The 72,089-nt window shown below is 42.9% G+C and overlaps 1 protein-coding gene across 1 annotated transcript; it reads left to right on the top strand.

The window, feature by feature from the left end:
• Positions 1–28,792: 28,792 nt before the first annotated feature.
• Sptssb (serine palmitoyltransferase small subunit B) lies at positions 28,793–59,249 on the top strand. Its single transcript, XM_036191533.1, has 3 exons — positions 28,793–30,350; positions 43,287–43,380; positions 58,505–59,249. Exon 3 carries the CDS (start codon positions 58,533–58,535, stop codon positions 58,761–58,763), a length of 231 nt encoding a protein of 76 aa, XP_036047426.1. The 5' UTR covers positions 28,793–30,350; positions 43,287–43,380; positions 58,505–58,532; the 3' UTR covers positions 58,764–59,249.
• Positions 59,250–72,089: the final 12,840 nt, after the last annotated feature.

Raw genomic sequence — 72,089 nt, 5'->3', positions numbered from 1 at the left:
TAATAAAGAAAGGAAAAGAAGCAATAACAAGAGAGGATCCAGACCCAGAATCCTACCTGGCCCCACTTCCTGCTCAGGGCACAGGAATAGCAATGGCGGGATGTGGTACTCTCAGGTGTCTCTTATTGCATTAACCTTGGTGTTCCGTTGAGTTTAAGTAAAGTGGTTTTCATGGAGTTCGGTGCCTCTTGAGAGTGTTTTTGAGGTTTTGTGTGGTTACCTGTCATGGTTGGTGAATGAAATGAGGACACAGTCACCCCAAAGTATGGCTGAGGGGAAGGTTTTTATTGTAGATGTGGGGGAGAGTAGAGCCAGAGGCATCCAGAAGAGTCCAGAGCAGGGAGAGAAAGTAGACTAGACATGACCAGGCCATGAACCTGGCCATGGGAAGAGAGAGGGTGGGGAATGAGAGAGGGAGATCAAGAAAAGGGGAGAAGAGAGCCAAGAGTACCCGGCTGGAATGGCAGGGTTATGGGAATGCGGAGCTGGGGAAGGGAAGCCCATGAACTGGAGAGGGTTAAGGTAGGGGACAGAGAATTGCTGAGAGGGAGCACTGAGTGAACTTGGAGGCCAGCGGACACTTCCATACGCTCATAGACACCACATTCAGTCATTTGTCCCCAGTTACTTTGGAGCTGACAGTTGGGGTATAAAATGTCTTCAGAGTTTCGTGTTCTGAAGGCCTGGTTCCCAGACAGTGCTCCTATTGAGATGACTGGATCATGAGGTTGTTAATCCCTTCCGTGGGTCAATCCACTGATGTGTTTATAGTTGACGGACTGTCTTACTAGATGTGAAGCCGAGCAGGAGAATGGAGGTCAGTGTGGGTACGTTTTAGAAGACCATTTTTCCCTGGTCTCTCTGTCTCTGTCTCTGTCTCTCTGTGTCTCTCTATCTCTGTCTTCTCTCTTTGTCCCTCTGTCTGTCTCTCTCTCTTTTTCTCTCTCTCTCTTTTTCTCTCTCTCTTTTTTTCTCTCTCTCTGTCTCTCTCTGTCTCTCTGTCTCTCTGTCTCTGTCTCTCTGTCTCTCTGTCTCTGTCTCTCTGTCTCTGTCTCTGTCTCTCTCTCTCTCTCTCTCTCTCTCTCACACACACACACACACACACACACACACACACACGGTTTCAAATGTGAGTCCTACTAAGTGAAGAATCCTATACACAGCAGAAAGACATGACTGAAAGCTGGGGAGGCCCAGCTTTGTGTCCCTAGAAGGTTGTCTGGGTTTTGTTACAGAAGACAGACTGAAGGCTCATCTGCTGAGACTCTCACATGGAAGCAATGGTTTTTCAGGATATTGGGCTGTTTACAGAACCATTAGAAGGTTGGAGAAGCAGGTTCAAGGTTGAACTTTGAGGGAGAATACCCCAAACAAAATTATAGAACTGGCCTAGTGAAGAAACTGCCCCTGCTGCCACCCTACCCCTTCAAAACTGCTCCTGGGCCTGGAGCCCTACCTTTTAATGATTGACACACCAGAACCAGTAGGCCTAGGCCACAGTCCCAGACAGCAAAATGCCCTCAGTATGGATCTGCCCCTGTCTGAGCGAATGAAAGCTGCAAATGAAGCCAACATGTCTTTAAGGCCCCGCGTGGGAGGCTGGGGACTCATGGGCTGGAAAGTCTCCAAATGAGCCAAGAAGATCAAAGTGTACTGAGCAGCCAGGAACTGTGGTAAACACCCAGCCAGATTACAGGGGAAGGGGGAGCCAGACAGGTGGCTTCTGCAAAGACTGGGTGAGCACCTCCAGACCGGAGGGGGCTGACCTTCGGTGACCAAAGCGGTGGCCTGGAAAGCAGAGAGCTCTGGGGCAAACAGGCAAGGCCAGGTTCCAAACCACCCGAGTTATCAGCTGAGAAAACACAGGGGTCATGTGCAGTTTAACCACATTTTTTAAATATAACATGAGACCACAATAAAAAAGACTGCTGGATTAAAAAAACAAACAAACAAAAAAAAACACAAAAGTTTCACTTGCAACACCTGACACTAAAATGGTTAGCAGAGTGGTTAGGTTCAAAGCCTGCACCCTTGCTGCCCTGACAAGTTAGGTCCCACTGTGACCTGTCTCAGCAGGCACTTCAAGAAGGGGACAATACTAGAACGCAGAGAAAGGGATAGATTCAACATTGGGAAGAGGAACAAGGAGGTCCAGTGACCCCGTTCCTCATGCTGGCTCTGCGAGAAGATTTGCATAGAAGACAAGAGGTTTGTGTGACAAAGCAGTGCTGGTCAGAGCATGTGGGTCCACCCATCGGGTCAGTCATCACCCCGCCATTGTCTGGGTTCCACCCTCTCCTCAGTGTGATCCACTCTCTCCTCAGTGTGATCCACTCTCTCCTCAGTGTGATCTACTTTCTCCTCAGTGTGATCCACTCTCTCCTCAGTGTGACCCACTCTCTCCTCAGTGTGATCCCCTCTCTCCTGCAGTGTGACCCACTCTCTCCTGCAGTGTGATCCCCTCTCTCCTCAGTGTGATCCCCTCTCTCCTGCAGTGTGACCCACTCTCTCCTCAGTGTGATCCCCTCTCTACTCAGTGTGATCCACTCTCTCCTCAGTGTGATCCCCTCTCTCCTCAGTGTGACCCACTCTCTCTTCAGTGTGATCCACTCTCTCCTCAGTGTGATCCACTCTCTCCTCAGTGTGACCCACTCTCTCCTCAGTGTGATCCCCTCTCTCCTCAGTGTGATCCCCTCTCTCCTCAGTGTGATCCCCTCTCTCCTGCAGTGTGACCCACTCTCTCCTCAGTGTGATCCCCTCTCTCCTCAGTGTGATCCACTCTCTCCTCAGTGTGATCCCCTCTCTCCTCAGTGTGATCCCCTCTCTCCTCAGTGTGATCCCCTCTCTCCTCAGTGTGATCCACTCTCTCCTCAGTGTGATCCACTCTCTCCTCAGTGTGATCCACTCTCTCCTGCAGTGTGACCCACTCTCTCCTCAGTGTGATCCACTCTCTCCTCAGTGTGATCCACTCTCTCCTGCAGTGTGACCTGACAGTTACCAGAACTGTGAAATCTCTCTTGGGAGACAAGTGTCTGGCCTGCCTGGCAGCAGGCCTCCTGTTTCTTTCTCCCAGCAAGCAGGCAAGCAGTACCTAGGAAACTCCCACTTCTTATTTGAATAGTCTGATTGTCCCGTCCCGGGAGGAGCACAAGTGTGACCTCGCTCCTGCCAGGTCAGTGCAAACAGACAGCAGCTGCTACCTGCTAACATTTTAAATCAGACAACACTCCTTCCAGCCAGTTCTTCCCTCTCCCTTGCTTTCCTTTTTCTTCCTTCCTTCCATCCTTGCTTCCTGGCATATTTGTATGCTAGACTAGAAGAAAAAACTACAGTTTGTACAAATGGAGTGTCTATCGCTAGCTGAGCGAGTCTTTTTGAGCCCAATTTTGTCACTCGCTAAGTAGATGTTGTTTACGTAAAAATATATCAAGACACCATAGAAAGCAGGTGACCATGAATCCAGTCTGAGCTTTAACTTACTCTTACTAGCTGAGTGACCTTGAACAAACCACTCCCCTGAAATAGATGATCACCCAGCCTCCTCATTTGCCAAACTATCACCAAACTGCTTTGCTTATTTTGTTGTGAAGATCAGCACAGGAGTTTGAAGAGTCTTGGGAATGTGCTCACTGAATAGAAGTTCCCATGATTGATTATAAACTCCCTTACTCCTATTATTTCTGTGGGGATTCTGACTCTTTAAGCAAAAAAGACTGAAACAGAGACAGTGAGTCAGATTACTGGAGGAGCAATGTGTTTCTTGGAAACGTATTCGTGCCATAGACAGACAGACAGATAGACAGAAGCACAGTGGGTCTCTGGGGGAGATTTCAGGTAATAGCACCAGACCTCCGGGAGAGAGGAAATCCGAGCCCAAAAGGCAGTTGTGGGATTCTCTGCTTCCACCTTCCTGAGGATGAGAGAGATTTCAAAGCACAAGCCTGCAGCCAGGCTCTCTGATTTCCAGGCAAGATACAGAGAAGGAGATGGCAGGTGAGGCAGCAGCTGCCAATACCTGCTTTGACTCAACTGGTGAACTCGCTTCCCAAGTGAGAGAGCCTGCACTGGGAGGCCTGGCTGGCAGGGGATGGGATGGGGACAAGGTCTCAGCAGGATGGCTGCTTCTGTGAGAGGGAAAAGGTGGCTACAGACACCAGGGCCCGAGCAGCAGTTGGCTCCTAACGTTGCATTCTTACAGATGTAATTCTTGATTTTCAACTTTTCGTGCTTTACCATTTTCTTAAAGATTTTGTTGCACTTTAAAATATATTGGTGAAAATTTTAACCAAAAGAGAAAAGAAAAAAATGCCTAAAATGCATGCTCCGGTATCATGTAGAATTGAAAGCATCTCTTGATACGCAAATGGAGAAATAGACAAGTAGGTAACATGAAATTATACATTTCACAGTGATTGCTTTGTGGGTAAAGACATTCACTTACTGTGTAGTTTGATTGTAATTGGACCCCACAGTTTCATAGAGAATGGCACAATTAGGAGGTGTGTCTTTGTTGGAGTGGGTCTGGCCTTGAAGGAGAAAGTATGTCACTGTGGAGGCAGGCTTTGAGGTTTCCTATGCTCAGGATATCACCCAGAGTCTCAGTCAACTTCCTGTTGCTTGCAATATGTAGGACTCTCAGCTAATACTCCAGCACTACATCTGTCTGCATGCCACCACGCTCCCCATCATGATGATAATGGACTGAACCTCTGAAGCTGTAAGCAAGCCAATGCCAATTAACTTTTCTTTATAACAGTTGCCATGGTCATGGTGTCTCTTCATAGTAACAGAAATCCTAAGACACTATGCAAGCCTAGAGACCTCATTTTGATCTCCAGAACCTATGTGAAGGTGTAAAAAGAACAGATTCCACAAAGCTGTCCTCTGCCTTCCATTCTTGTGCATAGCAAAACCCATCTGAACAACCACCCATCATCTATACATGTTCACAATAACAACATCAATGCATAATATAAATTCTGAAAGAAAATGTCTTCCAACAAAAAGCCCAAACCAAGCAACTATCACATGAGCATCAGCTTCAGGAGGTGTCTTTTTTCACTTATGCTTCCTTCTTTGAACTTATTTTGCCTTTGCCTAGGGATCATCTCATTCCCTCAGGTAGTCCTCGTTTTACAGAGTACCCACACTCAGGTCACATTCATCCCTTTTATCACCAACACACAAAGGCCATGTCGCATTAAAACCTGAGCACATGGTGACAGTACATAAAAGCCAGTTATGGAAAGCCATAAATGAGGCACATCTTTTTATTCCCTACAAATGCTTTTCAAGTATTTCCAGATTAGCAGAAGTGACTTCCTCTCCAGGCACAAGCGTGGCACATGGAGCAGTTCCTTTTCCTTATGAGGGGAGGTTCCTAGACTCTCTTGATGTCAGCTATTTCCACCCTGGTTGAAAAGGTCAGTGATGTCATGAACTCTTTGTGATTTCCTCTAAAGACTCTTTCTGACTAAGTCAACCTTCCAACCTTAGGTTCTTCACAAAGTTCTTCCAAGTCTGGTGACCAGAGGTGAGTGAATTTGTCCTTTACATAACAACCTTTTCAAGGGTTGGAAGGTTGTCTTGGGCAGCACACTTATCTCAAATTACATAGTATACACATACTTGAAACAAATCTTCATAGTCACATAAATCATTGAAAGGTGAACTCATCAAATTTCCCATCATGTCCTGAGGTGGGTGGTAAAGAACACTGTCTCTGGGGTGTTGACAAAGAAGCTGACATCTGGTGACATTACTAAATCTATAACAGGGGGGTTCTAAGGCTAGGAGAAATGAAGAAGACCTTTCCAAATTCTTTTGGTTTTCCCTTCAAGGCTTGTGCTTACTTACCCTCACAATCTAATCTGCATCCTAAACAAGGGGCACCTTCCATGTGTCTGTCCTTTGGAGATGTTAAAGTGTATCTTTAAAGGGCATTTTTGTGTCTGCGATGTCTCTGTTTTAGAGCAAAAGGATCCCTCGGTGTGCCTCCTTGCCCTGCTTTCCTGACAAATAAGCTTCTGTGTTATTTGGATTCTATAAATAATACAGTAGTGCCTTCCAAAATAAAGCGGATGACTTGATCTCCCCATACACGGAAAAGTCTCCAGCAAGGACAACACCCACCTCATATTGAAATGTACCCTTAAGCCAGTCTTGATAGAGCCCAGGAAGGACAGACTGTGTCAGGAACTCCTAAGACACATTCCCTCCTTCACAGGTAGGGAAGCAGACTCCTAGAGATTGGGACACCTGCACTCACACAGCCAAACTGAGGAATACTAGGTTGAAAGAGGCTTGCCCTACTTTTCATGGCCACCCTATGTCCCTCTTTTCACCAAGAAAGGACACTTTTTCTAAAATGCTTGTGACATCTGTATCCTAACCCTTTATCTTCTCCTCTGCTTCAACCCTGTAGGGCCTCAGGAAGCCACCCATTTCTTAGTCTGCAAGACTAAGGCTTGCTTGAGATTATGCCAGTGCAGGAGTGAACTGTGGGATTCTGTCACCCTGGGTTATTTCTGCATCAAAAGTTAGTCAGTGTCAGATCAAATCCTGGCCTTAGATGAGGCAAAACTCCTGGGCAGGACCCCACAAAAACCTGCTTCAGAAAACAAGACATGAGGAACACAGAAGACCCCGACACAGAGCCAGGGATGCTCATGAGTTTCTCATTGACCAACAATGAATGGGGCATGGTGGTGCCTCACTTCTCTGAGCCATGGCTTCCAAATCTGAAAAATGGAGATACTACAAACTTCTGAACATCCAACAGTATCACAATGATGATGGAAAGAACAGTGAAACAGCCTGTGTCTCTAAACAGAACACGGAGTAGACAAAGTGTGAGGTATCACACAGTAGAACATTACTCAGGTATCAACAGGGATGAGTTACTGATACGTGCAGTCAGGGAGACGAATCTCACAAGCATTATTCTAAGGAAACAGAACAGATGGAGAAGACTACAAGGTTCCATTTATATGAATCTCTACAGCATAGAAACCAAACTATTAGTAATGAGAATCAGGAATGCAGAGAAGGGGGTAAGAAATTAATGAAGGGCCGGCCATGGGGACACTTTTTGGAGTGCCAAAATTAATTTACATCCTGGAGCTGGGGAAAGCACTCAGGCGGCAATGTGGAGGAACTGAGTTCAGTCCCCAGAGCTCCTGGAACGTGTGCTGGCTTATAATTCCAATGCTGGGAGTCAGAATGAGGCAGATCGCTGGGGCTTGCTGGCCAGCCAGCCTAACCTACTCAGCCAACTGCAGGACAATGGCAGATCCTCTTGTTCCTTGTTGTTGTTGCTGCTGTCTTAAGAAGTGTATCACTCTTGTGCAATGACACCCAGAGTTGACCTTTAGCCTTCACAAACATATGCACCCCCATGAATATAAACTCCCCTCCCCAAAGAAACACTGTATCTTAATAAAAGTATAAGCTTGTCAGCACTGTAGAAAACACATTGAAATCTGCACAGTTTGCTGTATGTTCAATGTACCTCAGTAAAAATTGATGAAATTTGAAACACTTTGTAAATATTAAATTTTTTGCAAGGATAAAATGCCACTGTTAAGCCAGGGTGGTAGTGATACCTTTAATCCCAGCACTCAGGAGGCAGAAGCAGGTGGCTCCCAGTGAGTTTGACCAGTGTGGTCTACATAGTGAGTTCCAGGATAGCCAGAGCTACATAGTAAGACCCTATCTCAAAACAAACAGAAAAAAACACTGTTGCTCACTGAAATATTAGTGGCTTGCTCAGATTACCTCACACGAGTGACTTGTAGCAGCTCAAAAAAATATACGTGAGGGGGCTAGAGAAGTGACTCTGTGGTCAAGAGCATTTGTTACTCTTGCAGAAGACTCAGGTCTAGTTCCTAGCACCCACATGATTGCCCTCAACTATCTGTAACTCCAGTTCCCGGGGATCCAGCACCCTCCTCTGAATCAGGCACACATGTGGTGCACACACAGAATGGGGCAGGCAAAACACGCAAATAAAAATTTAAGTCTACTTTATTGAAGCTGTTTTCTTTTATGATCTAGTTTGAGTTGGATGTGAATATAGGGACTTCTGAGAAAAACCAAAGAGTACACAAAGAAAGCAATACTAAGTTTAGAAATAATGAGTCATTCTAATACCAAAGTGGCATATGGTCTGATCCACAGCATATATACACACCCTCTAAATCAGACTCCCTAGATTTCCATAGGAAAAGGAAGTTACTATTTAAAATTTAGCCCAAGAAAAACAAGTAGCGATAAAAAGAAAAATAGCCGTTTTAGTTAAGTATGCCAGCACCTTCCAAAGGGTCTTTTCCTCATCACAACAACCCTGTAAAGCAGCATTGTTTTCATTCCAAGGACAAGAAAATCAAGACTCAAGAACAGCCAAGGCACTTGCATTAAGATCCATACCAGAAACTCAATCATGCATGTGACTGACTCAATAGCATCCAGATATAATTGCCCATGTATTGTTCTAATTCGTTATCTTCACACTATTAGGTGATTTAATCCTGTTGTACAAGATTCAGTAATAGTGTTGTTACCTAACATTTATCGAGCCTTTACCCAGGGTCACTTTTCCCCTCAAATACCATGGATCAACCCAAGGACTTCCCACATACTGGACAAATGCTCCAGCACTGAGATCCAGGCCATCTCAAGGCTCAGACACTTAACACACTAAGGCACAGAACAAGCCAAAATCATAAGTGTGACGGTTATTCTTGGTTGTCAAGTTGACTAAAACTCAACTAAATGGAACTAAAATGCAAATATGGAGGGCACACCTGTGAGGGATTTTTCCCTTAATTTGAAGTAGGATCTTTGAATTGGGAAGACACACCTTTAATCAAGATCTTGAGGTGGGAAGACACACCTCTAATATGGGCCACACCTTCTCCTGGCAGCCTAATATAAAAACACGAAAGAAGGAAGCTTTCGGTCTTTGCCTGCTTGCCCTCACCTTACTAGCATGCCCATTCCTTCACTGGCAGTAGAGAATCTATCTTTGGCCAGCAAGTTCACATGTGTAGTAAGCAAAGCCAGGGGTTTGTGCCTCTACAGCCTGGATTCTTGGACCACGTGATCACGGCACCTGTCTTAGTTGGGGTTTCTATTGATACAATAAAACACCATGACCATAAAGCAAGGCAAGTTGGGAAGGAAAGGGTTTATTCAGTTTTCACTTCCACATTGCTGCTCACCACTGAAGGAAGTCATGACAGGAACTCAAGCAGGGCAGGATCCTGGAGGCAGAGGCCATAGAGGGATGTTGCTTACTGGCTTCTTCCCATGGCTTGCTCAATTTGCTTTCGTATAGAACCCAGGACCAGCAGCCAAGGGATGGCACCACCCACCATAGGCTGGGCCCTCTCCCATTGGTCACTGATTGAGACAATTCCTTACAGCTGGATCTTATGGAGGCATTTGCTCAACTGAGGCTCCTTCCTCTCTAATGACTCTGTGTCAAGCTGACACACAAAGCCAGCCAGTCCAACACCTTAACATGGAGGCCCATGAAAGGAGGGGTTGCTACTGAGAAACCTAAAATACAAAGTGTGTGCAACAGGATTAGAAATGTTTTCTTTTTCCAGAACAGAATCAAAACATTTTCAAATGTCCTGGGTAAGTTCTGCACACATACAGTGACCCCGGATTCTGGCATAGTTAGGTCTTCTCTTCCTTCTCCTGACTCATAAGAGCAGTTCGGATGAGTAGTATAACCAGATATAAAGACAACAATCAGATACAACTTCGGATTAGGATGTTTAGTTAAAAGGTCACAAGGTTAGGACATGATACCATGATGAATCGTACTTTCTTCATTTATTCTAGTGGTCCACCTGGAGGCTTCCAAAGGCCAGGTCAGGCCCCCAGGACCCTGACTTGAAGCACAAGAATGAGAGCTGAATAGTGGAGTATCAGCAAGGAAGGAAAGATGGAGAGCTGCTCAAAGTAGCCCTGGCATGTCCCACAGTCCGTCTGCTTCCTCCTCCTACAGAATTACTGCTCCAAAGCTCACATTTTCATCACAAGTTCTCAAACGTTAGCAGGAGTCAGAATTACCTGGAGCAGGGGCGTTTCCATCCAGGTCCCAGCTGAGAATAACACTGCTGGCCTAGAGCCCAGATGTTGAGAAGCACAGCTCTTTGTCCCTAATCCCTTCTTAATCTGCTAAAATCCCTCCAACCACAAGGAGCGCTGTCCAGTTGTTTAGACCACCCACTGCACAAGTAAGGAAGTCACTATTTCATTTGTCAAGGGTGAACATTTAAGTAAGAATGCTTTCTATTAATAGAGTATAAACACAATTACTTATGAAATAAAACCAACAAAAGTAGGCATACTTCACTAAAAAGTTGAAAGGCAGACTCTTAGTCATTTTTATTAATGGATTCCAGAGAAGCCTGTTCCAAATTGTCCATGGACAGTGTTTACATGTTTTTCTCAGAAGAAACCCTTGCAGACCCAGAAGTAAGGTACAGTCTCTGCATAATGCTGACAGTCTCTGCATAATGCTGACAGTCCCTGCATGATGCGGACAGCCCCAATCTGTGCTGAGCTCATTTAGTTTAGCACAACTTAACCCAGATCAGTGAGAGTGCTGTAATACTTTGTTAGTCTCCAGCCTTCCTTCGAAGAGATGATTAAGGCTGGGTAAGGGGGTCCTAAGCTAGACTTGTCAGCTCATTGGCACTCATTGTAGTCCCAGGTCCAAGTAGCACCTCTCAGGTGGTTTCTCTGTTCTGTACTCCCTGCTCCCCTGCTTTACTAAAGACTACCAAATCCTTGATGTGAAAGAGGCCTTAACAATTCCCTAGTTGAACTTGTGGTCAGCCTATATGGCAAGCATCCTCGTTCTTAAGGTGTTCTTGGGAAGAGGAAGCAGGACCATCAGCAAGCTGAGATGAAGATGGGGATGCGCAGGGCTTTGCAGAAGATACCTGGTTCCCTGAACTGTTCCTCATGGGGCCTGACTGTGGTCCCAGATAAACCCTTTAAAACCTTGGTATTGAGATCATGAAATGGCTCCGTGGATACAGGCACTTACTGTCAGGTCTGACAACCAGAGTTAATCCCAGGACCCAGGTGGTGGGAACAGAGAACCAGCTCCTTGAAGAGGTCCTCTGACTCTGTGTGTGCACCAGGGCACTAGTGTACCGCCCACCTCCCCACACACATACACACAATAAATAAATATAACAACTAAACTATGATGCCGAGGGGCTGAGGAGATGACTCAATCAGTACATGCCTGCCTTGCATGCAGGAGGACCTGAGTTCGATCCCAAGAACCTGAAGAATATAAAATGTACAATGAGGAGAAAAGACAATATCAGGATGTGTAATATAGCTAAATTCAGTGCTCAAAAGGATACAAAGTTTAAAGAAAAGCCTGATGATAAATGGAGTAAAGGGACTGGTGACCTCAGGGTGAGACTTCACCCAGCGAAGCTTCCAACTTGTGGAAAGGAACTAAAGAAAAACCTAAGCAGTGAAGAAAACTATCAACAACAAAAAGCTGGTGCAAATATAATTGAAGGAGAGGGCCAAGATCCAGCCCCAGCAAGCAGCAGAACTTGGCAGCTTCAGCCACATGGTTCTGGCTTTAGAGTCAAGAATACAAGAAAGGGCATGGCTAAGGAAAGCCTCTGATGACAGGCGTGTGTCGGACATGTCCCTGCATGGAGGCCCAGCGAGGCCATTTCATGAAGTTGTGAAAGTAAAACTTGGATTTCACTGGAGATCCCAAGACATTGGAGATGCCAGAGCCATGGGATACCTGCCAAGGAGAGCTGCTAACAGGGAGTGGAACCAGCCCAAGAGAAAGAGGAGTATTGCAGTCAACAAAGCTGAAAGGATTTGGAGATCTGAAGAGGATTTCAACATCAGCCATGCAGATGCAGAATGTGAAGTTTATCCAGCTGGTTTTCATTCTTTCTTTGGTCCAGTATTTCCTCACTATGCTCCCTTCCCTGCCTTTTGGAATGGTAATGTCTCTTCTGTGCCATTGTATGTTGGAAGTATCTGATCTGCCTTTTGATTTTGATTTTACCAGGGGTTATAGTTAAGAGATTGTGGTGAGCCTCAGAAGAGACTTAGAACTTTGGACTTTTAAACTAAGTTGAGACTGAAAGGCTATGGGAACTTTTGAAATTGGACTAAATGCACTTTGCATTATGATATGGCTACTAGTGTATTTAGATTTGAATAGATTTGAATGCTTGGTCACCAGAGAGTACACTATTTCAAAGGATTAAAAGATATGGCCTTGTTGGAGGAAGTGTGTCCCTGGGGGTAGACTTTGAGGTTTCAAAAGCCCATTCCAAGGCCAGAGTCTCTCTTTTCCTGCTGCCTACAGATCTGGGTGTAGAACTCTCAGCTATTTCTCCAGCACCATGTCTGCTTGCATGCTGCCATGCTCCCCAACATGACAATTAATGGAGTAAACCTCTGAAGTTCTAAACAAGTCACAATTAAATGATTTCTTTGATAAGAGTTGTCATGGTCATGGTATCTCCTTATAGCAATAGAACACCGTCTAAGACACCAACCAAGTCACTTTTCTGTTAAATTGAAATTAGATGAAACGATAGTTTTAAAGCTGAGAAGTAAGTGCCAGAGTCCTAAGACAAGCCTTCATCCTGTGTTGAATGACAGGAACTGGAGGAAACAGACATTGACTATAGCAGGTAAAAGTAAGAAACACAGGACAGTACAATCAGGACTACTGCATACAGACTGTTGGGAGTCGACAGATGTCGATCACCTCCTCATAGTCAAATGTCAACAAGGAATACTGCGAAGGACCTTTAAAAGGCCACAAAGAAGATAAGAGTGACCACCCCATTCTTCACAGAGATCTGAAAATCCCCCAAACTGCAGGAAAATTCAACTAAAGAGGCAACATTTGCCGCGGTGTGTAAGTAGCCAAGTTACCCGAGCATGCCTACCTGTAACTTCTCCCTTAGGTCTCCAACTTTCTACCCAGTCTGTCTCCCACAAACTCCAGCTTCCCTGGTAACTACAGCTAAGGAGAAAAAGAAGTCCTCAACTTTACAGTCCTTGACCAAAAACTCACATAAGTCTTTTAAACGTGTTTGCCCTTTTTGTGTGTTTAAGTCTGGTTTAAAAGTTCAAGGTGAGGTAGGGATTTAGCTCAAGCATGGAATGCTCACATGCAAAGCACAAAGCCCTGCTGTCTACTGCCAGAACTGCACAATCCAGGTGTGCTGTTGGAGGTGCTGGCAGGAGAAACAGAAGTTCAAGGCCACCTAAGGATGTATGAGACCCAGTCTCGAGTCAATTATTTAATTAACTAATTTAACTAAAACTTCAAGGTTTTACAATTAAATAGTCTTGAAATGTGTTTGTTTCAACACATTAAAAAGCTAACCCCATAAAAGCTAATTTGGGATGGACTTGTGGGAAGCGTAATTTCTACAATCGGAGAGAAAAGAGGGTATCTAAGGATGCTCCATCACCTGCCAAGCCAACTGCTGAATCGAGAGTAAGAAATAATAATAAATCAGAAATCTCAGACCAGGGAGTGTAGAGAGTAAATAGAAAAGTGCTGTCACGAAGATACAACAGCTTATTCCCAAGGCCATCCCATAATGTCAATACAGGAAGATATCTGAAGCTTATGGGAGACATTTTTAAAGGCAAAATTTCTATTAATTATAGGACATTTTTCAAAGGCAAACAAAAATTCCATCCTAGGTGTTCAGTTATTGATCTTTCTCTTAATTACCCCTTCCTTTGCTATTACTGATTTCAGAATCAGAAGGAGAGCTTACCATTTTTCCACTTTATTTGGTCCTCAAATGCCTACAGGGACTTGAACCTGACTTGAAGTAGGTCTTCCTGCCTCTGACGCTTCCAAATTTAGAACTGGCCTCTGAATTAATGCCCCTAAAGGGAAGGCCGCAAACACAGTCAGGCTGCCGACCAAATGGACTTGCCCTGCTTACATAGCCAAGACCAGCAGTCGGGTCCCAGCGTATCCTTCACAGCTTCAGAACCATCCTGAGTCCTTTCGTGGGTCTGAATTTACAATTTTGTATTTGGTCCCCCAAATTTCTTTATCACAAGCCCGAAGGAAGCTCACTCTCTCTGGCTCTGTTCACCTGCACCCTAACATACTGTCAGTCCTCAGAAGGACTTGAATTTGCGTTTTCACTTCCAGGCTCCAAAGTCCTCTTGAAGAGAGTCCCGAGGGTGTGCTCCACAAAATGAGTTGCACCCAGACAGCGAGAGCAGAAAAATAGCTTTAGCTCTTGAAAGTGAAAACCATAACCGTGAGTAGAACCCATATTATTCACCAACCCCTTGTGGCAAATGTCTTGGTAACCTCCTACTCGAAAGCATATCTCAGCTTTCCTTAGGAAATCAATAATCTGATGAATTTTCCATTCCAAAAGGCCACGAGTCCACTTGAAACTACATTTAAAAAAAATAGCTCCTCTAATTCTTATCTTCTTTTATCCTGAATTATATCTGGCTATCTATTGTGGAAATGCAGCCTCACACAAGCCTTCCTCCATCTCCCTCCCCATACCGCTTCTAAAACTTTCTAAGTATAAACTGAGACTTCGTCTCCTTCACGTTAATGGGAAGCATGATAAAGTGGGATAAAACACAGTGAACCCCAGTATTTCCTGTAGGTGCTCTGGTATCTCGTAGTTTTTACCAGAGCTGTTGGGAACTAAAAACAAAAGCAGTCAGTAACCATACAGGGAAAAGGGTGGGGTTCTCACAGCGAGGGGGGGTTCTCACAGCGAGGTGACGTCCTCACTGAACAACTTGCTTGTTCTCACCTCCAACTCAAACTCCTAGTTCAGCAAAGTTACAAACTTTATGGACCTCCTTGAATGTAGTGGGTAAGTGGAAGGCCATCATGTCCATTTCATGGCCTTCATAATTTAATGATGGAGTCCATCGTTTCAACTCTCAAGCAATAAACATAGCGCTCACACCTTCATCTTGTACATTCTCTTGCTTTAGTACTGTTTCAGAAGTTCTCTGCCCCTCTCTCTATATTTCCCACAGGGGAAAACTGTCTAGAGTTTTAACATGGCATCCTTGGTTATTTATAATTGAAAGTTTCCACCTCTTAGGTCCAGAAAACCATAACTTTTCACTCAGTTTAAACCTGAAAAGTCTAAGTCAGCCACAACAGTTCTTTCTAGACCACAACGTATGATTCCCTTGACAACCAGCATTTCTCCTACCTCACTTCCTGTTATGACTGCTGAGAAATTGCCAGTAGGTTTCCATTTTCCTTGTTAATAAGAGTGGTGTGATGGTCTACCCGGTTGCCACACCTTGGCAATGACTGCCTACCTAGCAAATGTTCTCAGGACAATTTGACACTCACACCTTCCTCTGGGTTAGTTGTAGAAATCTACACCCATTTCATTCCACTCTGGGATTCCTATCAAATGTTCAACCAGAGTCAAACCAGGGCACTGAGCTCTTACCAAGAATAGAGATGCCATTCTAGGAGGGTGATGAGTTACATCAGGGCTTCTCAACCTTCCTTATGCTGCAACCCTTCAATACAGTCACATTGTGTGGTGACCCCCAACCATAAAATTATTTCATTGTTGCTTCATAACTGTAATTTTGCTACTGTTATGGATCATAATGAAATATCTGATATCTGACCCCCCCAAGGGGGTCTCAACCACTGAGTTATGCTGAAGAGATTGCCTGCCCTGAACATGTGAGCAGAAAATAGAGTCCGGAAGTACCTTCTCTAACTTCCTTTCTGGGAATCAGAACTCAGCTTTCATTTGGTGAGCTTCCAATGTGTTCTCTTCAATGTCAGTGGTGTGTGGCATGAAAATAACTTTCACATTTCCTTTCTAAATGCTTTACCAATTTAGAAATTCTAGAAAGATAGACATCTCTTGAGTGAAACCCTTCTTTTAGCCATAAAGGGCCTGGATGATATGGTGATGTGCATTTTTTTTCAATAAAAATCACTTAGTATCACCCCCTCTTTCCTTGTGACCCTCTCCGTGTCCTTTCAGATTAAAAGAAATTGAAATTACTGCAATACCAGGGAAAATGTTGAATTGTACTGTTGTTGTTGTTGTTTTTTAGTTTGACATTGATTTAATGCCTTTTGACCATGAAAATTAACCTTTTTGTCTTCATCAGTAACATTTCTTATCAAATGGGGTTAATGCTTTTTTTGTTTTCTTAATGGTGTGCAAGAGTAAAAACAGAAATGTTACTGTGAATTTTCTATGAATATTTTCAAATCACTTCATCAAGCATACAGATTTCCAACCACAATTTAAGACCCAAGCTCAATATTAAACTAGAGAGAAAAACACAGGGTTAACTACAATATGGTTCCTGAGATTAGCTACAGTTCATTCAGATTTGGAGTTTCAAATAATAGTTTACCAAAAGTGCAAGGACTTTAAACTAAAAACTGCAAAAGCTCTGTTTATAAAAGAAAGATCTAGTGCTATGGATGATTGATTGATAAATAAAGTGCTAATTGGCCAGTAGCTAGGCAGGAAGTACAGGCGGGACTAGGAGAGAGGAAGTGGGAAGGCTGAAGCAGAGGGAGATATGATGCCAGCCACCGCCATGAGAAACATGATGTAAGATACTGGTAAGCCACAAGCAATGGGGCAAGGTATAGATTTATAGAAGTGGGTTAATTTAAGATATAAGAACTAGATACCAAGAAGCCTGCCACGGCCATACAGTTTATAAGTAATATATGTCTCTGTGTGTTTGATTGGGTCCAAGCACTGCGGGACTGGCCGGTGAGAGAGATTTGTCCTGACCATGGGCCAGGCAGGTCCAAGAAAACTTCACAGTCTAGAGCTTCTGAGATGGCTCAGTTAGTAAAAGTGCTTGCTGCACAATCCTCTGATAAGTCAAGTTGGAGGCCTGGAACCTGTGTGAACAAGCTGGATTCAGTGAGCATGGTTGTAGTCCCAGGACTCTTGGGGCGACAGAGAAAGACAGCAGCACAGCCCAGGAGCCTGCAGGCCTGCCTGCCCAGAAAGCACTGGGTGAGATTGAGGCCAGCCTGGGCTACCGAGTGAGTTCCAGGAAAGGCGCAAAGCTACACGGAGAAACCCTGTCTCAAAAAAACAGAAAAAAAATAAAGAAAGTGAACCAGAAAAAATAAATATCTTCTCTTACCAAGATGGAACGACAGAATGACTCCTCCTACCAGTTGGTCTCTGACCTCCACAAGCACACTGCTTCACAGGCTGGCATATCAAATTGGGGCAGAACCAAGCCCATCTCCCCTGCATCAAGACTGAGTAAGACACCCACCATAGTGAATGGGCTCTAAAAAGCCAGTTCATGTACCTGGGATGTGTTCTGGTCACAGTGCCAGGGGACCCACAAGCAGATCAAGCCACACAACTGTCACCCTCATTCAGAGAGCCCAGTGGACCACAACAACTCTTGTAAGAGATTGAATTGGGGCTGGCTTATAGTTTCAGGAGCTTGGTCCATTATCATCATGGTGGGAGCACCGTGTCTGCCATGTCAGCCACGGTGCTGGAATGTAGTTGAGAGTTACATCCTGATCCAAAGGCAGAGGGAGTCTCTGGGCTCCACATGGGCTTTTGAAATTTCAAAACCCACCCCTAGTGACACACTTCCTCCAACAAGGCCACACAGGCTAATCCTTCTAATCCTTTCAAATTAGTGCCAGTTCCTGGTAACTAAACATTTGAATCTATGAGCCTATGGGTGCTGAAGCACCATAGTTAACTATGAGGTAGAATAACCAAAACTTCACAACATGTAGCAATGCAGATATAGTATCATCATCTTAGAAAAGCCATTTGGCAAGATGTCAAAAGTTAAACAGCTTTAGCATATGACTTAGAACATCAAAGAGAAGTCAAAACACATGTTCACACAAAAGCATATATGTAAATGTTCAGGTCATGCTATTCTTAAGCCTGAAAGTGGCAAACACCTGTCAACATTGAAATTGATAAGAAAAATACAGTTCTGGTGCATGAATGAACTATCATGCAACCTGAGAAGGGATGAAGTACCAATGCACAATACCACATCAATGAACCTTGAAAATAAGACACTAAGCTGAAGAATTCATCCCCCAAAGAGCATTTATACTAAATTTCCAGAATACACAAATCCATACAGACCAAAAGTAGATTGATGGTTGGGAGTACAGGTGGGGGGATGTGATATGACAGCTTGTGAGCATGGAGTTTCTTTTGGTCATCATGAGAATATTCCAAAGTGATGACAGCTAGCTCAGTGTGGGATCCTAAGGCTAAATTCTCTTGATGCCTTGTGTTTTATTTCTTACTTCTATTCCATGTTTGCTCTTTTCATCCCAAATAGTAACACTGACCTGAAAGCTTAATTTGACAGGAATTAAAATAATAACTTTCCACTAAATGCCACATTCTCCACAGAGAAATGTCAGGACAATAGAGTGGCTATGAATTCTTATGGTACCGGAGAGTTAGAGAAGCTGATTCGTAGAACACAAGCCACTCACTAGGCAGAACTGTCAAATAGTAGGACTGGATTCTTCCCTGTCTCACACAGACACTAATTATAACAGGGGTTTCACTCCAACCCATGAAAGACAGAAAACCGATCAGAAATGTGGCCTCTAAATCAAAGTCTTCATAGAAGCAGTTGGCCTGTTCTCAAAGGATAGGCAAAGTGTGTTTGTTTGGGAAGGGGCCTGTTTACACACCTAAAGCACAGTGGTTAGATTTTTTACCGGATTTCAGAATTTGAGAGTTTTGCTTTCCCCTGCCAGCCTCCCAACCCCCCTTTTCTCTCTCATATTAGGAATCCTGAGCCAGGGAATGGCTAAGTGGGTAATGGTACCCGCTGCCAAACCTGACAATCTCCTAGTTCCACCCAGTGGAAGAAGAGAAATGACTCCTACTATGCATCTCACACACACACACACACACACACACACACACACACACACACACACACACACACACACACACACACACACACACCACACCACACCACACCATACACACACACACACACACACACGCACACACACATACACACACATACACACACACACATACACACACACACACACACATACACACACACACATACACACACACATACACACACAAACACACACACACACATACACACACATACACATACACATACACACACACACGCACACACACACACACGCACATACACACACACACACGCACATACACACACACACGCACATACACACACACACACATATACACATACACACACGCACACACACACACACACGCACACACACATACACACACACATACACACACACACACACACGCACACACACACACACACACATCAATAAAATGCAATGAAGCTTTTAAACAGGAATTCTACTTTATTTATACTAATTTCAAAGTCTGAAGGTTTTTTTTAATCAACTGCCATTTTAAAAAGTCTTTGGGCCACTGGGCAGTGGTGGCGTACGCCTTTAATCCCAGCACTTGGGAGGCAGAGGCAGGCAGATCTTTGTGAGTTCGAGGCCAGCCTGGGATACCAAGCGAGATCCAGGAAAGGCACAAAGTTACACAGAGAAACCTTGTCTCGAAAAACGGAAAAAAAAAAAAAAAAGTCTTTGGGCCAAACAGTGGTGGTGCACACCTTTAATTCCAGCATTTGGGAGGCAGAGCCAGGCGGATCTCTGTGAGTTCAGGGCCAACCCGGGCTACAGAGTGAGTTCCAGGAAAGGAGCAAAGCTACACAGAGAAACCCTGTCTTGAAAACACAAAACAAACAAACAAATAAAAAGTTTTTTGGGAGAGGTGAGACTGTTGTGTTTCCTCTGATGCATAGCACCGAGGACAGATTTCTCCCTAACTGCCTTACACATGTCACCACAAGCTCTCAAAAGAGCCATGGGCACTTACCAGAGGGGTGCCAATGCCAGGCTCTTTCACCAGCTTCATGTGTGACCATGCTAAGAAGTTAATGAATTTCGTATATATCTATATAGGTAACAGGTTTACTGAAGCCTTAAGAGGATTTACATTTTCTTTGTTTTCAGAGTTTGTTTTCAAGAAAGTTTGGCTGCAACACTTACTGTCTTAGTAACCACAACACAGCCACTCTTTCTGAGAGAGAAATATCAAGAGACTGATGCATGAAATGGAAGCATCATTAGAAGGATTCAACAGAGCACCAAAAAGAAGGGCTTCAGAGTCCAGCTCTCTGGTTCTTTGGTTATTGTCCATGAAAATGAGATTAAAACCATCTTCCCTGAAAACCCACAAGGGAAAGAGGATTTGTAAAACTCTTGGTGGTTAAATCACTGTTAGTTGTTATCATCATCATCCAACCACCATACTCCTCCTCCTCATCATCATCTGTATCATTCTTTCCTTTGAGGTTAGCCAAGAGGTCAAAGGCATAAACCACTACAAGTTTCCTCTTTGAGTTTTCTTAATCCAACAGAATTTTGTAATAAATGACATCAAAATTCCACGCTGATAGAAACTAAAACAAAATAATTATCACTAATAGAGTTATCAGATGCATCTTTGTAACAAGATGGCTATGAAAGGATAGGTTTACATCTTACAGAGAAACAAAACTACCCACTTACTCTGAGAAAGCAAAATAGATATGGGATCCCAGTAAGACTTTTCTCATAGGAGCCAAAAGGAAACCAAGATAAAGTCATTTATTCCAGTAACTTACTCAAGATCTTGGATCAGCCACAATATGATTCAGTTTTGAACTGCCTGGAACCTCCTCTAACAGTGGTAACTGATCCACTTACTGGTACATCAATGGGCATAAATGTGCATCTTGGCATCTACTGGGGGTGAGTGAATAAGCACAATGTAGTATGCACACCCAGCAGAATATTATACAACTTTTCATCCTTGCAAATATTCTAATGTGTCTGAAAGTTGGGGGCATTTTGTGTGGTGAAATAATCCAGCCCCTCCAAAAGACAATGCTGTGTGATTACACTTCCATGAATCAGTTGGAGTCTCAAAATCATACCACCAGAAAATAGAATGGGAGTTGCATGGAGCTAGAGGAAAGAACAGGAAGCTGTCATTTAATGGGTATGGAATTTCAGTTCTATTAGATAAAAAAGAACTCCAGAGATAGACTGTGATGACAGTTGCACATCATGAAAAACAGATAAAATACTACTGAATTGCATATTTTTAAATAGAAGGTATGGTGGTTTGAATAGGGATGACCCGCACAGACTCATGTGTTTGAATGCTTGGTCAGGAGTGGCACTATTGGGAGGTGTGGCCTTGTTGGAGGAAGTGTGTCACTGTGGAGGCAGCTTTGAGGTCTTATATGCTCAAGATACACTTGGTGTGGCAGTCTCCTTCTGTGGCCTGCAGATCAAGATGTAGGACTCTCAGCTCCTTCTCCAGCACCAGGTCTGCCTTCATGCCACTTGCCATCATGGTAATGGACTAAACCTCTGAACTGTAAGCCAGCTCTGATTAAATGGTTTTCTTTATAAGAGTTGCCGTGGTCATGGTATCTCATCACAGCAATAGAAACCCAAACTAAGGCAGATGTGATGATAAATTTTGAGGTGTGTTCTTGTTCCACAATAAAAAGTATGATATCACTCAACAAGGCAACATGAGTACCAGTAATTTAGCATAAGAGCTGGAGAGGTGGCTCAACAGTCAAGAGCACTGGCTGCTCCTCCAAAGGATCCAGGTTTGATTCCCAGCACCTAACTGGTGATTCACAACCTCAGTAATTCCAATCCCAGGGGCTGCGACACCCTCTTCTGGCCTCCATAAACATCAGGTGTACAAGTGGCACACAGACATACATAAAGGCAATACATCCATACATATAAAATGATAAATAAGTAAGAATTTTAGAAATAATAATCAGATATAAGTATGACCACCAGGAGTTTAAAAATCCAATAATGTTTATGTTTGCATTATTCACAATAGAGTCAAACTGCTTTAAGGTAAATTTCTTTTCAAGAATTGATAAATTGGAGTAGATAATGCCATCATTTCATTGCTAATGGGATTGAAAGGAATAACATCTTTGATTAGTAAAGTGGCACACACATATGAAAACAATAGAAGTGTTTTTAAAATGTGGATAACAATCACTTAACACTCTACCATCCAGAGAAACAGCTAGTTAATCAAATACATGACCTTGTGCACAGGTTAGACCATTGTATATACAGAGTTCAATTTCTCTGAATGGTATTATCTATTTCAATAGAGAAAAAAAAATGTCATCAAGGACAAAAATAGGGTTGTAACACTTTTTGTTGCCAAGATCAATATTTAAGGTGGTTTTTGTTTGTTTGTTTGTTTGTTGTTTTTGTTTTTTTTGGTTTTTTTTTTTTTTTTCGAGACAGGGTGCTGGGATTAAAGACATGCGCTACCACTGCCTGACCAACAAAAAAAATTTTTTTTTCAAGACAGGGTTTCTCTGTGTAGCTTTGGAGCCTGTCCTGGAACTCACTCTGTAGACCAAGCTGGCCTCGAACTTACAGAGATCCTCCTGCCTCTGCCTCCCGAGGGCTGGGATTAAAGGTATGTGTCACTACCGCCCTGGCGAAGGTCTTTTTTTTTAATGTGTCAGTTCTTGAAAAGAAATTTCAAATTAGTGACAAAATGTTCTAGTTGTATTTCCAAGCTTCAAAACTTCAACCACAAATCCTCTTAAGTTGCCCAAGCATTAAGGAATGTATGGCATAAAATAAAAATTAAAGCTATAGCTTAAATCCAGACACAAAGAAAAATATATTCTGAATATGAGTTAAAAGTCCATGCTAAAACACGAAAATATGTATTTTTCCACTCTACAATCATGTTACTCTACCCTGGACATTTTTATTGATTTAACCAAATACTGTCATCTGGATAGGGATCATGCTCATGCATGTTTTCATATTCTAATTTTTGTCATGAAAATTACGGTAGTTATACTCTATCAAAGAATTTAGAACTATACCTGTACTTAAAAGGTGTACAGATAAAATGTCTAGAATAAATGATTAGTGATGGGCCTGGAGGCATATCCCTGTAATCCCAAAATTCAGTCAGTAAATGCAGGAAAATCAGAAGTTCAAGAGAAGCCTTAACTACTTAAATACCTGTCTCAAGAGAGAGTGAAAGGGGAAAACAGATGAGAAAGACTAATAGTAGAGAAAATGAGGGAATATTCCACAAACTGACATGGAGTGGAACTATTGGGAGGTGTGTAGTCTTGTAGGAGTAGGTGTTGAAGAAAGTGCATCCCTGGGGCAGGCTTTGGAGTTTCAAAAGCTCAAGCCAGGCCCAGTGTCTCTCTCTTCTTGCTGTCTGCTTATCCAGATGTAGAACTCTCAGCTACCTCTCCAGCACCATGTCTGCCTGTGTGCCACCTTGCTTCCTGCCATGATGACAATGGACTAAACCTCTGAACTGTAAACCAGCCCCAGTTAAATTCTTTCCTTTATAAGAGTTGTTGCGGTCATGGTATGTCTTCACAGCAATAAAAACCCTAAGTGAGACAGAAGCTGATAGCAGGGACTAGGGTATTGCTATGAATGACCGGAGCATGCTTTTGTTTAGAGGAATATATAACACTTTGGGACTTTGGACTGAAAAAGTGATTGGACATTTTAATTGGGGCTTAATGGACCATCCTAGCAGGAACATGGAAGATGGTGGTGCAGAGGGTGATTTGAACTATGGGGGACTGGCTCAAAGGCTTCAGAGGAGAGTAATATTAGTATATGGCCTAGAGACAAACCTTGTGATGGCCAATAATGTGTCTGCTTTCTGCCCTTATCCAAAAATCATCTGCCTGAGGTTAAATTGATGAGTTTGGATTAATTGTGTTTGCAGAGGAGATTTCAAAACAGCCTACTGTTGGTTGACTGTGTTGTGGAGTTATTAGTGGCCAGTCTTACTCATATCTATAATGAGAAGGAGAAAGCTGAGCAAGGAAAAACACAAAATGTACAGGTAGAAGAGAAAAGGAGCAAGAGGAAGTGTAAACAGATTAAAGAAAACCCTGATGCTAAGTGGAATAAAGGGAGTGGTGAGCTCAGAGCAAGACTCCACCCAGCTAAGCTTCCAACTTGTGAAAAGGAATTAAAGAAAAACATAGGGACGGGTATGGTAGTGCACACCTTTAATCTCAACACTCAGAAGGAAACCATCCAAAACAGAAAGCTGATGAAAGAAAATGTCTTTAAATGAGGGGGCCATGTTGCAGCCCCAGCAGACAGCAGAACTTGGCAGCTTCAGTCGTAGGGCTCTGACTTTAAAGTTAAGAAAGGCATTATGGAATCTCCCTCTGCAACTAGGGAAGTGAGGCTTGTGTCAGGGGTGTCCCTGCATAGAGGTCCACAGAGGCCATTGTGGAAAGCTGTGAAAGTGAAGCCTGGATTGCCTTGGAAACCCCAAGATGTTAGAAATGCCAGAGTCATGGGATAACTGCCAAGGAAAGGTGCTAACAGGGAGTGGAACCAGCCTAAAAAAAAGAATTGTGTCCCAGTCAACAAAGTTGAAAGGAGTTGGAAATCTGAAGAGCACTTTGACATCAGACACGGAGATGCAGAGTTTGTAGTTTGCCCAGCTGGTTTTTGGTCTTGTTTCAGTCCAGTATTTTCTCACTATTCCTTTTTTTGAAACAGTAATGCATGTCCTGTGCCTATATATATTGGAAGTATGTGACCTGCTTTTTTATTTTGATTTTATAGGGGTTACAGTTGAGAGATTGCCATGCGTCTCAGAAGAGATTTTGGACTTCTAAACAGAGTTGAAACTGATATACTATGGGGACTTTTGAAATTGGACTGAATTCTTTTTTGCCTTATGATATGGCTACGAGCCCATAGGGGCAGGGAGTAGAATGTGGTGGTTTAAAGGAAAATGGCCCCCATAGGCTCACAGAGAGTGGCATTGTTAGGACTTTTGGCTTTGTTGGAGGAAGTGTGGCTTTGTTAGAGAAAGTGTATTACTGAGGGTGGGCTTTGGAGTTTCAGAAGTCCAAGGTAGGCCCAGTGTCACTGTCTTTCTGCTGCCTACTAATCCAGACAAAGAACTCTCAGCTACATCTCCAGCACCATGTCTGCCTGTATATCACCATTCTTCCTTCCATGATGACAGTGGACTAAACCTCTGAACTGTAAGCCAGCCCCAATTAAATTATTTCCTTTATAAAAATTGCTGTGGTCATGATGTCTCTTCACAGCAATAGAAACCATCACTAAGACAGATGATGAATCTCTTACAACCACACTGGCCTATTGATGGAATTCTTATTTTTCAGTTTTTGGGACAAACTTCTATCTCTTATTATCAGTGTGATCCTTATCTATTACTAAATTCTAGAAGTCTTGAGGGTTAAGATTTGTCCATGATAAAAGGCATCTCAGTCTAAGCACATGAATACCTGAGGAACTAGAATCAATGTGGGGAGGCAATATCAGGTATGTACAGCCTTTGTAAACAGTATTTTATGTTCAAATGAACCTTATGAACTCAGCATCACTCTTACTTCATAATTGAGAAGACCAAGGACAGAGATACTGGGATGACGTGTTTTAGATTGCAGATCTAGTTACTAAAAAGATGGGGATTTGAACCGATATCTGGTTTGCTCCAAAGAAGTCCATGACTGTCTTACCATGCCACCATTGTCAGGTCTGGAAGCTTCAGAAAACACACATTTTTGTGCCTGAACTTTGCTGCCTAGAAGCATGACCATGTGTAGAAAGAAGCCTGTAGAGTTGGTGCCTATGATGGTAAGTTTTAAATATCAACTTGTCACAGCTTAGAATAATCTAAGAAGAGAGCCTAACTGAGGAACTGAATAGATCATGTTTACCTGTAGACGTGTCTGTGGAGAATTGTCTTGATAATTAATGCAAGGAATCTAGCTCATTGCGAGCAATACCATCCCCTAAGCAGGGCATATTTAACTATGTAGTATATAAGAAATCAAGAGAAGTCACTTCTAAGTGCTCATTTCTCTCTACTCTTGACTGTAGATGTGATGGTTACTGAAGTTCCTGCCTCTACCTCCCCTCAACAATAAATTGTCACCAGGAATTGTAAGACAAATAAATCTCCACCCATCAAGTCACTTTAAGTTGAGTATTTTAGCACAACAACATAAATGAAAACCAGGCAGAAATCAACACCAGAAATGGAGTAGTTTTAAATGAATTCTCACATAGCCTGCCTCCCTCCTTCCTGGAACCTTAATTCCAAAGGCATTCCAAACAACATAAATCAGAGCTGTAAAAAGTGATCAACATCTGGCCTCCAATTTCACAGCTTGCCTGAGGAGTATCATCCCAGTGATTTTTTTTTAAATATTTTTTTAAGGTTCTCTACTCCAGTGGTATATATTCTCTAGTTATTATGTGTCAGCTACTTTATAAGACAATGAAAATGCTGTCACAAAATGGTCAGTTATAGTCCAGAAAGAGATGGCTACGTGTGTAAAGTCCTTGGTGCCAAGCATGATAATCAGCTCCATATACATGCATAGTGTGCACATGTGTTCACTCCAACCCCTCCCATGTAAGTAAATGAACATAATTTTTTTAAAAAGGCCTGAGTGCCTCAGGATGTAGAGGCAGACAGACAGATCTCAGTGAGCTCAAGGCCAGTCTAGTCTACACAGAGAGCTTCAGGCCAGCCAGAGCTACAGAGGGAGAGTCTGTCAAAAAAAAATTAAGGTTCAGCTGATATAACTAATTTCTTTATATTTTTATTAGTAATTATTTTATTTTATTTATAATACCAGTTCCATGGGGCCGAGGAGCAGAATGGTATGAGAAGGTATATAGTTTTAAACTGTTGTGCTCTAGACAGTTTTTCCTGGCTCCTCAAATCTCCTGTTCTGATGCATAAGCTGTGGTGTGAGCCCCTGGTGAACTCACAAGTTCCAGGAACTAGCACCAGGATCAAAGCTCTTCATGGGCAACAAAACACCAGCTGAAGGTGGGTTGTTTAATGGCCTCCGCTGAGGTTATGCGTTGTCTCTACTTACTAACGTCACGCACATACACACCCCAGTGTGTGGTTGGTATGTATGTGTGTGCACATGTGTACACACACATGGGGAGTCAGGGTCTGAGTTCTGGCATGTTCTTCCACTGATTTTCACATCCTTTTTGAGACATAGTCCCTCCCAGGACCTGGAGCTCATCAATTCGGCTTAACTGGCTGGCTAGCAAGTGCCGAGTCCCCCACCCTCCCGTTTCTGTCTCCCAGGGTTACAGGTGTACTGCAAGGTCCAACTTTTTTTTTTTTTAACATGGGTGATGGAGATGTGAACTCAGGTCCTCCTGTTTGCATAGCAAGAACGTTCCAGACTGAATCATCTCTCCAATCCCAAGACTTACTGTTTCTGATCACACTGTACCCCATAAAATTTATGATTATTGCATATTAATAAAAGATTTTTATTTTAAGTTACGGAGGTGGAAATGTTAACTGTCCTGATTTGATCTTTACAAACTGCACATATGTATCAAATATTCCCACATTGTGCCTTTTCAATTTGAAAGGCTAAAATAATAAACTTAGAGTTTGTAATTGTTCCCTTTGTGTTTGGTCTAGGTTTACTTCTTTATTATTATTACTTGTTTGATTGGGTTTATTTTTTGAAACTGTGTCTCATTTAGCCCAGGCTGGCCTAGATCTTGTGTACTGAAGATGAACTTGAACTCCTAACTGCCCTGCTTCTACTTCCCAATGCTGGAATTACAGGTATGTACCACCACTCCTGTTTAATCCAGATTTCTAACTGTGTATCAATTAGGGGAATTTTATTTTGCTAATTTTATCCTTATTGTATTTTGAAGAGTGATACAGTTTCAGTGATCTGTCTTTCAAGTTGTGATGATCTTTGTCAGTGTTATCTGTGTTCATATGGCACACATAGACAATATTTTCTCTTCTTGGGAGGTGTCCAGATATACATGAAGTTGTACTTCTGTACCTTTTGTAAAATAGCGTGTTTAGTGGTCTGGACGGTTTGCCAGCAGTTTCCTCCAACGTCTATGTAAAGTAGTTGCAAATGGTACTCATTTCACGAGCTTTTGGCAGGAAGATCTATGTCTCCTTTTCCACAGATGCGCGGTGACGTGGAGGTGGTGTCCCAGGCTAGAGCAGTGGTTCTCCACCTTCCTAATGTTGTGAGTTCTTACTAGAGTTCCTCATGTTGTTGTGAGCCCCCACCATAAAATTACTGTGGTTGTTTACTTCATAACTGTAACTTTGCTGCTGTTATGAATTTTAATGCGAGTGTGTCTGTGTTTTCCGATGGTCTTTGGTGACCCCCCTGAAAGGGTCATTCAACCAAAGGGGGTCACGCCCCACAGGTTGAGAATCGCTAGTCTAGTGAGAGGCCTAGGGAATCTATTACGATCCCGAAACTGTAAGAACATTTCTCTGAACCTCTATTTCCCCCTCTATAGCCGTAAGTTATGTCTGCCCTGCAAACATTCCAAGGTGTGTCAGGAGAAGCCAAGAGATAAGAAATGTGGCCAACATAAAGTGATTAAGAAATAAAAGTTCTATTTACAAGACCTGAAAGGAGTGATAGCTGGAAGAAACAGCAAGCATGGGGCATGTGTTTTACTGACTCCTTTCCCAGCCCCCAACCACCTTCAGCTTTGGGGGACACCCCGCTTCCTGCAAGGAGACACCGCCGCCCAATAGCGCAAGGCTCCCTCTGCGTAGCTTTGGCGCTCCCATCCTGCTGAAAGTGTGTTGTGAGAAAGAGCGGAAAGCTGCCAGTAGCTCAAATTTGCGCTTCAGCACCATCAGCCCAGTGGAGCCTAGGATGCCTCCCCCTCCTGGAGTGGAAGCTGAATGGCAGATGCAGCCCAAACATTCATTAATCGAGAGGCTTCCGTCCCCGGACGCCCCTGGATCTTGGACAGAAAAAAATCTCGATCGGATATGTAGGATGAGGATATCCAGGCCCTCTGAGCCCTTAGCGAGCAGTCACGGAGTCAGATGCAAGAATTGCCTAGGATGGAGAAGAGAGAGATCGATCACGGCTGGCTGCGGGTTTCCAGTGGAGATGCTGCGCGAAGGGCACGCCTGCCCCGGAGCCGCTCTGTGCGTCTCTGCGGCACCGGGTCGCCTGCCGGCCCCTTTTCCCAATCTGTCCTCCGGCCGCAGTCGTCTGCAAATGAATAATCCCCTGCACTTGTGAGTGAACCCACACAAGTTCCCCAGGCACGGTCCTCCTACCTCTTTCCGCCCCCGGGGAAGGGTGGGAGCAGTTTTTCAACCATAACCTTCCTGCCACCTGGGGGAAGGTGACCGTATTGGGAGGAGGAGGGATTGTTTTACTGATTCCAAGGCACCGGAATTTAGCTGCCGGTGCTAAAGTGGTTGGTTTAATTCCCTTGCTCTTTGACAAACGGTAGGCGGACCGCTGCCGGGGCGCGACCCCGGGGCTCACTTCGCTGCCGGACGCCGAGTTTCAGACTGCAGCCTTGCTCCGCGTACACCCGGGCCCCTTTGCCGTTCATCCGAGTCTGCAGACGGACGAATGTCGACAGGCAACCTCTGAGCATTGGTTAAAGCCCTAGAGTGCTCACCTTGGCACCTACTGTTTTTCTGCCATCGCCGCTGCCTTCTCCTCCTCCTTCTCCCCCTCTCCTCCCACCCTCCTTCTCCTCCCCATCCCCCCCATCAGCACCACTACCAAAAGACGTGCCCCTTGGGTAGAGTCGAAGCTCCCCGCCGAAACCAGAGGGAGGGTGACACCCCTCTCCCCCTCCCCCCATCTCTGCCTAGGCTCCGGGTTTTACTGCAGCAATCGGAGGTGACAGCGCCACCTCGGTCTCCTCGGTTGCTCTCCGAGCCCCGGTTCCCCCCAGCAACGCGGGGGAAAGCGCCCCCTCCTGAGAGGCTAATCTCCAGAGAAGTGCGAACGGGATACAGAAAAGCGAATTTTAAAAATGTAGAAGTCACTAGGCTGCATTCCTCGGAGGACACAGCCCAATCCCCCAAGACTGAGTGTCAGCGCATAGGAAGTTGGGACCTTAGAGCGAAGGGGGAGGGGAATGGTGCAACCCCGCATTCTCTTCTGGAAGGAATCGCTGCAAGCTCTGCGGTTGGACACAAGTTTGCGTAAGAGTGTTTTCCTTTTGTCAATTATTAATCACCGGAATCAGTTTGGCAGAACTGGAGTTTTAGCAGGAGAGCAGAGGGCGGGGCCCGAACACCTAACTCTGGGAGCCTCCCCTGCTCCCGGAGCAGTGGCAAGCTAACAGCAGCTGGGAAGAAGCCAGAGCATCCAAGCTTACCCAAAGGCAGGAGGTAAGTATCTTCCAAAATACGTCCAATCCAAAGAAGCTTTCCTAACAGAATTTCTGTCTTCGCGGGGGAAATAGAACTGAGCTATAATGCAATTTCTCTGCTTATTATTTAACCACATTACAACCGTAAGAACTGAGTGGGTCCTCTTGGCATTTACTATGTTGGAAAAACTAAGACGTTTTACCCTACAGAAGCCAAACTTTATTATTGGAACTTTCCCAGCCAGAAGAAAAGTATTTTACATTGTTTTCATTATTCATCTTTGTGTGGTTTATTAATATACAGGGAAATGTCTTAGGATGTATGCTTGGCTTCCTTAGTGGTAATATTTGTCTAGTTCTCTGCCCATCTACTTTTTTTTCCCCAATAAGTTACTTTAGGCAAGGGCACACCAGTCAGCTGCCAGCAGATTAGGCATATCTAGCAAAGAATGTATTTTAGTATTTTCTCTTGATTATTAAGCCCAGTGTTTTTTCTCAGGGATGCTTACGTGATTGTTGAAAGCAATCAAAATCTTCAACCTGTGGAGTAATGTGTGCCATAGCATCCGTGGGGAGCAGGGGAGAACAGGTGGAGAGGGTTTTAGATATAAGTGTCAGTGCAAACTTGTTTCAGTTGGAAAGGCATTCAACTGGTTGTCAGGCTACAGATTACCACAGCCCATGTGCCAATACAGAAGTTGAGAAATTGTTAGATCTAAATATTAGCTCCTAAAGTCCAAATAAATGTATCAGGGAAATTGGGATGTTTGCTTTGATTTTATACCAGCAGTAAGTTATGTTGAATAAAAAGATATTAAGAAATATGCAGCCATTTTTGCTAAAGAACTTTTAAGATGATGTGTGCAGAAAACTGGTTTTCACATCTGGTTTATTCCTGTGTTTCTTTCTTAATGTAGCCATCATTTTCATGATTTTTAAAATTTTTCTTTGATTTTTCAAGACAGAGTTTCTCTGTGTAACTTTGACTGTCCTGGAACTCTCTCTGTAGATCAGGCTGGCCTCGAACTCACAGAAATCAGCCTGCCTCTGCCTTCGGAGTGCTGGGATTAAAGGTGTGTGCCACCACCACCCAGCCATTTTCATGATTTTTAATAGCTGTGATGACTTTGTATATGGATCGCTTAGACTAACAACAAACTTGTGTGTGAGATATGCAGCCTCATTTTTCAAATCTCTCTAAACAATTTAACTGCAATAAATTAAGAATGGTTAGTTAAGGCAAATTCTCAGACATTTAGAATTTACTGTATAGCAAGTAGAAATTCAACCAATCTTCAACTCCCACTGGTTTTCTTAACCTACGATTTACGCTTGCTAATTTTAAAATAAAATTATCCTTTATACGTTATGGCCAACTTTACCCAACAAAGTCAGTGTAACTTTTGCCGCCAAATCTACAGTCTTCATTACAAATTATCCAAATAGGACTTGGGGCTGAAAAGATGGCTGAAAGAGTTAAGTACATTCAAGCATGAGGACCCAAGTGCAAATCTTCAGCACCTAAGTAAAAAGACACAGCGGAATGTGCCTGTAATCCCAGAGCTGGGAGGCCGTGACAGGGGAATCCTGGAGTCTTTTCTATCTGGCCATTCCAGCCAATGGGCAAGCTCCTGGTTCAATGAGAGACCCTGTCTCAAAAAGTAAAACGTGGAGCCATACAGGGAGGCACCCACTACACATTGTCTTCTGACTTCCAGACACATGCACACACCACACAGGCATGAGCAAATCATCCAAATAAGACTCAGCTGCTAGAATTATGCCTGTGCACACACTGCTTACAAAACAAAAGGTGGTGAAAATTATCTCTGGATATTATCTTGAGGGAACACAGCAAACAGAGAAGTATTTATGCAAAGTAACCTGTAACACTGCAGAAAGAAAGACAAGGGTGTGTGGTATACGAGCATAGTTCACCTCCCCAGCCTCCTCCAGCAAGGTATGGTGGTAATTCACTCTGGCTGGCGGGTGCTGTGCTCTGGGTAATACACAGAATTCCCTCTCAACCTGGAATCCAGCCCATAGGTTCAGTCTGTTCAAAGTAGAAACAGGCCACCACCCTCTTCATCTCTCTCAACTTTGTGTTATGGAAGCTTTATTTCCAGGAGGACCAACTGAGAAGTCAGTCTTTCTTCCTATAACCAATACACACACACACACACACACACACACACACACACACACACACACACACACACACACACACTGGGCCAAAGATGAAGAATTCAATAACAAAAAGACAAATAGCCCATTTTAAAGTGGGCAAAGGTTTGAATAGACCTTTTTCCAAAACAGATGTGCATAAGGAAGGTGCTTATATTTACTTGTTGGAAAATAAACATCAAAACCATAATGAGATATCACTTCACACCAACTACAATAGTTATGCATGAAATAATCCATGTTGACAGATCAGCCCAGTCCATGTTAAAATAAAGAATTTGGGGATGGAGGAGACAATGTAGAATAGTTGGGACTGGGAACACAACTCAGCGCTAAGGTACTTGCCTGGCTTGCACAAGATCCTGGGGTTGATTCCTAGCATCACAAGGAGCATGAGAAGGAAGGGGAGGAGGAGGAGGAGGAGGAGGAGGAGGAGGAGGAGGAGGAGGAGGAGGAGGAGGAGGAGGAGGAAGAGTTAGAACTGTCATGTATTGCCAATGGGATTTAAAATGATGTAGTGGAAAACTGTTAATTCCTCAGAAAGTTACACCTAAAGTTACCAAATAATACAATTCCACTCTTAGACATATATTCTGGATAACTGAAAGTTTACATCCACTAAAGAACCAGCACCCAAATCTTCATCACAGTAGTATACGTAAAAGGCAAAAACAAAAACCAGAAAACCCTGGAAACAACCCTAGTATCCGTTGAGAGACTAGTAGGTAAGTAAAATGTATGGAACAGAACAGTGGATATTATTCAGCATGCTTCAGCACAAACATTGAACAAATTACACACACTAAGTTAAAGAATAGCACACATTGTGCTGTTTCCTTTACACAACATATCACAAAACAGAGAATCTATAGATCCAGAAATCAGGTCAGTGGTTGCTGAGGTCCAGTGTGGAAGATAAGTTGGGGAGAAATGGGAAATGACTGCTAAAGGGTACAAGGTGTAATTGGGAGATGACAAATTTTAGACCATGGGAATGGTTTCTGGCGATGGATGTTGCACTGTATTGGACTGTATACTTAAACTAGGTTAATTGTATGATAAATGAATTACATCTCAGTAAGGTATATTATTAAAAACCTATCCAATACAGGCAGGTGTGGTGGCAATTACCTATAGCCCCAGAACATGGGACGGTGTTGAATACTCAAATTGAAGTTTGAGATTGGCCAAAAAAAAATTTAGCAAGACTCTGTCTCCAAACACAAAGGGCAAGCTGGGTGGTGGTAGCACACCCTTTTGATCCCAGCACTTGGGAGACAGAAGCAGGTGGGTCTATGATTCCAGAATAGTCAGGGATATCCAGAGAAACCCTGGCTCAAAGAGGAAAAAAAGATACAAAATACAGAGGCTGAAAAGATGGCTCAGCTCTCAAGAGCCCTGGTGGCTCTTCCAGAGGACCCACGTTTGGGTCCCAGCACCCGTACAGGGGCTCATAACTGTCTGTGACTCCAGTTCCAAGGAGTCAGATGCTCTCTTTTGGCCTCTGTGGGCACCAGACATGCATGGGACACACATACATACATACATGCAGGTGAAACACTTCTACACATCAGATAAAAATAGATAAATCTTTAAAAAAAAATGATATAAAGGACTAAGGTGTGGCTCAATCTTAGAGAATTTGCCTAGTGTGTACACAACTCTGGTTCAGTCTCTAGGACCAGAAGAAAAAAAAAAAAGCATGTGAAGCATTGAAAGAAAAAATGCATTTAGAACTGGTATGAACCTTCCCCCCGCCATGACCATTTAGGAATATATGAAATAATTAAGGGCGGCACAGGAATTACACAGCTGTATGGTTTGCATAAGTTTTCATACCTGCCCTAGCTTGTCTTCTCTTCAGAAATAAATCAGATGCCATTAACTTCTTGTCACTGGGGATTTACTTGTAATGTAGCATCTGTTTGGACTCACCCATCCATCATATTAACCCCGGACCTGTTGAGGCTAGTTATTCTTCTTGCTTTTAGATAAATCTAGTCTTTAGCAGCCCTTGAGGTTAATTGTTAAATTTGTTATGTCCCACACTGGGTTAGAGAGGAAGGTACCTTACCCTCTGTACAATGTGGATTTCTACTCAGAGGAAACCACTTTTTATTTACCCTAGATCGGCCCTGAAAGAGCTGGAGAAGCAGCCAGTGTTGCCCCCAAAGCACGCTGATATGTCCTTGCTGGAAAGCATTGAGTGTAATTATGACAATCCCCAGTGCAGAGGCTCCTAAATAATTAATTCATGCCTCTATTTGTCTCTTGTGTTTTGAGTTCCCACAGCTTGCTGAGACTGCAATAAGAATCATGGAATGGGATTGCAATTCTTTGTCCAGAACAAGTATCAAGTCAATGTGTCTTGGAATGCTGTAGGGCAGAAAGCAGCAGAATGTGTTGTGAAGACAGTTAGGAGCACATGTAATCAGACTGTACTTGGGAGTGGGACGGATTAAAGTCTTCCTGCTTTAGGAAACCTCAGCAATTTTCCTTCTCGCCTACACAGACTCGTCCTTCCATGTGCATGTGTTGAAGAGTGTGCCAAGAGCCGGGTGGCAGTGGCACATGCCTTTAATCCCAGCACTTGGGAGGCAAAATCCAGGACAGGCACCAAAACTACACAGAGAAACCCTGTCTCAAAAAACAAAAACAAACAAACAAACAACAACAACAACAACAAAGAGTGTGCCGAGCTAATGGAAATAGATTCCATCCAGTTGTTAACTACTGTGTTTAGGGTCATATTTTGTCCAATTAGAAAACTCCCATATGTGCATGTATGTGCATATATATCTGTATATCTATACGTGTCTGTGTACACACACAGACACACACTGTCAGGAGACAACTTTGGATATCATCCCTCAGCTGGAGTCCATTTTTTTCCCAGCATCTTTCACTTACTTGGAACTTGTCAAATAGGTTAGGATGGCTGGCCAGTGCGAGGCTTGCTAGCCAGCAAACAGCAGGGAATCTACGTTTCCAGCCTTCCAGCACTGGGATGACAAGCAGGCACCATCATGCCTCTTTTGGGTTTTTTGATAAGGATTCTGAGGGTCTAACTCAGGTTCTCAGGATTGCTCTTTTACAAACTGAGCAATCTCCCCAGCTGTGATAAGGAATGATTTTAATATCTAACCATTTGTCTATAAATTAAACACATGTAGAAGAAGCTGATCGTGACTTTTCTTTTCCTTTTAGTGGAAGGGTGTGTAAGAAAGAGAAGGAAGCAGGAAGCACATATTTTTATGTAGCTCAGGCTCGTCGTAACACTCCTGCTAAGAGTACCAAGTGCTCAGGATGTGTATAGTGTTCCCAGGGGTTGCATATAAATAGTGTAGATTGAGTTCCCCAAAGGCAGCACATTTTGGAGAGCAGAAGGGAATTTGAGGAGAAGGAAATGTTGAGTGCCATTCTGGAGAGGGAATGGAAGAACTACAGAAAGTGAGCAGGGCACGGAATCCCACAGGTCAGCTGTGGAGAGCAAGAGGGAAAAGCCACCACCCCACTGTTCCAGAATTTCCACACAGCTACCTGCTTTCAAAAGTACCCCAGGAAGCCTTGTTCTAAGAATATACAGTAGGTGTAGCAATGTTTCTGAAATAGAGCATTTTTAGGTCTGGCTTAAGAGGAGCAGGGATGGGATTTTGTAAGTCAAAGGGGACATTTATTTTAGTCTCAAATGAAAAGTGTGTAAGAATGTTAAGTAGAACTAGAAACAGGTTTTTTTTTAAGAATATCTATTATAATGGGACATTATAATTCTCATTCATTTATTCAACATGTTTTAATTAAATAGCTACTGTTTGCCAACCATGGAGGAAAAGACTAAGAAGACCTTATTCAAATCTCTTTTTTTTCTAGAGTGCTGTGTGTGTGTGTGTGTGTGTGTGTGTGTGTGTGTGTGTGTGTGTGCGCGCGCGCGCAACTAGGAACTGAACAGGACGTCATTCATGCTAAGCAAGCACCCTGCCAACTGAACTGTATCCCCAATCCAATACACCACTTGCTACACAATAAATGAAGAACACAGGATCAGACTTTCAAGAATGTGCTGCCCTACCAACCTGGCCCTGACAGACTTTCTTCACCCCATTCTATGCTCCGGTTTACCCACTACTTCCCTGTCAGAACATACCACACTGTTGGGAGCTGCTTGCCTGCTTGTCCCTCCTCTCATGAAAGTGGTCTGGAGACAGTAACCATGTCAGTCTTAATGGACTTTATACCTTCTTATATCTTTGCTACCTTGTTGATTGAAATGGCTAGGAAGGATGGATGGATGGATGGATGGATGGATGGATGGATGGATGGATGGATGGATGGGCCAACAAATGGATGATTTGCTAGGCTGTGGTCAAAGTTCTTTGCATAGCAAGTCAATGTGTCAGAGTACTTCAGAATATGAGCATTTCTGTCTCTGTTTGGGGGGAAGTTGATTGGTTGGTTGGTTGTTTTATAAAACTTTGGGTCAATTTTTAAATTTCCTAATACTACCATTTCCATATTTGTAACGTGAGTGCAGAAATACTACTACCCTTATGGCATTGCCAAATGAAACCTATAGGGTCTCACCTATAAAGAACTTAGCAAAGTCCTGGGCTATAAATCGCTCAATAAATATCTACTGCTATTATCCAAATAGAAGAGTTTTCATGCTGACAATTTGCTATTCCAGTATTATAGCCATGCTCTTTCAGCTCCATTATAGGATCAAAGGCTGTCAGTAATGCCTAGCTGGAGCTATCATGCTGATGTCAAGGTCAGTGAAAAGATAAAAGAAAATTTGGAAAGAAGTGTAAGTAGCATATGGAACAAGAAAATGAAAATGATCAGAAAAAGAAAAGGAAAAGGTTCCAGAGGACATACACAGCAATTTTTCCAGGATTGCAATCCTTCTGTTGCTGTCCAGCTCACAGATCAGTAGAGCACCAGTCCTGATACATACGCAGTGTGCCTTGAAGAACAACATCATGCCCAGTGTCAGTGATGTAAAAAAGAAAGAAACATGAAGCAAATCCTACTTGAAATTGAGCCTTACCTGTGCCTTAGGGCATTAAATTGTCTTTTTGGCATCTTTTGCAAATCTAATTATCTTTTGGGAGTATGTCAGAGCATCAGTCAAAATTATCACAGTCCCACAAGCTATCTGTAACATTTTAAATGAACTGAAGAGAGAACCAACTGGACCAATCAATGAAAATCTAGAAACTTCAGTAATTATCTTTAATAAGACTTTAATAACTACAAGGAATAGAATACCCTTGGGTTTTTCTCCAACTGGAGAATCCACAGAGAATCCTAAACCTTACAAAGAAATGTCTTAATTACTGAACTAGAGCCTCTGTGGCCCTGGGATCTCAGAATTGACAGGCATCCCCTGTGGCAGAAAGCATGCATGGGCCAGAAAGACAGCTCAGAAAGTAAAGGCTCTTGCCACCAATCCTGATGACTGAACACAATCCCTGGGAATTGTATGTAGTGGATGAAGAGAACTGATTTCAGCAAATTGTCCCCTGACCTCCACATATGAGCTGTCACACAAACACAATGAATGAAAAAGAAAAATGTAAGCATGACAGCATGCATGACTGTGCCTGGTACACACATCCAGGCCACACTGAAAGGAAGGAAGCTATTCTATTCAACAGAACCTTGTTTGTCTCAATTTTCTGTTGTCATGAAGACATGACTGCTGCATACTTCTTTGGAGGGTGATTTTTTTAAAGCTTTTTATGTGCAATAGATTTAAACCTGACACAACATTTATCCAAACATATATATATATATATATAAAATCCCGCCTTGGTTGATTATCAACAACCCAATGAGCAAATTAAGTCCCTGACACTAGGAAGCAATAATAACACAATAATGGATGGAAAGAGTAGCTCAGAGGTAGAGTGGCACACACAGAGCCCTAGGTTCAAGCCCTGGCACCACAAAAGAAGTTAATGCCCAAATTAAATATTGCAGATTTCTTTCGTCAATCATGCATGTACCCTCTGCCACCCTACTATAGAGTGTACAGCATCCAAACCAGTGCTAGGTTCATACAAATCACTCAGTAAATATTTGTGATATGACCTGAATATATTTGTGTTAACTTAAAATTTAGTTCATTGTAATTAGTAAAGAAGTAATTTTCAAATCTGTATAGTAACAGTTGAAAAAAATCCTTTTGGTAAAATGGACTGAAAAACTCAGGATTCAAAATTAAGTACATCGTGTGCCTTAGCTAAAGTTTCTATTTCTGTGATAAAATGCCAAAAGCAACTGGGGGAGGAAAGGGTTTGTTCGGCTTACACATCCTGGGTCACAGTCCAGTGAAGGAAGCCAAGGCAGGAACCTAGAGGCAGGACCTCAAACAGAGGCCATGGAGGGATGCCGCTTACTGCTGGCTTGCTCCTCATGGCTTGCTCAGCCTGCTTTCTTATATCATCTGCCCAGGGAAGGCACAGTCAGCATCGAGGTGTCCTCTCCCACATTAATCACCAATCAAGAAAACACCCCCACAAACTTACCTACAGGCCAATCTGATGGAGGCATTTTCTCAGTTAAAACTCCTTCTTCCCAAATACTTCCAGGTTTGTGTCAAGTTGACAAAAACCAAGCAGAACACACCATAACAATCACAAGTGGGCTTAAAAGAAAAAATTACATAGAAAAAAATACCAAAGAGTAGGCAATATATATTTAATACGGTAATTAAATATGCCTCTATTTCTTGGCTACTCTGATATTTCTCACTGTTACATTTCAGAGTTTTATTTTTTTTTTCACAGCTAGTACAGGTTTAACAGCCATCAAAATTATTAACAAAGAAATCTTTCTGTAGCCCACATCTGTGATTACAGCTCAAAAGCCTACACAGGATGGTGGGTTTGAGACTACCCTGGGCTACATAGCCAAGACTGTATCACCAAAAAGAAAACAAAGTTTAAGAAGCAAGGACTATTTGCAAAGCCACAATGCAGCAATGTTTCCCTTAAAGCCACAAACTCTCTTAACTAGACACTATTTACTTCCTCTAAAGCTGAACTAGTATACACAAATAGACAGTATTTATGACATTAAGATAGTCATGGATTGGGGATTTAGCTCAGTGGTAGAGCACTTGCCTAGCAAGTGCAAGGCCCTGGGTTCGATCCTCAGCTCAAAAAAAAAAAAAAAAGATAGTCATGACCATCTGATTATCTGAGCTATCTGAAACAACATATTTGAAGTAGCTGAAGGAGAAGCTGTCACCCCACAGAGATTTGCATGTCCTTAGCTCAGTTAATTGATAAAACGACATTTCCCTGAAATGTTTACACGTGCTCTCTGTGGTACTTGTTCCACCTAAAAACTTTTACATTAAATTTGTTGTCTGCAAACATAATGAGAATGAAACTTAGAAATAAAAAGTATTTTTAGTATTTAGCAATGATAAATATGAAGAAACACACATAACTAATGCCCTTCTTAAAACATAAAGTAAATTAATTCTGTTACTTTTAGATTGACTTTTAGTATATCCTAAGTTTAGTCTATAAGTGTGTGTGTGTGTGTGTGTGTGTGTGTGTGTGTGTGTGTGTAAATAACAAAGACATATGTGGAGATACATGTGGAATCTACTAGTATTATAATATGTACAAAATTCAACTTCTTACAAATATGCCTCTAAATTTAATAATCACTAAAAGTCACTGAACTAAATGCTACAGAAAGTGATTATTCAGTTGGCATAGACCTTGCAAATACCACATGTTAAACTGCAGGTTTATCTTACGAAGCTTTACATGGTTTATCTTACAAACAGGTCATGCAACCTGCTTAAACATGACAACTTACTCATAAGTGTGACACTCTTTAAGCGATAAGAGTTATCACTTTGTTGATCCTAATTCTAACACATTGGTTTTGATCAGCTGGCGTCTAATTGTTTCCTGTTATGTAAATTACTTAAGAATCCGTTCTGCTATGAGTGAGTTTCTGGAATGAGCCTTCACTTTGAGCAGTGGAAGCTGTAGAGTACCAGTTTGGTTTCTAGGGGAAAAGCAGAAAGTAGTGATAGAAGGAGGCAGGCGCATCCAACTGGATCCAGGGCCAGCATGGGTCAGAGGTCAAGTGCAGCTTCTTTTCGCAGAGGGGATGGACACTCACTTGAGTTGTCAGGACGCCTGAAAGAATGGGATTCTGTGAGTTTGTTCTGCTAAGAGTAGCAAACTGCTGCTCCCGGGTTTTTTACACAACAATTGAAAAATGTTTGTTGCTTTGTGGGTAGCTCTGTTGCTAGGCACATTAGGCAGAGATAGAAGAGAAAGCCATAAACAGCACATGTCCCCACCATGGGGAGACTGAGCCTTCACATACTTTTATTTTATTTAATTAAAAAAAATTTTTGAGACAGGGTCTTACCATGTAACTCTGCCTGGCCTAAAACTCACACATAGACCAGGCTAGCCTCTAACTTACAGAGATCCACCAGCCAGAAAAGTGCTAGGATTATAGGCATGTCAAGGCTAGTGCTACCACACCCAGTTAGCTACCTTTTATTGTAATAAGTTATTTCATTGTCTAAAAGTCTAAGCAGAGAGATAGAGAACGAGAACACCAGTCAAGTTGACCTCATTCTGAATTTGACTGACAGGAAAATCGGATTATAATGTAGGACAAAAGGGAAGAGAAAGTAAAGCTGCTTCCCGGTTTCCTCCACTGAGAAGAAAACAGATGAGGTGCATACAGAACACACTGCACCACCGCACCTACTGCCTTCTTCCTGGTCAATCCCCAGTTCCCGGAACCATCCTTACCCACCTACCTGGCTCACTGTCCCCTTACCCACCCACCTGGCTCACTGTCCCCTTACCCACCTACCTGGCTCACTGTCCCCTTACCCACCTACCTGGCTCACTGTCCCCTTACCCACCTACCTGGCTCACTGTCCCCTTACCCACCTACCTGGCTCACTGTCCCCTTACCCACCTACCTGGCTCACTGTCCTCTTACCCACCTACCTAGTTTGTGTCTAAGGTGTTCAAAGGAATAAGCAGAAATCTCTCAGATAAGAGGGAGAATTGCATAGAAAATGTGAGAAACAGATAATAACTGAGATAAATTTGTCCTTACATCAGCTATAATAAAAAATGCTTTACTATGTTGTAAGAATTAATCTCTACAACCTGCAAAGATCATGAATCACACGTATTATTCATGTAACCCATGCTCAGAGAGGGTTAACAACCTCTAGAATGTCATTAAAAAGTAAGTTCAGGATGCATAAAGTAAAATATTAACCAATTAACACATTCTCCTATGTCATTTTTTTTTCTGCTATAGAGACTGGATCATAGAATTGGTGAAATTTTAATAATTCTGTCTCTATTTTTCCCCATGGTTCTTTGAGAAAGCTGAACTCAAGTGCACTCTTTAGTCTTGAACTTCTACCTCCGCCACCCAGAAGCTAACTAAGATTACAGACGTGTACTACCATGCCCGCTACTGTAATCTCATCTTAAATCCTGCCTCCCGGTTCATGGCAGTCTGGGGAAGGCATATTAAGCAATCCCATTTTCCTACCGGCACCTTCAGTATCTCACCAAGACACCCCATTCCCCTTTATTTTTTATGTATTTGTGCTTACTTCGCATGCTAGGCAAGTTCTCTGTCACTACCCATCCCTCCAACCCCGCCCTCCTGCTTTACATAGCTTTTACAGTCAATTGTTTTTCTGGGATTCACCTCAGGCAAACAATAAAGTGGTTGGTTCTAAACCTTCTCTGTGACCGACCGTGTGTAGTGTCATTTAGAACACCAGTCCTTTTGAGACTGCTAACTCCTTCCTCTCTGGAGATTTTCCAAACCGTGAGGATGTGCTCAGCTGACTGGCATAGCCTTTTCTAAGAGCTAGAAGAAGAGTACCGTGGTTTGAACAGGAATGGCCCCCAAAGGGAGTGGCACTATTAGGAGGTGTGGCCTGGGTGCAGGAAGTGCATCGCTGCAGGGAGGGGGGGGGTCTTTTTCTCAAGCGTCAGTGAATGTGACAGTCAGTAGACTTCCTGATACCTTGGAGTCAAGACGTAGGATTCCCAACTACTCCAGCACCATGCCTGCATGCACACCACCATGCTTCCCGCCATGACGATAATGGATTGAACCTCTGACACCATAAGTGAGCCATCCAAATTAAACGTTTTTTTATGAGTTGTTGTGGTCATGGTGTCTCTCAGAAACAATAAAAGCTCTACCCAAGATAAAGAGCTACAGCCCCTTTTACTCAACTGTGGCATTATACTTGGCAGATATATAAGAATATTCAATTACTTATCACACACAGTCTATCATCATGCCTAAGGTCAAATTTTTAAACTCAAAGATTATCCTAATTTCTTTTTCCTCTCCCCATCCCCCATATTAATATACTATTTGAAAACAAGAAACATCCCCTGTTTGGGGAAAAAAAAAAAAAAGTTGCCCAGAAATCCAATCCTAGAAACAGGGTAAGAGTAGGCTACTTCAGTGAAAGTTGAGGCAAGGATCTTATATCCTCAACCAGTTCTCAGGACACATTGCAAAGTCATCAGCCAGCATCATACTCTTAAACTCTGATTTCCCCCCAAAATAAATTTTAAAATAATGTTAGCATGTTCCTTGCTTCTTCACAGTATACCCTAGGCTTTGTGGAAGAGAGTCTGAATGGTTAAGTGACATTTCACAGGGGACAGGATTGTTGTAAAGTTTGATGGCATCTTTGGCTTAATTTCACTGAAATCTTTATTCACAGATGAAGAAATAAAGCCCAGAGAAGAGAGGTCATCTACACCAGATCATTCAGAAGAGAGGCACATCTGTGCATCAGCCTGGACCCTCCTGTTCAGGTGAGTTCCTCTGTTCGTATCTTGAACTTCTAGAAATCTTTTAGAAATGTGACCCTTCTCATGGTCACATTATGTCTTTACTAAAATGAAATCCCAGTTCTCTGTCAAGCAACCAGCAAACATTTACAGCATATGGAATATTGTATTGACAATGGAGATGAGGCAAAGGAGGAAACTGGCAATTAGCTTTATTTTATCTCAAAACAGTGTGATTCTTGGCTTAAAGACTTAGAGGAACCATTGAGGTGTCTACTGAAAAATGTTCCATCTGTGCACATTTGCATAAATTGCAAGGGTTACATAACTGCCACCTTCCCCAACCTTTGACTGTAGGTTACAATCCCCTGGCCTAGAAAAAGCCCATAGCAGGATAAATGCCAAAAGCGCAGTAGCGGAGCACCAGCTCCTGCCTTATTTATGGGTCTCTGGTTGAGGACTGCTTCTGTTTCAGTATCCTTCATCTTTAATTTATATGATGCAGCAGTTTATCCTGGAAGGCCTTTGGTATGAGAGGAATGTTTTTAATAAACATTTAGTTATCCAGGTGGGATAAATTCATATAACAAATACAGAAAAATGAAGACATTGCCTTCCAAGATAAAAATAGTCACAAAGTGAGAATGGTTAGTGTTCACAGAAGGGCACACATCTTATTTTGTTTTAAAATTATTACTACTCTTTATTAAGAAAAAAAGGAAACCTAGCCTGCCTGCCCCTATTCAAAATTATTATAAAAGCACTCATTAGCTCACAGGGAAGAGTACAGATGAGAGGTATCTATCCCTGTCTCCTGCAGACATCTGGAAGCCTCATGTCGTTTTCAGTCTGCAGCACTGTTTCAAGGATTTATAGTTCGAGAGTGGGGGCAGTAGCTTCTTTATTTCCATATACTTTAAGAAACTTTACAATTACCTCAAATTTATTGCCAGTGAGTCTTGGTCTCTCCAGTTGAGAGCATCCTTTTTGGACATTCAGATAGCATCAGTTGCTGTAGGAGGCAGCGTGCTGTGACACAGCACCCCAGGTGGAATCCCATGATCAGTGCCAGCTTGACTCCCAAATAAGCAAGACACAGACTCCAGAGCCTTGGTTTCTTCATCTCGTAAAGTGAGCCGATGTGTGTGAAGGATTTCACACGGCGCTCTGCATGTGTAATGATGCGCTCACAGAGGGCAGTCAGTCTTGAGCTTGCTGGGGCCTTTTATCTCTATTGTGGTAGCCACATGGGAATCAAATAAAAATTCTGAACAACCATCTCCCTAAAAGTAATTTCTAGGTTAGAAACTGGGAAAAGTCACCTGCTCAGCCTAAAAGGTAGTGCCAATTTCTCTCATTTCTTATCTAGTCTTTAGAACCCAGTGTATTATAAAGTATCCTTTATATACTAGTATATAGAGTAGTTATTCTATTAGCTAATACAGTTTAACCTTTCCCAAGTATTGCTGTAAGCACTCATTCCTTCTGATCTTCCCCGCAGAAATGGGCATGGAGCTCTGTCTCCATTCCTGTCCCCCAGCTGAGAAAACTGGAGGAAGGAGTGTTTAAGTTACTCAGTGACTCACTCAGGGCTGCAGTTCACCCCAGAACTCACCCATGCAGTCACCCCAGCATTCAGCAGCCTCTCCCAGCCCCACTCACAGTCAATGTATTCATCCCTGTAAAGAAAACTGAAGGCCAAATCCAGCCATAACCCACACACTGACACTTAGAGATGCTGCCTCTGCTTGGAGAAGGGAATTGCATATGACGAGATTCCGCTGTCCTCAAGGACATCTGTATTTGTTCCTGGGAGTGCTCTAACAGCAAATCACCATAGGTGTGGTGGCTTCTGCCAAAAGAAATGTATCTACTGATAGTGCTGGAGGTAAAAGTCTGCAATGAAGGTGTTGGCAGGGACATGCCACCTGCCACCTGCCACCTGCCTTCCCCAGCCACCCACAAACATACACTCTAAATACACACACACACACACACACACAGTAGGAGCTTGAGGGGTAATACATTTGATAACAGGCATCTGGATGGCTTCCACTTGACTATTACAAATAATGCTGTCACACACATAGCTGTACTTTTAATTATTTTTTGGAGAAACTTCTAATAACTTTGAAGATACTTGGTTTTGTCGTTGTGTTCATGTTTTACTCCTAAAATCAACTTGGCAGCCTTTGGCAGTCATAGCGCAGAAGTGAAGTCAGTTGGAAGCTACATACTCTCCTTTCTGTCACTCTAGAGTAACAGGGATGTATTTTCAATGAAACAATAATAAAGAGTACACCCCCCAAGAAACGCATAGCTAGGCCTGGCCTTAGATGCCCATCTCTCCACTGCAGGACTTCCCAAAATACGCAGAGACACTGCCCTGTTTCTAGATGAGTAAATGAGGAGACACCAGAAGAGAAACACAGCATGTCATCCCCATACCATTATAAACCATCTTTCTATCCATTCCCATATTTATGTACTTTCCCCTCTTCATGGTTTTGAAGTAAATAACTTCTGTTAGTCACACAACACTGAATTTAAAGAATCTCTGAATTGTATATGCCCTAAATTGCAGTGAATATGTTCACTAAAGTTGAATTCCAATTTTTTCCTCTTGGTCACAAGTCCTTCACTCATAAACTCATCTGCTGTCTGAGTTGTTCCCTTAAGAACAAGACAAATAAAAGAACGACTTCAAAATTAGTTGTTCAGTGTACACCGTATTGCCCAATGGTGTCAGCTGGTAATTGGGCTGGTGGAGCATGTCTTGAGTATCCCACTTTTGTTCGGATTAATAAAATTAGACACACTGGAGTTGGTGGAGCCACAAACCACTCTGTACCAAACTACTGTATTGTTGCTGACTACCAGTAACTCATTGCTAAGTACAAGGTTACACAATGCAATTAGTGTAACTCAGTTGCCTAAAAGCGATGTCTGTGTTCACTTACCATGCTTGCTTCTTCCTCTCCCATCATGAATGCATAAGGAAAATCCATTAATTGCTCTATGGTCATTTACTCTTTTCCCTTGCCTTTCATGCACCACAAACTCCTAGGTTTTTTCACAGCCTCCACTAAATACTCAGGTTTATAGTCTGATTTTCAATACCCACTCGGTTGTCAGCTTGGGAGACTAGCTGCTGATGGAAACTTGGCAGGTATTCTAGTATGGAAAGGAAGTTCCCAGGGAGATATTAGGAAAGATTGAAACTTTCTGTAGTGCACAGAAGACAATAGAAACCAATAAACCAGCCAAGCTTTATTTCCACACAGATATGGTATGAGGTTGTGCCATTCATTATAAAGATGTAAACCGTGTCTGTGTCTCTGGGGATACAAGAAATGACATGCTGCAGAGCTGAGGAGATGGCTCAGTGGGTAAAGTGCTTGCTGGGTAAGAACGAGGGATTAAGTGTTAGCATTCAGACTTCCCCCTTGGGGACCTGGCCAATATGCAAGGTCCTGACAACGTCATTGCTATATGATTCCTCTGCACAGGTTCAAAGTCCCCTCATAGAAGGTGGGGCTCACCCTCCTTCTCTCTCTTCTTCTTTTCTCAGCTCCTGCCCACTCTCTCCCTCTTTCTGTCTGTCTGTCTGTCTGTCTCTATCTCTCTGTCTCTCTGTCTCTCTCTGTCTCTCTCTCTGTCTCTCTCTGTCTCTCTCTCTCTCTCTCTCTCTCTCTCTCTCTCTCTGTGTGTGTGTGTGTGTGTCTTTCCCTCTCTTTCTTTCTCTCCCCACAAGAATGCTCTGCACCCCCTTTCCCTTTCTCCTCCCCCCCACTAATAAAACTCTCCACATGTGTGCTGTCTTCTGTGGGGCCCTTCTCCAGCCATTTTTAAAATACAACACTAAGTTCCAATCCCTAGAATCCACAGAAAAGTCTAGATACTGTAGCATATGTTTAAGGGAGGTGGGGCAGCGACAGGTGCGTCCCAAGAGTTTGTTGACTGGCCAGCCAATCTAATCAAAATGGTGAACCCCAGGTTCAGTAAGAGACCTTGTCTAAAAACAATGGAACAAGATACTTAACACTGACCTGGCCTCAAAACACACACACAGACACAGACACAGACATAGACACACACACACACACACACACACACACACGTACGCACACACACATGAAAAAAAGAAAAGAAATTACATTCAGCATCTCTGTGAATTGAACTCAAGGGAAGAAGCAGCTTGTGATCTGGCCCCCGTCTCAAGAACAAAAATGCCAAGTTATGCTTTGCTCAGCAGACACAAGAAAATGAGGTGGCCCTGCCCAGGGCACATCTGAATGTCATTCAAAAATTAGAATGTCTTTCTAGGGGAAGTTCGGCACAATGGCCACATAGATACATTGGTTGATTGGTTTTGACTGCACTAGGCAATTCAATTATTATGCAAGAATAATACCTGGAGTTTCCTCCTATAAAATACACAAACCACTCCACTATGAAGTAAGCAGAATACTCCACCAAGACTTTCTGAGTCTATAATTTAGCAAAATCATGCAAACAGTTTACGGTTATGTGACTACAAGTAACAGCACACACTGCTTTACTATTACTTACACTCCATCACTAAGTCAAGTTTAGAAGAAACTATCAAGTATCACCTTTTTCTACATAAACAACCTGTGACACCAGGAGCTTTGGGGCCATTCTCAGGGATATGAATTAAGACAGACAGAAAGACAGACAGGAAAGAAAGGGACCTGAAAAGGAAAATGGAAAGAAAAAAAGAATCAAAGGAAAAGAATGGGGAAGAGGAGGAGAAGAAGGAGGAGGAGGAGGAGGAGAGGGGGAAGGGGAAGGAGAGGAGGAGGAAGAGGAAGGGGTAGAGGGCTGAAGTAAAATCTGACTCTCTAGGTGTTCCCAGCCTGGAGTATTTCCTTATTGGAACCACTTTTCTATTAATCTCAAATTTTTGGTCACCTAGAACAAGCACTTGTAAAAGGCATTTTTTTGTGAAATTTAAATCCACTTCACAGGTTTTCCTTACTGCTTCGTGGAGCCTGCAAACTTTTAACATTATGAGAAACTACAAATGCATTTGTGCTTTTTATTTGTGTGTGTGTGTGTGTGTGTGTGTGTGTTTAAATAGCTCTCTCCTTCATATTCTTCAAAAGGACAGATGGTACAAATTTGCAGGGAACAGTTTGTCTAAAGTCATTGTCTCAAGCAGATCATGGGAATTCCTAAGCACCTCTTTTGGGCCCACATCTTCCTGGGGAAATAACAATACTTAGATTTACTTGGGAAGCACGTCCAAGAATGTCTTCTGCTCTCAATAACCACATAGTTCATCAGTCCTCCAGCCAATTATCTTCCCAGCCAGGTCCTGGGGATGACGAGGTGAATGTCACATACCCCTTGTATTTTAAAGGAAACAAACAAACTAACCTACTGAGAAAACAGATTGCATGTGACTAATTATAGTGAGAGAGTGCTAAAACATTAGTGCAGTGGCTAACATATAGAAGAAAGCAATGTGTGTTCCTTGAAAGAGAAGGTTCTTATGAGACTGTTCAATACAAAGAAGGCTAAAGGAACTAGGTCATGAAAGCAAATTGGATTTTGTCTGGCAGAGACGAGGCATCAAAGAATGGGAAACAAAAGAATACAGCTTGAAATATTAATACTTTGAAGTCAGTGTCTCTTACCATGAGAATTCAGAGATGACTCCAGAGAAGTGGAGCAATCAAGCCATGCAGGAGTGTGAATGAGTCTTTTATTTCTCAGGAAAGGAAGAGCCACTCACTGGAGGGTTTCAAACAGAGTCTGTAAGTTTTCGAAGTTAATATTAGAAACAGAATGAAAAATATAAAGCAGAAAAAGGACACGTTGGTAAGCTGTCGGAGTCATCTAAGAAAAGTATCTGGAGCTTCCACAGCACTGTCTGTGAGACTCGCATGCAATGACAGAATGATCTACACCCTTGCTGATCAATATTCTCTACATCCACCCTGTTCAATACGGCAGCCACCTCTGTATGTGACGACTGGAAGCCAAGAGTTCAAATGTCCGTGTAGGACTAGTGGCTGGCCTGCTGACAACATAGGAACATCTGAAATGGGGTGGCAGGGCACTGTTGGGGAAGCAGCCCAGTTCGTAGAGTGCCCTGGCATCTATTCTCAGTACAATATAAACTGAACATGATTGTACACACCTGTAATCCCACTTGGGGAAATAGTGGTAAGAGATCAAGAGTTCAAGGTCATCTTTGGCTACATAAATTAGTTGAAGGCCAGCCTGTGTTACATGAGACCTAGCCGCAAGTAAAATTTTAAAAATTAATAATTAAAAAGAAACAAGTTAGCACAGGAGTTAAGGGTTTGTTGTTATTGTTGGTTTTGTTTTTTTTTTCCTTGTTTTGTTAAGAAATCTATTCGGTGGAACTGAAGGTATGACTCACTTGTTTAGCATTCATGGAGCCAAGAGGTTGGTCCCTACTTTATCTAGGGATGGTTTATTCTTTCATATGTGTTTCTGACTACCCTGGACCACAATGTAAACTGTTCAATTTCTCTATTGTTCTTAGGAATGCCAGCACTTCATAGAACAATATTGTTTTTATATCCTCATTTTTAGTTACATCACTTTTTAGAGTAACCGTTTTTATCTATGATGAAAGAATTACTTTGAACAGTTTTCCAGAAAGGAAGAACAGTATAAGCAAAGTCACCCAGAGGGTTACCCAATTGTGTAGGCACGGTATCATTCACCTGTAACCCGGAACTCAGACTTGAGCACCACAGGTTTGAGGACAGCCTGGGTGGCACAGCAAGAGTATCTCACAAGGGAACCCATAGCAACAAGAAGATAAACTGGTGGCTAGAGAGATGGCTCAGTGGTCTAGAACACCTGCTGCTCTCCCAGAGGACCTGGGTTCAATTACCAGCTCCAACATGGGAATCACAACTGTCTGCAACTCCAGTCTCAGGGGATTTGATGGCCTCTCCTGACTTCCTTGGGCACAGCACACATATGGAGCATAGACAGGCATGCAGGCAAAACATTCATACACATAGAATAAATACACAACTTTTTAAGCAGTTCACTGATTATTATTTTTCCTTGGAATTTTTATTGTTGTTGTTTGTTTGTTTTTTGTTTTTCGAGACAGGGTTTCTCTGTGTAGCTTTGCGCCTTTCCTAGAACTCACTGTAGACCAGGCTGGCCTCGAACTCACAGAGATCCGCCTGGCTCTGCCTCCCGAGTGCTGGGATTAAATGCAGGTGCCACCACTGCCCGGCTTCCTTGGAAATTTTTAAATGGACTTTATACTTTTTGTAACAAGATTTTTGATTTGCATAGAAACCAAGAAGGCAGTACAGAGGTCCCATGAACCTTTTGTCTTGTTTACCTTACTAAAATCTCACATAGGTATGACATATTCATTGTAATTAATGGAACAATATTGGTATACCATTGAGAAAAATCCTTACTTTATTCATATTTTCTTCATTCTTATACCTACTGTTCCCTTTCTGACCCAGAAGTCTATCTGGGGTATCACATCACAATTAGTCATCATGTCACAGTAAGCTCTTGGCTGTGACCATTTTGTACACTTCGCTTGGTTTTTTTTTGTTGTTGTTTTTGTTTTTTGTCAATTTTAAGAGGTTTGAGGAAAACTAGTTGTGTCTCTTGCAGCGTGCCCCCATGTAGTAGAGTTTGCCTAATGTTTTGTTCAATTGTCTGACTTATGAGTCATTGAGAAGATGACTACAGAGATGAAGCACCATTGTCTCGGCATTGTGTCACAGACACCCACTGTCGCCATTAGCTTCTGCTGGTGTTGAGTTTGACCAGTCATCGTACCCACTGTGAATCACTCGCTCCCCGACCTCTCCTTTCGGTAGTGTGCCATTTGGAAGGAAAGCATTGCACTCCTAATTCGTCTAGAAAATGAGTCACTTAAAGGAAGGCTTATGCTTGAGCGAGTCACGCTGGGCCCTTTGAAAGGAAGCTACTGAACACAGGCTCGGTTGACTTAAATACAGCATCTTTTTCTCTGCCACAGGCCAGATGCTTTTAACACTCCTCAGATCTCAGGTTCTGAATATGGAGCATGTGTGTACTCAAACACACTTGAGCACACAGACACACCTGAGTGCACACACATGCATACACACACACACACACACACACACACACACACACACACACACGCACACTGAATGGCTCCTATAGATTTCCAAAATGAGTCAGGAAGGAGTTAGTCAGAATCAACTGGGGCCCATTGGACCTTTCAGTCCTTGATTCTGAGGTTCAAAGAGGGAATGGAGTTCAAAACACATTAGCTTTTAACTAAGAGGACAGTTAAGTTTTAGAAAAGGAAATTCCTTATTCAAGGGGCCTTTCGATGTTCATTTCGATGTCCTGTTTCGCGAATGTCACAGTCCCAAACCACCTGGGAATTATCTTCGGTTGCCCTTGCCTAACTCCCTACTACTCCCATTCTCCAGAATTAAAAACAACAATACAGATCTCCTCAGCGAGCCCAGCCACTCCTAGCTGCCCCTCTCACAGCATCCTCTTCCTGACTCAAATGCACAGGCTCACGTCAGGACATGCCTTTTTATGATTGCCACATGTAGTCACTTACTCACTTTCTTATCTACTTAAGCCACAATGAAGTCCCATCCTTGACTGATGTGGGTCACAGGTGTCGGTCTTCTCCCTTTGTTTGGGAGAAGAAACTTTTATCCCTTTCCCACTGCCCATAAATCTAGTGTGCAATCTTCGCCTGCGGGCTCAAAAGCCATGGCATTGAGAAATAGAAAATGACAACTCATGCTCCATTCAATTACACAATAGCCTCTTGGAGACATCTAAGCCACTGATACTTTTCCACTGTCCTGGTGACCCTTTTCATTCACTAGATTCAGGTTAGGATGTAATGTTTCCCCCTGCTTCCCAAATCTCACACAAACCTCCTTAACCTGGCAAAGCACCATGTTGGGGTTTTCAACCATTCCAAGGTGCACATTACAAATAAGAACCTTAGATTTTACCAATTCCCAGCAAGACTTGTAAGAAAAGTACATTGAAACCTTTGGTTGCCAGACAAGAATCTGAACTGCAGACTGCCAGGGAAATTTCTTATGTGAGAGGTGAATGGGGTCTGGGGAAATGGAGTGGTGCTGAGGCCAGGTAACTTCACAGGGTCCCCTTGTCTTTTCTGGGCAGTGGGCATGTTAGCATACACTACTACAGTGGTCCTCCACAAAGGAGACCTTATCATGTATTTAAAATAGTGGCTCAGAGAATGCTTTTCCTGTGAGCTTCTATTCCTTCAGGTAGTAGTCCTGACCTTCATCCCAAGCTCCCTTCTTACAGGGAACCTCGGCTGCCTTGCTTCACCAAGGCCTCTTGAGAAGCATAATCATAGAAATACAGGGTTTTAAAGAAGCTTTGTCCTACCCTTCACTTGAGAGCATGTCTTGGCTCAGGCTGTGGACTGGGGTTTTCCTTCCTCTCAGGTCTCAAGGCTGGGTAGTCCAAGGCTGAGTCTCCATTAGACACAGAGTCATGAGAGTCACGTCCAGGTTCACAGTGGCAATCATCCTACTATGTCTTCAACATAGCAGAAGGAACAAGGAAGTCTCTGAGGTCTCTCTTATAAGGGCACCATTCCCTGGGCTCTGAATTCATGACCTCATCACCTCCCAGAGCTCTTAACCTCCTGACACTGCCCTAACATCCAGTTTGTTGCAGGCAGCATCGCACAGTGGTAGAGTGGCCTCTGGGTACCCTAGAAGACAGGCCACAGTCCGGCTATACAGGTCCACTTGGCAATACACGGCCTATAGATATAAGTGGATTTAAAAGTCAAGTTTAGGAGAAACATTTTTTAAAAAATAAAAACAAAGAACTCTCCCTTTTTCCACTTATGAGCAGCCATCATTTTAAAAGTATATAACTAGAAACAAGGAGACTCATAGCAGGCTTGAATAAAGTGAACATCCCAAGTCCTTTATTCATTATCTCTAGGATATGGCATTTGGTATTTAAAGAAGTGACTATATTAATTTTGTATTTTATTGTAAACATTTAAAGATTGAAGACATTTACCCAAGGGGCTTGGGAGATGGCATAGTCAGCCAAGTACACGCCACATGAGCATAAGGACTGGAGTTCAGATCCCTTGTCTCCATATGGAAGCTAGGCATGGAAACACACAACTACAACCCCCAGGCTGAGCAAGCAGAGGTAAGCAGATCTCTGGAGCTCACTGGCCAGCCACCCTCACCAAATCAATGAGCTCCAGGTTTGGTGAGAGATCCTGTCTCAAAAAATAACATGGAGAACAACTTGAAAAAGCTACCCAACATCAGCCTCTGGCCATCACAACACACACACACACACACACACACACACACACACACACACACACACACACCAGAGGGGGCGGCTATCATCTAGTTCTAGGTGACTACAGATAACTAGTTTCCTAGTTTCACTGTATTTCTGTCATGTTTTTTCCAAAGTTCAGCATCTGTTCCAGCATCCTTCTTGGTACTTTTTCCACATGGCTCCAGCCTCCATCTAGTGCTCATTCCCAGTCCCTCATGAACTGAATGACTGCTACATTGTCCAAAAGAGCTTCTCCTTCTGGCCTGCAATGCCTTTTGGGAGGGAGTGTCCTTCTGAGGCCATTGCTATTCAGAAGCTACATAATTGTACTCACAATGAATTGGTTCAATGAATTAAGAACTCTCCAACCCATATGCCTCATCACTTTGTCTACAGTGGTGATGTGTTTTTTTTTCTAATTGTACATATTGTCTCATAGAAGATACAAAATGGTCTCACAAGAAAGGAGAAATAAATTACCTAAGTAAATCTTGAACCTAAAAGTAGTGCATATTCCACAAAAGATTGTATCAGATGGCTTTCCAATAATAACTAGCTCTCTCTTCTCACCTTCTCATAACAGGAAGTGGGGAACAAACAACCTTAAATTTTTCTTCTCATCAATAAATGAAAAGAAGAATCAAAGAATCAATGCCTTCTGTGAGCTAGCTGTTAGACCTTATGAAATTAAAAAGACAGATAATAAAAACACATTTGCCCGGGGCTGGAGAGATGACGAGGTGGTTAAGAGCATTTGCTGCTCTTGAGGAGGACCCAGGTTCCATTCTCAGCACCCATATCAAACAACTCACAACTACCTATAACTCTAACTTCAGGGCATTAGACACCTTCTGGCCTCCACATGCACATACACGAAAATAAGTAAATATATAAAAGCACTTTTCAAGGGTCCAAACTGGTGATTTAGAGGGCTGAAAAATGAGATGTGAAAACAGTCAACACATCTTAACATTTTGTTCTTAGTATGCAAGTGTATTTAAAATGTCCCCTTCCAAAGCATTGTGGCATTTATGGCCAAAGTGCCTGTCTTTGATGGAACATGTGCTCCTAGCCTTTTTATCTGTTATGTCTTTGACTAGTGGTTGACTTTCAGCAACTTTAAATAATGGATACCTATTCTCCCACAGTTTCCACAGCTTAGCCAGGTGCCTCTGGGTTTCTCAAAAGGCTGCCATACTTGTCTGCTAGGGCTGCCCAAGCAAGAAGTTAATTTTAAAGTAGAAAATATCAGCCAGGAGATTAATTAGTGCATTAAAGAAAACACACAATAATGAGAAGCAAAGTCAATGATATTCCTCAATGCAGTATTATCTCATCAATAAAACTGAAAAGAGTATTGCAAATTTTTATAAATCTTCAATACATAGTGGATCCTGAACAAGCAATAGCCATGGGAAGAGCAGAGGAATAGAGCTCCCAAAATGAGTGGTGTGCAAATCCATTTCACCTTGGTACTGTACCCTATGAGTTTATTCCCTCTTCCCTAACACTACAACCTCCCTCCAGTCAATAACCCCTAGGACCCTTGGAATCACAGGTTAAAGAAAAATAATTAGTGCCAGGTGGTGGTAATGCATGCCTTTAATCCCAGCACTTGAGAGGAAGAGGCTACACAGAGAAACCTCATCAAGAAAGAAAGAAAGAAAGAAAGAAAGAAAGAAAGAAAGAAAGAAAGAAAGGAAGGAAGGAAGGAAGGAAGGAAGGAAGGAAGGAAGGAAGGAAGGAAGGAAGAATGAATAAATGAATGAATTAGCCTATCCAACTCCATTCTCGAACTCCTGGCCTCATGCTGGTATAAGGCATAGCTCTAGCTGCTTTGGTTTTACACCGTTCTCCTTCCTGGACCCTTGACCTCCTCCCAAGCTCCCTCCCACCTCTCGCCTTTCCACTAGTCCTCTCCCTACCTCCCCATTCTCCTCCTCCATTTCCCTTTCAATCTATGTGGGCTTTAATCATCCCTCATCTTATCTTTTCCTTAGACTGTGTTCAGACTGGATCAGGTTTACAAAAGCTCCTTGAACACTAAATTTCCCCTTCAGGGCACGTAACATAGTTGATAATCGTGTATCCATTTGTCCTGTTTAAGATCTGTCTTTCCAACTAGTCTATGCTCCTTAAGGAGAACAAATGTGTCCGTCTTGGCCGTAAAGACATCACCTTTGTCCAGTACCACCTGGCACTAGATACCTAATAAATAGACCCCAGGCCCCTCCACCAGTTACCTGGCCCTACCTCACACTCTAAGTGATTACAGGGAAGCAACTGTAGACAGTTATGAATAAGATGTTTTAAGTTAAGTTGTTTAGCAGGATGGTCAGACCTCAAGTACTGATCCTCATCACTTGCATTGTTTCCATTCCTGGGAAATTTGGTTTCTGGGATAATCTTGCCCATTGAAATTGTCACTGTGCTGTGGTTTGCAGGCTTCCATCCCTTCTAAACCCCTTGTCAAACCTAATCTCCAGTGTAGCAGTCCTAAAAGGTTCAGTTAGGGACGGGTGAGTGGATAAAAGGGCTTGCTCCACAAGCCCGATGACCTCAGGTTGATCCCTGTAGAGCCAGATGCGATTGTGGCATCTAGAATCTCAACACTTCTATGGCAATATGGGGGATGCAGATAGGAGACTCCTGGAAGCTCACAAGCCAGCTAGCTCCACAGAAACAGCAGAGGCTGCCTGGAAAACAAGGTGAGTTGATTATGTAGGCTCCTCTCCTGAATGGCATTGAGGTTCTTTTTCTTTAATATCTTATGAGTTCTTGAAGAATTACATTTTTACTTTATTTTCATGCTTTGAATGTCAGTACCATGCTGTTTTTATTACTGTAGCTCTGCAGTATAATTTGGAATCTAGGGTATTGGTGCCTCCAGCAATTTCGTTGTTGCTGTGGATTGTTTTGCATATCCCAGGTCTTTTGTATTTCTGTATGAAATTTATGATTACTGTTTTCAATTTCTGTGGGGAACTGTGCTAGAGTTTTGATATGGAAAATACTGAACTTGTAAATTGGTAGGAAGGCAGATAACATTTTACAGTGTTAACCCTGCCAAGCTAGGCACGTGGGAAAATCTCTGTATCTTCTTCATTTTCTTTTTTCATTGTCTCAGGATTCCCTTTGCACAAGGTTTTCGTATACATGCGAAATTTATCCTCTCTCACACACAATGTGAATTGTAGGTTGCCATTGTTGTTGACGTCACTGTGACTCATACTGTTTTCCCTCGTTCTTTGTTGGTGATTTTGGCATAGGTATGAAGACCATTGACCTTTGAGGCCATTTCCTCTCCTGCTGCTCCGCTGAGTGTGTTTATCAGCAGTAGCCGTTTTCTGGTAGTCATTGGGGTCTTTTAGGCATACAGTCGTATCATCTGCAGACAAAGCTATGTTGACTTCTTCCTTTCCTATCTATATCTCCTTATTCTCCTTCACTTGTCTTATTGCTCTAGCTAAGAGTTCAAGTACTAGGGGTTGGGGATTTAGCTCAGTGGTAGAGCGCTTGCCTAGCAAGCATAAGGCCCTGGGTTCAATCCTCAGCTTAAAAAAAAAAAAAAAGAGTTCAAGTACTATGTTGAACAGGAAAGGAAAGAATGGACATCCTGTTTTGTTCTTGATTTTAGTGGGGATACTTTGGAAATACAATATTTAGGGTGATGTTGACTACAGGCTACCTGTAGATTGCCTTTACTATGTTGAGATCCATCTCATGTACCCCTTGTCTCATCAGGACTTTTATCATGAATGGATGTTAGATTTTGGCAGGAGTATCCCTTGGTCCATTCTGACTGTTATAATAAAGTACTGAAGACTAGCTAACATAAATTAAAAAATTTTCACAGTTCTGTTGTTGAGAAATCCAAGATGAAGGTGCTATCAGATTGGTGGCTTTTGAGGGTCTGTCTCCACATCCAAAATGGCACATGCCTTGAAGACCATTTCCTTACATGGCGGAAAGAATGGGAAGGCTAAGAGGCAGATCTGGGCTTCTCATTTGTCTTGGAGGTTCCCCCAAACTACCCACATCCCCAGTGATTCACTCAAAGGTCTCATGAGACTCAACATATATTTGTGATCAAAGTCTGGACATGTTACGTCAAAACTGTATACAACAGGATTGGTAGGGAATGAAGATACAGAGACATCTAGATCAGTCCATTTGAGGGCTTCTGAGGCTCTCTACCCTACCATTAAAACATGCAGTAATGTATCTACAGTCTGCAACTGACTGAAGTCCCAATGTGATATTTCAGTGTTAATTGTGGTACATGACCACTAGAAAACACCATGCTTCCTAGTTTGAATTTTGATCCTTTCCTGGCCTTTACTATATCATGCAATAATCTGGTGATGCTGGGCAACAGCAATGAGCCACAGCTTCCAGTCAGCCTTGGGATCACAAAGGCAAATAAATGGTACTCTACCATGTACAGCATGGCTAAGTCCTGATGTCCATGAGGCTAAGTGTGGTTTGTTTTTGTTTTTGTTTTCTTTAGAATATTTGAACTTCTACTGTGCTTTTGGGGATGTATTTCCATTATAAGTTGAAGAGTATCTATACATACAATATTTTTAAAGCCCCAGGAAACCTATTACAGGATAACACCCAAGGTTTATATTATGACTAGTGACATGGACACCCTTTGCCTGAAAACAACCAAAATTTAAGGCTTTGGGAATATTAATAGTAGGCATTTACTGTGTATTCCCAGAAGATTGTATGTTCTGTTTCTTATTTTATTTTTCTTCGGTGGTGTTATTTCCTTTAACAGGAAGACTTCTCACAGCTTGAGGAAAACCATGGATTTCAAGAGTGTGAAGGAGTATGTTGCCTGGCTCTACTATCAATACCAAATCATCAGCTGCTGTGCTGTCCTGGAGCCCTGGGAACAATCTATGTTCAATACCATCTTACTGACCATTGTTGCTATGGTAGTATACACTGCCTATGTCTTCATCCCCATCCACATCCGCCTGGCTTGGGAATTTTTCTCCAAAATATGTGGCTATCACAGTTCAGTTTCTAACTGATCTCATCAGAATTCTGTGAAATGGCATGATGTGTTGATGTTGCTTACATCTTGTTGACTTGGGGACCGCATCATTTTTCACCTCTGACCTGACCAGCACACTTTCTATGCACCGGCATCCTGCCTGGGGTCTGAGCTAGGTGTCCCCCCAGTTGCTTTTGTCCATGCAGCATTGTGTGCATCTGATGGTAGAAAATGCAATGACTTTACCCTATATCTCACATTCACTCAACTCAACTCCATGGCTGTAGATTTCTTTTGAAATCAGGATGCTTTCAAATAAAACTTTTCTGGAAAATAGGCTTATAGGAAACCTGACAGTCACATTTAAAATACTCTCTTCATATTATTCTATATTAAAAGATATGTTACAAAAAGTATTCTTCATAGGCTACTGTCAAAAGTACCCTGTTCTTGTTTACAATCTATTAAAATATGTGAGTAAAATAAACAAACCTTTAAAGTATTTTTTTCTGGTGAATAGCTAATACCTAAAATTCTTTTCTTCTTCTTTTTTAAAATTTTCATTCTCTTTGTTTTACCTAAAATTATTTTACTTCAAATGCAAAAGAATAGGTCAAAGATAATTATTTTCTTCTAGATATGGTTCAGGCATTGTTTCAAATGCCTCTGAAGTCTGGTTTTTATCATAGCTTTAAACGAATTCTGCTTTTAAATAAACGAGTAAATACTGCACTAGAGAACAATTTAAGTTTCAAAAGTAAATATAATCAAGGCAAATTCCGATCTTGTGACTTTTGAGCATGCCCTGCCTTGAACAACGCTGAAGGCAAGAGAGGAGAAACGGCTGTTTTCCTGAACCTTCACTAGGTGGAAGGAAAACCGCATGTCCTGGGCTACAGGAAGAAGCTAATAAATAGACTGGAAGTAATGGTCTACCAGCAGGAAGTCAACAGCCCCAGTTAAACGCTTTGATATAGTGGCTCCTTTGCGCAGCAGAAACAAGATGTATTACATTTCTCTCAAAATGTTTATCTTCAAAGCAAATGTAAGATTTTAATTATAGTACTGAGCCAAACACGAAAGCTAAAGAACGAGCCTTGCAGCTTTTCTTTCCCCCCATAAATGTCAATGTTAGTAATTCTGGAAGGCAAAAAATAAACAGGTTTTGGACAATACTGGCACCTTTGTTTTAGGGGGGAAATATTCCAAGGAGAGCAAAAAAGCAAGATATTTGGCATGCAAAATCAACTTGCACGTCTGTTTAAAAAAAAAAAAGAATACATTTTGAAGAGAGACCAGATATGAATATATACTTGTTGATTTTTGCTAAATAAAGTTAAGTTTACTTTGATAAATAAATGCCCAGTTTGGACTTGCCTTCCCTTTCTTTACGATACACTTACATTGCACTCCTCCGATGACCTCTACTAATCTAACATGAAACTGATCTCCAATGGTAGAATAAAACTAACATTGCCTTCACAGCGGTGGTGGCGCACGCCTTTAATATCAGCACTCGGGAGGCAGAGGCAGGTGGATTTCTGTGAGTTCAAGGCCAGCCTGGGCTACAGAGTGAGATCCAGGAAAGGAGCAAAGCTACACAGAGAAACCCTGTCTCAAAAAAACAAAAAACAAAAAAACAAAAAACCTAACATTGCCGCCGAGTTGCTGGTTCCTTTTCTTATTGCTGTGATTGAACACCTGAAGGATCCGCTTCAGGAAGGAAGGGTCTCTCCAGGCTCACTGTTGGAGGTACAGCACTTGGTGGTGGGGAAGGCGTGGCGGCAGGAACATGAGGCAGCTGCTCAAACTGCAGCCACAGTCAAGAAGCAGAGAATGATGTCTCAGTGCTGGTGCTCAGTCTCAGTGCTGGTGCTCAGTCTCAGTGCTGGTGCTCAGTCTCAGTGCTGGTGCTCAGTCTCAGTGCTGGTGCTCAGTCTCAGTGCTGGTGCTCAGTCTCAGTGCTGGTGCTCAGTCTGTTTTCTACTTTTTAGTCAATCCAAGACCTTACTCCAAGGAATCAAGGTGGGCCTTTCAACTTGGGTTAAACCTTTCTAGAAACATCCTCATAGACAAACCCAGATGTTTCTATTATGATTCTAAATCAAATTAAGTTGACAATGAAGATCAACCCTCATACTAAGGAACTTCTCAACACCTGATATGCCTTTTACAGGTTACATGACTTCAGTTACACGCTGAAGTCAGTACCCAGGTCTCCTGGTTAGAGGAAAGGAGCGTGGGGCTTAGAAAACTCAAATTACTTGTTCGAAGTCAGTTAACGACCAGCAGCATTGCAGAGTGAGGACCACATGGACATCCATGGGAGAATGACGTGAGGGATGAGCATCACTGACATGTTAGAAAGCAAAGTCCATCGTGTGAGGAAGGCGACAGACAGCGTGAAGAGTTTGGAGTCCCAGCCGCCACCTTTGCTGCTGTGGTTGGGGGCCCCGTTCACCCAGATTTCACCCAGATCCCTTGCCATCTTGGAAAGATTGCTTTCACTTTTAGTTAGCAGTTAAGGATGGATGGACTTGAATGCATTCCCAGTTCACAGTGATTCAGCACCCTTCTGTAGGTGGCTTCCTGCAAAGCACTTTTAGAATTCAGTCACAAATATACCGCTCTGACCTTCAAATCTACCTTCTAAAAATAAGAGTTAAAATAGTTGCCAATAGACAGAGGAGAAGTTAATGAAGGATTATTACAAAAACACTGTCCTGGGATGGCACATCCAAGATAGCTGTTGTCTCTGAACAATCAAAAATAGTCAATACAGGTTCCAAAAAGTATACTCATACAGGTTTCTGGTTTTTTGTTTGTTTCAAAGCTAGGAGTGTGTGGTGGGGAGAAAGGCGCACCTGCTGCTGCTGCTGCTGCTGCTCCAGACTTGGCAGAGCTGGGTTTTAACTCTGACCACAGTCAGCCTGGACTGGGGACAGTGTGCTTTCCTTCTCTTCCACCCTGTAGATATTGCAGTGGGATGCTTAGAACTTAAAAGAAGAAAACCCAAAGGGTCTGAGGTTCCAGAGGACTAGTATGTGTCACTCATGAAACTAGGACTCATAAAATGTTCACTTCTCAGTATTGGCCAAGGCAATAAATAAATAAATACATACCCAAACCTGTTTTACCTACTTGTATAACAACAACACGAACCCATAAAACACAAAAGGCCAAGAAACCAGACAGTTTCAACAACATAACATCATTGATTAGCCTACACTATACATGTAAAAATAATAAATCGTTAACACATTCTCTACTTGGTTTTTTGTTTTTGTTTTTTTTTTTTCTGTCCCTAGCTCTTCTGGGTCCTGTAACTAGTGAGCTCCTAGAGGACAGCCACCTTGTTTCTGAACACCAGGTGGTTGGTACAGGGATTAGCAGGTACCCACCACAGAGAGCATTAGTCAGCTCCCCAAACTCCATACAAGGAAGTTCAGCCTGTGTGTCAGGCACCTCCACATGAACAGCTTCCGATTATGGACTTAAATAACCTCCATGCACAAGACAGACTCATCAAAAGTTAACCAGGTGTCAATGCTCAGATAAAAAGATCTGAGAGACAAATAAACAGCCAATGGGAAAAATTATAACAGATAAGGTGACACACGCCCGGTGTTCATTGTAAAATCCTCTTATCTTTGAATATTTGAAAAAATTTTAGCCTGCTGTATGCCAGCTGTTGAATTTGATAAGGAAAAAAAACAATGAGACAAAAATTGAAATTGTCAACACACACACACACACACACACACACACACAATGCCACAGCTCTCAGCAGAAAGGGAATGAAAAATAGCTTATCCTGCAACGAAGTTTGCGTGACCATGGCCCAGAAAAGCACAGATGTAGGTCACCCCACTTCCATGTCTTCCAAAGTGGAAGTGGTTTTTATAATAGGAGAACAAAGAAAGTCATAAATCAAAGCAATTTGAAAACACACTGGGCAGGCATGAGAAAACCCAGGCAGATGAGCCTCAGACATTACCTGATAGTATTCTTAGCCCTCTCATTATTGGAGAACATGGTTTTAAGATAATACCTTGTGAGAGTTTTAATCGGCTTATCAGGATGTTAGGTCTGACTTAGAGGTGGCCAAGGAATGGCTATTTGGTAGGCTGAATTGTTGGTTATTTGCAGCGCTCTTACCCTGCGAGGAAATGTCACAAAACACAACAGAATCCACTAACAACAGTTTTATTAAGATAAGGGGAGAGACAGATGTGCACAGGCCTGTGGAAAAGACACATGAATAAAAATGAAGTCAGGAATATGGCGCCGGCTTATAAAGGCTAGGCTGAGCCTGCGCACACAGGCCCATGAGCATAGATCACATGGTTGCACTGTGTGCTTTACACAACCACACAAAGCCACAGGGTCCTGATCACTCGATAAGTTTTGACCCAGAAATGGCTACGCAGAAGTGACTAGGTCTATTGGGCATGCACAACTGTGGGGGTGTATTGTGAATCCATATCATGAACACCACTCAAGATAAACAGCAAGTGGGCTCTGAAATTACAGCATTCCAACCTCCCCACAGTCATTAATGTTTTATTGGGCTCATTTGCCTCTGTGCACATAGCTCCTCTTCAGGAATTTTTTCTCACATAAAATATAAAAGAAAATCTCTGAATTTATGTACAAATAAGTTTGATGGTTGGCAAATACAAAACAAACAAAAATCTTTAACAAATATCACAAATTTTGATCAGAGTTCGTGAAAAACCAGCAGGGTTCTGAGGAGGAAGCACCAGAAAGTTGGAGATGAACAGAGCGTGGGGTGAAGGCAGCCAGTGCATCTCTTGTGACTACATGAGGCTCGGAGCCAGGCACCAAGGCCAGTGCAGGAGGACAGTGAGGACAGACTTAACAAAAGACAGTGGGAGCAGTGGGGGCTGATGTGGGAGCAGCACAACACACAGCCTTTGAAGATGGAGGTGGATGGAGGTGGATGGAGGTGGAAGCCCAAGTCAGAGCAGCAGATGGTCTGAGATGACAAAGCCATCAAGTTGAAGCAGCTCGCTGACACAGTGACTCCATTAAATATTACCTCTGTAGTGGTTTGCAAGAAAATGGCCACCAAAGGAAGTAGCACTCTTAGGAGGTGTGGCCATGTTGGAGGAAGTATGTCACTGTGGGGGCAGGCTTTGAGATCTCTTTTGCTCAAATTTCCCTTTGTGTGACAGTTAGTTGACTCCCTGTTGCCTGCAAGATGGAGCACTCCCAGCTGTAGCACGAATCTTAACAGGTTGTATTAATAAAATCAAACCTGAGCCAGGTATTGGGGTGAATACTGGAAGATCAGAGAAGCAGAGCAAGCCACAGCTACCTTACCTTGCCAACTCCTCAGTTGATCCTATTCCCTCAGACTGGAAGCCTCTGAGTCCTCATCTGAATGGCTCTCAGCTAAACTGTTACTCAGAAGCCTAAAAGCTTAACCAGCTCTAGTTCCTGGTTTTCACGCTTTATATGCCTTTCTGCTTTCTGCCATCACTTCCTGGGATTAAAGGCGAGAGTGACCATGCCTGGCTGTTTCTAGTGTGGCTTTAAACTCACAGAGATCCGAATGAATCTCTGCCTCCCAAGTGATAGGATTAAAGGCATGTGTGCCACCATTTTCTGGCCTCTGTGTCTAGTGGCTGTTCTGTTCTCTGACCCCAGATAAGTTTATCAGGGTGCACAATATTTTGGGGAACACAATATCACACCCAGCTCCAGCAGCACATCTGTCTGCCCACTGCCATGCTCCTCATTGTGATGATAATGGACTGAACCTCTGAAACTGTGAGCCACCCCAATTAAATGTTTTCCTTATAATAGTTGCTGTGGCCATGGTGTCTCTTAACAGATAAAATCCCTGACTAATACACCCTCTAACTATACATATACATGTATGTGTATATATGCATGTATCAGCAAGGCACAGTGTCACAGGCTTGTAATCCCTCCCCTTAGGAAATGGAGGCAGGGACTGCAGAGATGGCTCGGCAGTTATATATGGCAGACATGCTTACAGGGAAAATACCCATACCCATAAAATAATTTTTTAAAGTTTTAAAGGGAAGGAAGCAGGAGGATTGAGAGCCTGAGGACACAAAGCAAGACCCTTATTATTACAAAATAAAAGACTATAATTTTGTCTTTAATGATAAGATATTCTAAAACACAAACAAAAAGTAAAACTTCTAGCCCAACCAAAGGAAAGTACTTCTTCATTCTGGGAAGTTACTTCTAGAGCTGGCTGTGAAAAGAGGAGAGGATCATCTTTTCCAAAGATGGAAGTTGGGGGGGGGGGGATGAGACTTTTCTTCCTGCTTTTTTAGTTTTTAAAGCTTTGTCTGGTTAGAAGAAAAGATGCAGATTTTGCATCATGAAATGGAGTCATTGTCTGAGCACTGTGCATTATCAAACTGACTAGCAGATCAATAGCACGGTCGCTCCTGGGCCTCAAGTGTTCTGGCACTAACAGCCCCTAAGACAGCCTGACAACTGTAGGTCCATCCCTGTAGACCGCAGAGTAAAAGAGGACAGCCCACTCCCACAAATAGTTTACTGGCCGCTGCACAAGTGGGGTGCATGTGCACACGAGCAAGGGAGCATAAGAAGAATGCAACCATGTTAGCACTCAGTGGAGAGTTCAACAGCCTGGAAGATCAACCGTCAGGGCGGGGCCTCCTTAGGCCCCTCCCTGCTTCACTGGGCAGATGATAACGGAAGCATCCACTGGGAGACAGTGTTGTGGTGGGCCGGCAGGCAGGCATGGCCACCCACTCTCTAATTCCAATCGTTGCTCGGAAATAACAAGAAAACAGGCTCTCCCCTTACTGCAGTGACAGAGCTTATTTCCAGAGCTTTCTTGTGAGCCTTTGTATGCAAGCCAGATGTATCCCATCGACAATAATCACACCTCTAATCCCCTTTATGTGGATTCAGAATTCAGATTGCTTGTTTCAACATTACATTTCAGCATCTTGCTAGGAGAAAGTGATGACTGGGCCAACACTTTAACCCAGGAGTCTGAAGGAGCATTAATGTAGACTACAAAGTAGGACCAAACATGTTCCACCCCTCCACCTCCCCCCCACACACACACTCAGTCTGGAACACCCAACCACACCTGAGGCAGGTAAATTTCCCAGATACCATGATCCTGATGGCTGGAGATGTAACTACTGGAAAGAGCTACATGTCACAGCGTGCTCACGTGTCCCATGCATCCATGTTCAAATAGCTTAGACTCTGAGTAAGGGGCCTGGGGCAGGAGAGAAGATGGGCAAGAGGTGAGAAGAGGGGCCGGCAAGAGAAGGAGGTGGGAAATGGAAGAAAGGAGGGTAAAGAGAAAGGAAAGGAACCCTTTCTTTTCTAATTCCCACATTCAAAATGGGAAGGTCTTGTGAGTTTCCAAGGACAAACATCATAGCAGATTTAGCTGAGCATTCTAACTGGTGTTTATTAGGGAATCCAGAACTGAACAGCATCTCACTCTGTGACACTGAATTGGAAAGAGGGAGTTAGCTTCGTGGGCAGAAAAGGACCGAATAAGGAAGAAAAAAAACACAACTAAGAACAAAAAGCAGCCTGGGTGTTTAAAGTAATTTCCCTTAAAGGACAACACAGAAGAGACTTCTATGAGCAGCCTGGTCAGGCAAGCTGGACCCCTTCCAATTGGTTCCTGTGAACTCTGGGTTTGGTTCTTCACTCGTACCCTCCCCCACAAACTGGCCCATTTTAAAGTGCACTTTGGTTCGTGGCACCTAGCAGAAATGATGCCATCCTGGTTGGCTCAGTCTGTAGATGTCTTCAGAGGGAGCTTGGCCCAAAACAGTAGCTTCCCATGGATGTATTTAACCTAAGCATACTGCAGCTCTCTGACCTCATTCCCCCAAGAACTCCCCTGATCCGGTGTATTTTCCCTAACATCAGCCGTAACTAAATGTCTTACTTCCTTGTTCATATTAATATTTCAGTTGCTCTTGTTAAAATAATTTGCATTCCCAAAATCTTCCAATAAATCAGAATAAGCAGAGAGCTGATATCTGCGTTCTCCATTGGCTTGTCTAATAAGGTTCCCTCCACTTCACTCTATCTTCCTCTAGAGTCTCAACAACCTCATCTGAAAAAAATGGTTCCATTTGTGGAGTTAATTTCAGATGCTCTTCCAATGCAAAGGATCTGTATTATTTTAAATTATAGTGGTTCTTAACAGTTAGCTTTCTGCAACCAGCTGTCCTAGTGGTTGGCAGGACACTGGCCTTTCCCTGAAATGCTGGAGCATCTCATGACCCTGGCACCACTATTGCATTGGGGAAGTGGGTGTAAAATGGTCATAGATAACAACAGATAAATACACAAAATTCCAGAGTGGACAATCAGTTCTTCTGTAGTAGTCATATGAGAAAAAGCAAAAGGTTGATGGGAGCAGTATCTGGAGTGAGCCACCTGCATTTCAGTGACACCTCTACTGTGCACCCTCCCCTGTCCTTTTAACCTCTGTCCTCTGTCATCACTTAGTCTGCTCCTGTATGTACCCTCCAGGGTCATTTATTGTCTTTCTCTGGAGCCTTCATTTCCACCAATCAATGAGCAGGGTCATGACAGACTAGAAGATAGGGAGGTGTCTCTGAGAAGATAGGGACCTTTGTTGCTCCCAGAGACTTGTAACTGGTCAAAGTGCTGAGAATAAGGAACTCAAGAGTGTTACGCCCAAAGAAGACCTTTATTTTTTTTTTTCAACCAATCCCTTTCTGTAAGAGCTGGATGGTTGGACGGTGGGATAGAGAGTTGTGAAATGTTATCTTCAGACTGATATAGCCACCACACTAGTGAACTCACCATAGCTGTGGTTACCCTGAACATAATCAAGATGACGAGATTAGCCAGCATTCCAATAGGCTGCACTAACTGGATTGAGAGAGAGAGAGAGAGAGAGAGAGAGAGAGAGAGAGAGAGAGAGAATATGAAGGTGAGGAAGGGGTAGGCTCAAGACATTTGTGTGTACGTGTGTTTGTGTGTTTGTGTGTGTATGACACTGTCAAAGTTTTAAAAATGAAGCTCTTGGCTATTGAGAGCATGGCGCACATTCATTCACCTGGGGTTTCCGCATCAATAGACTCTTTGGATTGAGTCCTAAAGCCCCAAGCATCAAGTGCCAAGAGACTGAGAAGAGAGAACCAGAGATTAAAACATTGCCAGTACCACGCTTCCTAAGTGAGGCTGCAAAGGGAACCGATGCAAGGGCACCCAGAGAAGCCCACACACTGTCTGAGAAGAAAGCACTACAGGACCATTCGAGGATCAGATGACACCAGGGCTCTTTTCAGAGAAGTCAAATTGTTCTTTATTCATGTTAGGCTTCCACAAGAAGAAGCCGCCAAATAGCCTCTAATAAGTCAGAAGTATGATGACTACGTGCTGCATATGACTGAGCTGAGTGTTGAGAACCTTGTGTCTCTAAAAGATAATATAAGAATGGTAAAGGCCCTAGGGGAACAAAACCTTTTGCTAAGCACTAGACAGTGGTGATTTTGGTGTCACAGAAGAGCATAAAAGACTACAGGTTCTTCAGAGGCTGCACAGTAGCACAGGTCCAGCTGGATGACAGCATATTCTCTCTTCGATGCCCTGAATGGGAATGCTTACTGTGTGGACTATGAGCTTCCATTGAAGAACTCTGGTTGCAGAATGCCACGACTGAATTGGGAGCAATGGGACCTTCGTTGGCTCTGGTTCTGAAGAGGACATACCTACTATCAGAAGACCTTTATCAATCATCTATGAAAATGCTCAGTGCTCTCAAGCTAAAGAAAGTGTGTTGGCTAGTTTTATGTCAACTTGACACAAGCTAGTCATCTAAGGGGAGAGCCTCAATTGAAAACATGCCTCTGTAAGATCAAGCTGTAGGCAAGCCTTTGGGGGCATTTTCTTAATTAGCGATTGATGTGTGAGGGCCCAGCCCATTGTGAGTGGTGGCATCCCTGAACTGGTGGTCCTGGGTGCTATAAGAAAGCAGGATGAACAAACCATGAGGAGCAAGCCCATCAACAGCATCCCTCTATGGTCTCTGCATTAGCTCTGGCCTCTAGGTCCCTGCACTGCTTGAGTTCGTACCCTGATACCCTTCCATGATGAACTACGATATGGACGTGAGAGCAAAAATCAACTCTTTCTTTCCTGAGTTGCTTTGATCGTGGTGTTTCATTAGAGCAATGGACACCCTGACTAAAACAGAATGTAAGCTCTCTCTCAGGATACTTTGGGGTCAATGTTCAGAAGGATTTTATGCAGAAGCAAGACCTAAGCAACTACTCACCAGGACCGTGGAGTGGTTAAAGAATCTGCCAAGAGCATAAGAGATGAGGAGGAAATCAAAGCTAGTGAAAAGCAATTAGTGGCAGCAACTGCTGCTTTATGTACTCTGTTCGCTGAAGAGAATTGTCCCACTTCTATCTGTTCAGTTTTCTTATACGGGTCTACTGTTGCTTTGTTTGTTTGTCTGGACGTTTTTGAGGAGGGTGGATATGAGACAGGCTCTCACACTGTAACCTTGCCTACAACAACTACTCTGTAGCTGGGTCAGTCCTGCCTCAGCCTCTAAAGGTCTGGCATATACTCCCACACACAGATTATTGTATATTTTTATAATATCTTGGTCACTTTTCTACTGCTGTGTTGAGATATCATGACCAAGGCAACTTATAATGGAAAGTGTTTACTTGGGGCTTACATTTTCAGAGGGTGAGTCCATAACCATCATGGCAGGGAGCATGGCAGCAGGCAGACACTCATGGGGCTGGAGCAGTAGCTGAGAGCTCACATGTCCTGAGACACAGCCACAGGCAGAAAGAGCTACTGGGAATGACTTATGCTTCTGAAACCTCAAAGCCCACCCCCAGTGACACACCTCCAACAAGCCCACAGCTCCTAAATTCTTTCCAAATATTCTACCAACTGGGAACCAACTATTCAAATATATTCAAATATGAGCCTATAGAGATCATTCTTATTCAAATCACCACATAATGTATGACACTTTTTTTAAATTAAAGACTTTATTGACATGTGCTTATAGTTTGTTGAATTTTTTTTTGAAAACATCAAGTTGTAAACTTTTATTTCAAATTAAAAGTGAAGTTCTTAAAAATCTCAGTTTGACCAGATGTGACACAATTTAAAAACCTTTGAAAGTTTTGATTTTTTTTAAGAAAATAATAAAAACCACATGCTGTCTAAACAATGCAGATAGTTCTAGTGTATCTGGTCAAAGAGCAAAAGTTATTCAGCTCCAATCTTTGTTCATTTCTTATTGCTGGAATTTCGAATTTCTTCTTGTTGGACGACCAGACCAGATGGTGGTAGAAATGGTAAGCTGGCATTTACTCAGCCCTGCCCTGCTTAGCCTCAGGAGCAGATGAATTCTCAGCTGGTGGATCAGCTCCTTTGTCTCTTTGCCATCTTGTGGTTTAGGGTTCTCTGGGCATCTACACTGGTAATGAACTTGGAGGGATACTGATGTTATGTTAAAGAGGAAGCTGATATTGATCTTGTCTTCTTAATTTTCCGTATGCTCTTTATCACAGTCCTTTCTAGGAGGAGGGCCCCTGAAGAATTGTTGACTGTAACCTCCTATGTATTCCAGCTCACTGGTCTGCCTTGCTCTCCTGCACCCTGGTTGTCAACACCTGTAGATGGAAGTTTCTGTCCCGCCTGGTCCCACAGCCATTCAGTCCCAAATAAACACACAGAGGCTTATATTAATTACAAACTGTTTGGTCTATGGTTCAGGCTTATCCTTAACTAGCTCTTACAACTTAATCTAACCCATTTCTATTAATCTATGTATTGCCATATGGCTTCAGGCTATCATTTTGCTCCCCCAGCAACGCTTAGAGTCTCCCGACTCCACCTTTTTCTCCTGTATCTTTGCCTGCCTCTCTTCTCCCTTGCCATAGGCCATAGCAGCTTCTTTATTAACCAATGGTAGTAACACATATTAGCAGCATACAGAAAAACCATGCCACAGCAAGCACCCTCCATCACTTCTTGCACAGATGGGATGTAATACTATGGTCAATGCCATAGGGTTTCCACAGTAAGGTTCCCTTTGCCTGCATTAAGACAACGGTGTTGGCGCCTGGCTATCAGGAGCACTCTCTGATACCTCATTCTTTTCCCCACTCTCAGTAGTCTGGTAATTTGCTGGTGACCGCATAGAGAACCCCTACTATTTGGATGGCATCTATAATAGTTATGGTCTGCTACATATATACTGGCTTTTACTTGAACTCCACAAGGGCCTGTAACATCTGCTGCCTCCACACCCTTTTCTCCTTCAACATCAAACCCAACAATCTCTCCATCCCCTACACCATGAAGATACTTCCTGGTGTACAAATATGTCTTTCCTGCCATTCCTGTTGATGAAACTGACTCTGCTCCATTCCTGACATTGAAGCATTGGAATGCTTCCCACCCCTTCTCTGCTATGACCTTCTTGTCCCTGCAGTGGGATGGGGCATCACATCTGTGAAGCTGCCGGGCCTTGCTGCTGCCTGTGGAGCAGGAGCCGGGCTTGATGATACAGAAACTGAAGACAGCATCAGCACAGGGCCGCTTGAGGCTGCTGGGTCGGGGCCTCATTGCATGTGCTTGTGTGGTGGTGACTGGGGCCGGTGGTGAGATTATGCAGGAATATAGAATTTTAACTATAACTTCACCAGTACTTCTATCCTTCCACCTTAATGCGGGTTCTTGGGATCGAACTCAGGTCGTCAGACTTTGTAATCAGTGACTGTGCCCACTAAGCCATCTCGCCAGCCCAATTTATCACCAATTCTTGGGAGCAGTAATGTACTAACAGTTTTAAACAGGCTTCTTGTCTGTACTGGTAGATCCTGGTATACGCTTTTCTCACTGATATGAGAGCCCCTCTTCAAACTCTTCTGTTTATTCGAGTAATAAAAATGAAGAGAAATCTCCTAAACCATGAATATTATTTTTTTTAGTATTTAAGGTGATGTTGAAACACAGTAATTCTGATAAGGACGAGAGAAGGGAGTCTGAACAGCCAGGAGAGCTTTAATGGGAAGGAGCTTTTCCTGGAGGGTAGGGCAGCACGATTACTGTACTGATAGCTATTGGGCAGCCCCTGAACAAAAGGGAAGGAGAGGAGGTGATGAGTTGATGGCTCAGTGATTACGAGCACTTAACACTGGCAGAGGACTGAAGTTTGGTTCCTAGCACCCAGGCCAGGCAACTCACAGGGTCTCAGACACCCTCTTCTTGACTCTCTGGGTAACTGCACACATATGTGCACATCTCTGCCCATTTCTATCTATCTAACTATCTCTAGCTA

Source organism: Onychomys torridus, chromosome 6 (assembly GCF_903995425.1).
Source record: "Onychomys torridus chromosome 6, mOncTor1.1, whole genome shotgun sequence".
NCBI lineage: Eukaryota > Metazoa > Chordata > Mammalia > Rodentia > Cricetidae > Onychomys > Onychomys torridus.
Note: the sequence above shows the minus strand (reverse complement) of the source record. Positions and strands in the feature narration are given on the sequence as shown.

What these genes read in the sequence shown, in the direction of transcription:
- Sptssb (XM_036191533.1), top strand. Translation starts at nt 58,533, where the DNA reads ATGGATTTCAAGAGTGTGAAGGAGTATGTTGCCTGGCTCTACTATCAA.